Source organism: Zingiber officinale, chromosome 8B (assembly GCF_018446385.1).
Source record: "Zingiber officinale cultivar Zhangliang chromosome 8B, Zo_v1.1, whole genome shotgun sequence".
Taxonomy (NCBI): domain Eukaryota; kingdom Viridiplantae; phylum Streptophyta; class Magnoliopsida; order Zingiberales; family Zingiberaceae; genus Zingiber; species Zingiber officinale.
The window spans coordinates 56,664,607-56,735,333 of NC_056001.1; the positions used below are offsets into that span (position 1 = coordinate 56,664,607).

The following is a 70,727-nucleotide window of genomic DNA, read 5'->3' on the forward strand; positions in this document are numbered from 1 at the left end:
TTGATCCAGCAGATTTGGATTGATCAGCCGATTGATCCAGCAGATCTGGATCGATCAGTGGATTGATCCAGAAGATCTGGATCGATCGGCCGATCGATCCGGTGAGTCCCCGCGAACAGAACCCCTCTGGATCGATCGGTGGATCGATCCAGATGTCCCAATCGATCAGTGGATCGATTGGGAGCTGCTGTTTATGCGCGATAAGCCCTGGATCGATCCACCGATCGATCCAGGCTATTCCAGAGAGCACAGAGGCGCTCTGGATCGATCCGTGGATCGATCCAAAGCCTCCCCGATCGATTGGGAGCAATCCAATCGATCGAGATCCGACCGTTAGCGTCGATTTAAGCCGCAGGCGTTCATTTCCTTCGGCATTGCTTCCACGACAGAGCTCAGATCTTCACCGACGACTCCACAGAGCTCTCCACGCCAGTTCTTGAAGTTCTTGGAGGTTCTTCCAAGTCAAGAGGCAGATCTATTGCAAGAGGAAGAAAGCTAGGGTTAGGGTTTTCTTGTACTCATTGTAAGCTTTGTGCTTGTATTTTGTATCCTTTCCCCTTCCTCTTGTAGTGTGAACTTGTAGGGCTTCTCCGCCTTCGGTAGTTACCGAAAAGGAGGGTTTTATTAGTGGAGGGTGCGTGAGTAGGTGTGGATCCTTGGACTAGTCACCTCTTGTGAGGTGGATACCAAGTAAACCAACTTTGTTAGCGTTGTGTGGTTTGTTTATTGTATTTCCGCTGCACATCTTTGAAGAAACAAGCAACGACGAGCACCTAGCGAGCGACGAGCTATTCACCCCCCTCTAGCTACTTTTCGGTCCCAACAAGTGGTATCAGAGCAAGGTCGCTCTTCACCGGAATCATCGCCGGAAGGGGCAAACAAAGCAAGCAAAGCTAGAGGGTGAAGAAGTTGAAGCAAATTCATCAAAAGTCAAAGATTTCAAGAATCTCAACTTCAAGATGCAATTCCAAGATGGGCTTGGATTTGACACAAGGGTGGCTCCACCGTACACATCCACAAGCTTCGATTCTTGGAAATCAAGAATCGAAAATTTTCTTATGATGGAGATAGAGCAATGGTTTGCTCTAATGGAAGGCTTCAAAGCTCCAACAAACTCCAAGGGCAAGCTTCTCAAGAAAAGCAAATGGAGCTTGGAGCAAATTCAAAGGAGCGAGGCAAATGATAAAGTGACCAAGCTTTTGGTCAACTTATTGCCTAGCCACATTTTGGCTCAAATCGGAGAATTCAACGATGCCAAGGAGCTTTGGAGCAAATTGGCAACAATCCATGAAGAACCCTCCACTGTACCGAATTAAGAGGAATCCAAAGAGGGCGACTCATTGGAGCAAGATCAAGAGGAGGACTCCGAAGTTGAGAGATGCTCAACTTCTGAAGAAGAGGAAGTCCAAGAAGCTTCATCCTGAAAGGAGTGCAATCAAAAGAGCAAGGAAGGAGCATATTCCTTGTTTCATGTACAAGAGGATGAAGAAGAAGGTGAAGCCTCCACCTCTAGGATTGAGGGGAAGCAATCTTCATTGACACCGGAGCAAGAGCAAGAAGAATCCTCCACATCCGGGTCAAGAGAAGATGAGGATGAAGAAGCTTCCACCTCCGCAAGTCAAGCAAAATCGAATGGAGGAATATCTTCGGATCAAGAGGAAGCTTCTACCTCCGGATCAAAAGGAGAAGATGCCACCCCTACAAGCAAAGGTATAAACATTTCAATTAATAATAAAAATCATATCATATGCTTTGAATGTATGGAACATGGGCATTACAAAAGTAAATGCCCTAAATTGGTCAAGAAGAAGGGCCAAGTGGCACAAAAGGGCAAGGTGAAGCCCAAGGAGACCATCCCCAATACAAAGAAGAGCAAGGAGCATATTATATGCTTCTCTTGCAATCAAAAGGGGCATTACCGAAGTCAATGCCCCAATGGGAAGAAGATGGTCAAGGCTCAAGGAGGAAGCTCAATTCAAGGGGGAGTCTCTAAGGTGAAAAGAAAGGTAACTTTCATTGAGCCTATTCCCTTGCATAATGGTAAAAGGCATGCTAATTCAAGTTTATATCATTTTAATGCTATTTACCATGAAAATAGGAGGCATGATAAAATTAAAGAAAATCATGTAGCTTATCATGCTAAGACTACCACACCTAGGATTAGGAAGATAGATAAAAATCTAGGCAATCACACTAAGGACCATAGTTATAAGTCTAGAAACAAAAATGCTCATGGGTGTAATGAAAAATCAAAATCTAAGGATTTAATGATAGAAAATCAAGTCTTGAGGTCAAGGCTTGATAAAATGGAAAAGACCCTAAAAAGGATGGAAAATATCCTAAAAGGGCAAAATGAGCATAGCCTAGGTCTAGGAGCACAAAGGTCATCTAATGGCCATAGAGGTTTGGGATACAAACCCAAGGCTAAGAAGGATGTGCCCTCTTACCATAGGGTTCCATATAGTTATGGAACCAACCCTAGGTCTAGTGGTCAAGTCAAAAATACTAGGAAGGTTATTCCTAAGAGTATTTTTGCAACAAATGTGACTAAGACTTCTAAGAAGTCTAAGAAAGTCACTAACAAGGTCACAAGGGAAGCAATCCCTAGGGTTGATCTAGAAAATGTGACCAAAGCTTCTAAGAAGCCCAACAAGGTCACTAGGAAGGTATCTAGGGAAGTTATCCCTAGTGAGTACCTAAAGCATCCAAGGAGCACCAATAGGTGTTGGGTTCCTAAGAGCATCTTCTCTACCCCATAGATGGGTTAGAGAGTGTCAACTCCGATTAGAAGGGTAGTTAACCCAACTTAGAGGAAATTGACACTCAAGGAGCATTCTCAAGGTTTTTGTTAACCTTTGAAAATGAAATGGAATTATTATTTACTCCTTGAAAGAGTAAAATGTGCATAATGGTGGAAAAATTGTTTTATCTTAAAATGACATAAATTGGGAAAACCTAGAGAAATATCAAGTTGGGATTTTGGTATTCTCTTAGAAATTTAAGGCAATCCGGACCTTGATTTATGTGATTACTCTTGAGGAAAAATGGAATATGCCAACATTTGAGGATATGCTTAATTTTTAAGTGGCATAAACAAATCAAGAGAAATAGAAATGTCAATTTAGGTCTTGGCATTTCTTGGAAGCATTTAGGGCAATCTAGGTTTAACGTTTTAAGTTAAAACAAGTGGTATATTTTGAGTTAGCTAAGTGGTTAAGGATACTTAAAAAGGAAATCTAGGTATATTTTATTTATGCTAAACCTTGCCATGATTGTTTGCCCATCATATGCCATGACATCATGTCTATTTTTGCATTCATGTTTTATTATGAAAAATCCAAAAATATCATGTCATGACATTCATGCATCATGTAGTTATAGGATATTTTCTTTTGAAAATTATTTCCTTTTGATGTATGCCATAACATAATCATGCATTAAGTTTAATTCCTTGTAATTAAGGACAAATGACATTTAACAACACTTATTAACAAGTGACATCCTAGGTGGATGTCTAATATCTCTAAAATGCCTAGATAGATATGCATGATCCCTAGAATAGGGCAAAACCAAAATCTCACATCTCACAAGGACTATAAGGTAACTTGTATGTATTTTAGTGCACATTAGATACAAGTGAGATGTTAGGAAGATGAATAAAACTCAAGATGTTGATTTAGTGCATTCTTTTGAGTTTTAGGTTCATCAAAACACATAGTTATGTGTTTTCTCATCATTGGGAAAGCTAATGTATAAGTCATGTGCATTAAGCCCAAGGAACATGATGGGATATTGGTTTTGAAAAGGTTTTTAAAATGATTTTGGAAAACCTTGGTGAAGGCTATCTTTTGATAGTAATCACCATTGAATAGTTAGACACAAACTTGAAGAAAATGCTAAAGTTTTAGCAAATTTTCAAGCTTGTGTCAATCTTTGAAAATATGATGTATTTTCATAGAAAACTATTTTTCCATGATAAATTATACCCTAAATAATGTCTTCACAAATTTTTACGATTTTTGGAATTTTGTAGAATTTTCTAGGGGTTTCTGAAATTGGCTGAAATTGAATTTCAGCAATTTCAGGCCTCCAATCGATCAGTGGATCGATTGGAGTGCCTCAATCGATCAGCCGATCGATTGAGAAGGCATTTCTCACGAGTAGAAGCTCGCTGGATCGATCAGCCGATCGATCCAAGAAGACTGAATCAATCAGTGGATCGATTCAGCAGGGTTCAATCGATTGGAACCCAACTCCAATCGATTGAAGATGTTGATTTTGGCTGGGAAAGCTTATTTTCAGCATTTTGAACCTATTTTAGTCTAGGTAACCATTCCTAACCCCTCAAAATACATGTGTATACATAAAAAGGGTGTTTTCATATTGAAAACAAGGATGGATTGGTTAAGAAAGACTAAATTGAAGTTTAGGTTGAGGTTGATTTCAATATTGAATTTTTGAACCTCAAAACTTCTAAATTTGGATTTCCTAAAGGTTTAGGGATTCCAAGTCATTATTGGTGCAATGACAGAAGTTACCACCATGTCTTTAGGGGGAGGGACTCTTTAAAGACATGAAAATTATTTTTCATGAACCTTGGAAGGTGGTTAACCTTCCGTTAAGAACATGCTCAAGGTTGAGCGTTTAAACTTTAATGGGGAGTGGATATCCTCATTGTTCAAGTGGTTTCAAGTGGATAATGCTCAAGGATGGGCATTTGCCTACATTTGGGGAGAATGTAGGGTTAAGGATAATGAAGGGTATGAGATCTTCATTATCGTGTTGATCACAACGAGTGAAGTTGTGAACAACGATGAGCAACTCTTCAGGGGGAGAGTTTTCAACAAGTGAATTTGTTGATGTGTGCCCAAAAATGGGGCATGGTTTGATGTGTGCCAATAGGGGAAGAATGAAAGGGATTAAGTTAGGATTTCATTACCTAGAGGGAGTTTGCCCTCTTAGGGGGAGAATGAAGGGCTTAACTTATGGATTCATATATTGGCATGAAGAGAGTTGAGGCTATGGGAGTAGCCTAATTTCCTAACTTAACAAGAGGTATTTTCAAACATCAAAAAGGGGGAGATTGTTGGTGCAATATTCCCTAGGTCAAGGTTGACCTGGTTAACCAAGCCTGAGTCTTGGTTTGGGTTTCGATGTTTGACAATATATTGGGTTTAGATGATATGGGCAATGCAGGTGCAGTTGTTCATTTGGGGAGATTGTTGATACAATTCCCGTTTGGTCAAAGTTGACCAATTAAGATTGTGAAGGAAAGTCAAATAGGTCAAGGTTGACTGGATACTTGACTGAAAGTCCTGGTGAGTGAAGTCAGGCAGAAGGAAGTCCTGGTGAGTGAAGCCAGGCAGAAGAAAGTCCTAGTGAGTGAAGCTAGGCAGAAGGAAAATCCTAGTGAGTGAAGCTAGGTGAAAGTCCTGGTGAGTGAAGCTAGGCAGGAGGAAAATCCTGGTGAGTGAAGCCAGGTGAAAGACCTAGTGAGTGAAGCTAGGCAATTGGGAAAGTCCTGGTGAGTGAAGCCAGGCAGGAGAAATCCAAATGGGTCAAGGTTGACCAGACATCTGGTGAGAGTCCAAGTAGGTCAAAGGGATTGACCGGATACTTGGCAAGAAGAGAAAAGTCGAAGTGGATCAAAGGGATTGACCAGACACTTGGTGAGAGAGTCCTAGCTGGTCAAGGGTGACCGGATGCTAGGTCTTATGTACCAACAAGTCATGGTTGACTAGATGTTGGTTTAGGGGGCTTTGGATTTGGTTTTGGGCAAAAACCAAGATCTGGATTGATCAGCCGATTGATCCAGTAGATTTGGATTGATCAGCCGATTGATCCAGGAGATTTGGATCGATCAGTGGATCGATCAGTGGATCGATCCAGTAGATCTGGATCGATCAGTGGATTGATCCATAAGATCTGGATCGATCGGCCGATCGATCCGGTGAGTCCCCGTGAACAGAACCCCTCTGGATCGATCGGTGGATCGATCCAGAGGTCCCAATCGATCAGTGGATCGATTGGGAGCTGCTGTTTATGCGCGGATCGATCCACCGATCGATCCAGGCTATTCCAGAGAGCACAGAGGCGCTCTGGATCGATCCGTGGATCGATCCAAAGCCTCCCCGATCGATTGGGAGCAATCCAATCGATCGGGATCCGACCGTTAGCGTCGATTTAAGCCGCAGGCGTTCATTTCCTTCGGCATTGCTTCCACGACAGAGCTCAGATCTTCACCGGCGACTCCACAGAGCTCTCCACGCCAGTTCTTGAAGTTCTTGGAGGTTCTTCCAAGTCAAGAGGCAGATCTATTGCAAGAGGAAGAAAGCTAGGGTTAGGGTTTTCTTGTACTCATTGTAAGCTTTGTGCTTGTATTTTGTATCATTTCCCCTTCCTCTTGTAGTGTGAACTTGTAGGGCTTCTCCGCCTTCGGTAGTTACCGAAAAGGAGGGTTTTATTAGTGGAGGGTGCGTGAGTAGGTGTGGATCCTTGGACTAGTCACCTCTTGTGAGGTGGATACCAAGTAAACCAACTTTGTTAGCGTTGTGTGGTTTATTTTTTGTATTTCCGCTGCACATCTTTGAAAAAACAAGCAACGACGAGCACCTAGCGAGCGACGAGCTATTCCCCCCCCCCCCCCCCTCTAGCTACTTTTCGGTCCCAACAAAAATCATTTTCAAAACCAATGTCCAACCATGTTCTTTGGGCTCAATGCAAATGACTTGTACATTAGCTTTCCCAATGATTGGAAAACACATAACTTGTGTTTTGATGAACCTAAAACTCAATAAGAATGCACTAAATCAACATCTTAAGTTTTGTTCATCATCCTAACATCTCACTTGTATCTAATGTGTACTAAAACACATACAAGTCACCTTATAGTTCTTTGTGAGATGTAAAGTTTGATTTTGGCCTAAGTTAGGGATCATGCATATCTATCTTGGCATTTTAGATTATGAACATCCACCTAGGATGTTACTTGTTGATAAATTTCATTTATCCTTAATTGCAAGAATCTAAAAATAATGCATGATGATTTTTATGGCATACATCAAAATGAAAATAATTTTCAAAATAAAATATATTATACCTACATGATGTATATATGACATGCCATGATATTTTTATTGTTTTTCATAATAAGCATGAGTGCAAAATATGATGTCATGGCATGTGATGGATAAACAAAGCATGACAATTAGCATAAATAAAATATATCTAGATTATCTATCTCAGTATCCTTAAATCCTTATCTAAACCTAAAGGTAGTCCTAGATTGCCTATATTTTCTTGAGAAAATGTCAAAACCCAATTTGGCATTTCTTTTGCACTTGATTAATTTGTGCCAATATAAATTACATCAAGTTTCTCAAATAATGGTACATTTTATTCTTACAAAGAGCAAACAAATTAAATTAAGGCTTAAATTTTTCCTTAATTCCTTAAGAAAAATGTCAAAATCCCAACTTGACATTTCTTGTGATTTTCTTATTTGGGCCAATTAAAATTAAATTCAATTCCTCAAGGCTTGACACATTTTACTTTTTCAAAGAGTAAACAAATAATCCATTTTATTTTCAATGGTTAACAATAACCTTGAAAATGCTCTCCGAGTGTCAACTTCATCAAAGTTGGGTTAACTACCCTTCCAATTAGAGTTGACACTCTCTAACTCATCTAAGGGGTAGAGAAAATGCTCCTAGGAATCCAAAATCTATTGGTGCTCCTTGGATGCTCTAGGTAGTCACTAGGGATGACTTCCCTAGACACCTTCCTAATGACCTTGTTAGACTTCTTAGAAGCCTTGGTCACCTTCTCTAGGTCAACTCTAGGGATAACTTCCCTTGTGACCTTCTTAGTGACTTTGTTAGATTTCTTAGAAGTCTTAGTCACTTTTGTCATTGCAAAGATACTCCTAGGGATATCTTCCCTTGTATCCTTGACTTGACCCTAGACCTAGAATTTTTCCCATAGCCATATGGAACCCTATGATAAGAAGTTATTGTAGGACCGTTGTGCCGGCTAGAAGGGGGGGTTGAATAGCCCTGAATAAAACACAACCTTTTCTCGGCAATTAAGCTAACACTTGAAAAATAGATTAAGCAGGAAATAAGGCATAAAAACGAGGCACCGGATTTGACTTGGTTACAACCGGAGAGGTTGTTAATCCAAGGAAGATGGTTGCACTAAGAACTCCTTCAGGCGGAGAAGCCTCGTTTACAGTAGTGTAGGCACAAAAAGAAAGAAGACAATCAAAGCAATGGAAGCACACAAGTGTTGTTACAATTTCTTAATGGATGAAAAGCTTCTGGACCAAGGCTATATTTATAGCCTTGGTCGGGGCGCCTGGAAGGGGTTCCGGGCGCCCTGGGGGGATAAAATTTATCCCCCAACGGTTGGATCGAGTCAAATCTCGATCCTGTGAAAAAGTCACTTCCGGGCGCCCGGAAGGGTTCCGAGCGCCCCGGACAGTTCCGGGCGCCCCGGAGCCAAAAGTCAACCCAGTTGACTTTTGGTCCGTGCTCTCTTCTCCGGTTTAGCTCGCCTCTGGTCCGGGTCTTTCTGCTCCGGCTCCGCTTTGCTTGGGTGATCTCTGACATCCGGAATAGGGCTCACCCGAACCCAACTTCCGGTCTTCTCGAGCGGGCTTCCCTCCGGCTTCTCGTCCCTCGGAATCGCCACGTGTTTCCTTCTCGTCCGCCGGCGTACTCATCCGCAGTCTTCGTCCCTTGGACGCACCGCGTGCCATCCTTCTCGCTAGCTGCGTCTCTTGCTCCCCGAGCAATCTTCCGCTCCGGCTTTCGTCCCTCGGAACCACTGCACGCTTCCTTCTCGTCCACCGATGTACACTTCCGCAGCATCTCATCCCTCGGACTGCCGTCCTTCTCGCTAGCTGCGTCTTCCGCTCGACTACCTGTGTTCCTAAGCTCCTGCTCACTTAGACACAAGGTTAAAACAAACAGGACCTACCTTAACTTGTTGATCACACCAAAACAACCTTGGGGTTCCAACAATCTCCCCCTTTTTGGTGTGATCAACCCAAGTTAAGCTAGGGAAAAATAGACTTTAAATAAAATTAAGTAACTTAACTTAATTTGCAATTTAAGTACAAAAAGATAGAAAAAAAATAACTCTATCTACCTCAGTAAAAAAGATAGACAAAAAATTAAATCTATCTACCTCTCCCTAGACTTATACTTTCCCTTCTCCCCCTTTGATCACAAAAAAAATGGGGTTCCAAGAGAAACAATCTAAGGGTTAAAGTTTTAGTAAATTTGAAAAAATATTTAGAAGAAATTTTTAGAAGAAATTTCTAAGTAATTTGAGCATAAATTTCTAATTTCAGAAAATCTTTTAACTTAAGAAGGAATGATTTTTGAGAATTTTTAAGCACATAAATGATTTAGTCAATTAAAAAAAATCTAAGTAAGTAAATTTCAAAATTGAAATAAAATGTTTTGAATAACCTTTTTAAAGCACTAATTAATGTTTCATTAGTAAGTTAATTAAACATTTATTTCAATATTTTGGCTTCCAGGTCGTGGCGAGGCACTAGGCCTCCTTGGTTATTGGAGCAACAACCACTTCCTTGACAAAGCCTCATAAAGAAATTCTTTGTTTAATTTTCTCACTTAAAGCGCTAATTTTAATTTTAAAATTTAGTTTAAACATGATTTAGGAACCCAATATAGGTTCCAACCTACTGGATTAACCAAAAAATTTTTGTGGACATTTTTTCTTGAAATGTTCCTAATTTGTCCCGGGTGATATTTAAAGTACCAATTTAAATTATTAAATCTTCTAACATTGATTTTAGATGAACATGCATAATTTTTTAAGTTATCTATTTGAATTTTCAAATTTTGATTTTCTAATTCCAATTTTTCATTTTTTAATTTTAATTTATCTAATTCTTCTAAGGGACAAGACTTAGCTAGAATTACTTTTAAATTTTTATTTTCACTTTCTAATTTGCAGCAGTCTTTTGTTAAAAGTTTAACAAACTTAAACATTTTATCGGGAGGAAGAGATCGTACCTGACTTACCTTTTCGATCTCGTTGTCTGTTTCTCCCCCTGAACTGCTGCTTTCTTCCAACGTGTCTCCCCCTTCATCGATGCTCTCGATGCTCATTTCAGAAGAGCTTGAATCGCAGTCGTCGTCTTGATGACTCTCCATCAGTGCGAGTCCGGAGAATGCTTCGACTTCCGATTCGGACGACGTATCGTCCCACTTCGCCTTCAGGGCCTTTCTTTTCTGGATAGGCTTCTTACCCTTCTCCTTGTCTTTGTTCTTCAGCTTGGGGCAGTTGTCCTTGACGTGCCCTTCTTCGTCGCAGTGGTAGCAGCAGATCGTCCTTTTCCTCTTCCCCTGTGGATGGTTAGTAGATCTAGATTTACAAAGTTTCTTGAATCTTCTTACCATCATTACCATTTCCTCGTCGTCGAGAGAGGATTCCGACTCAGGTTCGTCTCTCGAAGCTTTGAGGGCGACGTTGTTCTTGGGCTCCTTCATTCCTGCACATCTTGACTTATGGACTTCAAATGTTGAAAAAAATTCTTCTAATGAAATTTTTTCTAAGTCCTTAGAAATGTAAAAAGCATCTACTAGTGATGCCCATTTTGAATTTTTCGGAAATGAATTTAACGCGTACCTGAGCGAATCTCGGTTACTTACCTTTTCTCCGAGATTTGTGAGTCCGGTGATGATTTCTTTTATTCTTGAGTGCAGATGTGCAACTGTCTCGTCTTCCCCAAGTCGCAGGCTGGTGAGCTGATTGCGAAGCAGATCTCTTCTAGCGAGCTTGGCTTCGGACGTCCCTTCGTGCAGCTCAAGGAACTTCTCCCAAAGTTCCTTTGCGGAGTTGTATTTACCGATCCTGTTGACTTCTTGAGGCGGAAGAACGCTTAGCAGATGGTACTCTGCTTTGCCGTTCGCCACGAAGTCGGCCTGCTCCTTTTTTGTCCATTTATCTATTTCCTTGTCCTCTAGAGCTTCAAAGCCAAATTTCATTGTTAAAAATAATTCAATATCTGATGTAAGAAATACCTGCATCAGTTTTTTCCAGGTAGCGAAGTCCCCTTCATATTTCGGTGGGTGGATGCTTGGTCTGGCCATCGCGTTGCTTCGTTCGGCGGTTATTCCTCCTGAAGCGCCTCGGCTCTGATACCACTTGTAGGACCGTTGGGCCGGCTAGAAGTGGGGGTTGAATAGCCCTGAATAAAACACAACATTTTCTCGGCAATTAAGCTAACACTTGAAAAATAAATTAAGCAGAAAATAAGGCATAAAAACGAGGCACCGGATTTGACTTGGTTACAACCGGGGAGGTTGTTAATCCAAGGAAGATGGTTGCACTAAGAACTCCTTCAGGTGGAGAAGCCTCATTTACAGCAGTGTAGGCACAAAAAGAAAGAAGCTAATCAAAGCAATGGAAGCACACAAGTGTTGTTACAATTTCTTAATGGATGAAAAGCTTCTGGACCAAGACTATATTTATAGCCTTGGTCGGGGCGCCTGGAAGGGGTTCCGGGCGCCCTGGGGGGATAAAATTTATCCCCCAACGGTTGGATCAAGTCAAAGCTCGATCCTGTGAAAAAGTCACTTCCGGGCGCCCGGAAGGGTTCCGGGCGCCCCGGACAGCTCCGGGCGCCCCGGAGCCAAAAGTCAACCCGGTTGACTTTTGGTCCGTGCTCTCTTCTTCGGTTTAGCTCACATCTGGTCCAGGTCTTTCTGCTCCGGCTCCGCTTTTCTTGGGTGATCTCTGACATCAGGAATAGGGCTCACCCGAACCCAACTTCCGGTCTTCTCGAACGGGCTTCCCTCCAGCTTCTCGTCCCTCGAAATCGCCACGTGTTTCCTTCTCGTCCGCCGGCGTACTCATCCGCAGTCTTCGTCCCTTGGACGCACCGCGTGTCGTCCTTCTCGCTAGCTGCGTCTCTTGCTCCCCGAGCAATCTTCCGCTCCGGCTTTCGTTCCTCGGAACCACTGCACGCTTCCTTCTCGTCCACCGATGTACTCTTCCGCAGCATCTCGTCCCTCGGACAGCCGTCCTTCTCGCTAGCTGCGTCTTCCGCTCGACTACCTGTGTAACTAAGCTCCTGCTCACTTAGACACAAGGTTAAAACAAACAGGACCTACCTTAACTTGTTGATCACACCAAAACAACCTTGGGGTTCCAACAGTTACATCCTTCTTAGCCTTAGGTTTGTATCCCAAACCTCTATAGCCATTGGATGACATTTGATGTCCTAGACCTAGGTTATGCTCATTTTTCCCTTTTAGGATATTTTCCATCCTTTTTAGGGTCTTTTTCATGTTATTAAGTCTTGAACTCAAAACTTGATTTTCCATCATTAAATCCTTAGTTTTGAATTTTTCTTTAAATCCTTGAGCATTTCTATTTTTGGGCTTGTGTCTACTATCCTTAATGTTCTTGCCCAAATTTTTATTTACCTTCCTAACCCTAGGTATGGTAGTAGCATGAAGAGCTACAAGATTTTCATTAATTCTATCACGCGTCCTATTTTTATGGTAAATAGCATTAAAATGATATAAGTTAGAACTAACATCCTTTTTACCATTACTCAAAGGGATAGACTCAATAAATGATACCTTAGGTTTTTGCCTTGGAAGCTCCCCCTTGACTTGAGCTTCCTCCCTTGACTTTGACTGCTTTCCTCCCCTTAGGACATTGATTCTGATAATATCCTTTTCGATGACACAAGAAGTACACAATGTGCTCCTTGCTCTTCTTTGTTGTGGGGGCGATCTCCTTGGGCTTCTCCTTACCCTTTGGTGCCACTTGGTCATTCTTCTTGGCCAATTTAGGGCACTTACTCTTGTAATGCCCTTATTTCCTGCACTCAAAGTAAATGATATGATTTTTATTATTAATAATTGAAACCTTTATACCTTCACATGTAGGGGAGCTACTTGATTTTTTTGATCCGGATGTAGAGGCTTCTTCTTGATCTGGCAATGATGGTCCATGCTCTCCCTCAATCCTAGAGGTGGAGGCTTCTTCCTCTTCATCCTCGGATGTTGAGCATCTCTCAACTTCTGAATCCTCATGCACATGAAATAAGGAGTACACTCCTTTGCCTTTATCTTCGTGCCCTCGTGAGGATGGACTTTTCTCTTCTTCTTCCGATGCTGAGCAACTCTCAACCTCGGAGACATCTTCCTCTTGGTCTTGCTCCAATGAGTTGTCCTCTTTGGATTTGTCTTGATTTGGTACAGTGGAGGGTTCTTCATAAAGCTTGGCCAATTTTCTCCAAGTTCTTTGGCATCTTTAAATTCCCCAACTTGAGCCAAAATATTGCTTGACAATAAATTGACTAATAGCTTGGTCACTTTGTCATTTGCCTTGCTCAATTGAATTTGCTCTTGGCTCCACTTGCTCCTCTTGAGAGTTTTACCCTTTGAATTTGTTGAAGCTTCAAAACCTTCCATTAGAGCAAACCATTGCTCTATCTCCATCATAAGAAAATTTTCGATCTTTGTTGTCCAAGAATCGAAGCTTGTGGATACAAATGGTGGAGACACCCTTGTGTCGAATCCAAGTCATCTTGGAATTCCATCTTGAAGTTGAGCTCTTGATGAATTCTTTGGCTTGATGAATTTTGCTCCAAATTCTTCACACTCTAGCCTTTTTGCCCCTTCTGGCGATGATTCTGGTAAAGAATGACCTCACTCTGATATCACTTGTTAGGGTCGAAATATGCTAGAGGTGGGGGGGGGGGGGGGGGGAATAGCTTGTCGCACTTCTCGTAGCTTGCTTCTTTGATGATGATATGCAGTGGAATGAACTTGAAGTAAACTTACAACGCTAACACAAAGGATTTACTTGGTATCCACCTCAAGAAGAGGTGATTAATCTAAGGATCCGACCCTCACTCACTCATCCACTATGAAAACACTCATTTACGGTAACTACCGAAGGTGGAGAAGCCTTACAACACTCTCAATACAAGAAGAAAGAAAGGGAAGTAAATACAAGTAAAATTTTACAAGATTTATACCAAGAAACTCTAACCCTAACTTCTTCTTCTTGTTATAGAAATGCCTCTTGACCTTGGAAGTGCAGCAACACTTTGCTCCAAGAAAGCTTCAAGAGCTGGCGTTGACAACCGAGAGCTCAGTGGAGAAGAATCGCTGAGAGTAGAGAAGAAGCACTCGAAGCCGTATCGAAGAAATCGCTCGCAACAACTTTAAACCTACGCAACGGTCAGATCTCAATCAATTGAATGACTCCAATCGATTGGATAGGCTTTAAATCGATTGGTTGATCGATTCAGAACGTCTCTGTGCTCTCTGGGAATGGCTGAATCGATCAACCAATTGATCCAGCATTTCTCGCGCATGTGTGCAAGAAATCCCGTCCCCAATCGGTCGGGTGATCGATTGGAGGAGCCCAATCGATCGGTTGATCGATTAGGAGCGCTTCTATGTGCGCGATATAAGCTCCTAATCGATCGGCCGATCGATTGGGCCGCTGCTTGTAGCAGCACATCCCCAATCGATCGGCTAATCGATTGAACCCCTGTTCAATCGATTGGTTACCCTTTGACTTGCTTAAACCAAGTCTAGGGTCCCCAATTCCAACATCTAGTGAACTGTGACCTGTTGTAACATTATGCCTAGCATTCGGTCAACCTTGACTTGCTAGGACTTCTTCACCAAGTGTCCAGTCAATCCTTTTGACCCACTTGAACTTTTCTTCTCGTGCCAAATATCCGGTCAACCTTAACCCACTTGGACTTCCTTCCACTAGATGTCCTGTCATCCTTGACCCATCTGGATTTTCTTATGCCAAGTATCCGGTCAATCCTTTGACCTACTTGGACTTCTCAATACCAAGAGAAGTCCAAGTAGGTCAACCTTAACGCACCTGGATTTCCACGTGCCTGACTTCACTCACCAGGACTTCCCATCTGCCTAGCTTTACTCACTAGGACTTCCCATCTGCCTGGCTTCACTCACCAGGACTTTCCATCTGCCTAGCTTCACTCACTAGGACTTCCTATCTGCCTGGCTTCACTCACCAGGACTTTCCACTTCTCGGATTCACTCACCGGGTCTTCCCATCTGCCTGGCTTCATTCACTAGGTCTTTCCATCTGTCCGGCTTCACTCACCGGGACTTTCACCTAGCTTCACCCACTAGGATTTCCCATCTGCCTAACCTCCAGTTAGGACTTTCTCAGTCAAGTATCCAGTCAACCCTTTGACCTACTTGACTCTTCTTCATATCTAACTGGTCAACGTTGACCAGAGGAGAATTGTATCAATAATCTCCCCAATCGGGCGATTACACCTGCAATCTCCATGTATTGTCAAACATCGAAACCCAAACATTAAGACTCAAGCTTAGTCAACCAGGTCAACCTTGACCTAGGAATATTGCACCAACACTAACTTCACTCATTAGGACTTCTATTGTCTGACTTCACTTACCAGGACTTTCACCACATAGCTTCACTCACTAGGGTTTGACTTCACTCACTAGGACTTCCACCACCTAACTTTACTCACTAGGGTCTGACTTCACTCACTAGGACTTTCACCATAAAACTTCACTTACTAGGATTTAACTTCACTCATTAGGACTTCCACTTACCTAACCTCCAGTTAGGACTAGTCATTCAGTAGACTTCTCACCTGTCTAACCTCCAGTTAGGACTTACCTTTCCTAACCTCCGGTTAGGATTAGTCACTTAGTAGACTTTTCACCTACCTAATATTTGGTTAGGATTTATCCTTACTAGTCATCTAGTCCTGACTAAACTTCTTTCTTCTAAACATCAAGTCTTATTTGGATTAACCCTTGGTTTACTTGACCCGACATTGGTATATTATCAAACATTGAAACTCTAGATGTCTATTGCACCAACACAGTTGAGTTCCAAACTCTCTATACTCCCTCAAGTTCGAGGTTAGGGTTTGACAACCGATTGCTACTACCTAGCAATTGATTGTTATATCTGTTTTAGCTTTTCCAAGGCTAAATTCTCATTTTGCTTAGTATCCAATTGACCTCAACCAATCGGGACTTCCTTCATCACTAAGTATATAGTCAACTTTAACTGACTTAGACTTTGCTTCTTATGTCAACTTCATATTGGATTTTCGACCACCAAGTGTTAGGTTAATCGTGACTCATTTGAATTTCTCATCTTTTGCCAACTCCTAGTTGAGCATTCAATTATCACCTGTCCCATCAACTGTGATTCACTTGGACTTTTTTATTTTTAACTTTCAATTGACCTTTCGATCATAGTCAATTGTGATTCACATGAATTTTTCTCTTACCAATTCACAATTAGATTTCTGATAACCAAGTATCCAATCAACCGTAACTCATTTGGACTTTTCTTTTATCAACTACTAGTTGGATTTTTCTGTCGTCAAATATCTAGTTAACCTTGACCTACTTGACGTCTCACTCAACCAACTACTATATCACTCACCAAATTACTCAAACATCAAAATTCAATACGAGTCAATCGAGCTTGGTCAACCGAACTTATAGAAGCCTGCGAAATCAATATCATTATATCAAATTTAAGAACTACCAAAATAATTCTTATAGAGTAACTCCTCAACTGGATTGAAATTTTAATTCAATCATTTGTGAGCCAACATTCGAAAGTTCAATCAACGAGACAAAAAAAAAAAAAAAAAAAAGGCTCAGTCGGCTTATTCAACCCATCAAAGACAATTCTAATTTTAAATTAAATTTTAGTTAACTTAACGTCATTACTGTAAATACATGGGGTAAAATGAAATTTTCTCAGAGAATAATTGGTGGAGCATAAATTCATTCTATGCGGCCGCTTCTACCGCATCGATTTCTCTGCTCCGCCACTTCTTCTTCCTCCTCCGTAGTCTACGCTGCGCCCTCGCTTCTCTCACTCTCTCCCTCTCTCCCTCTATAAATTCCTCTAGCTCGATCCCCAATAGGCATCGCATTGCAGACCTCCTCTCCTAAATCCTTCGCCTGCTTGTGGCTTCTCCCTGCTTTCCCTCTCTGGCCTCTGCTTACGAACGCGGGACTTCCTCTTGCTTCTAACAGGCGTGCCACGCTTGTTGAGGTTACGTGGGAGTGAGCTTCGAGAAGCATCTGGCATCTTCCGGGTGTGCTGCGCTTGTTGAGGCGACGTGGAATTAGGCTTCGAAGAGATTCTTGCGTCTGCCCCGCTTGTTGAGGTTCGTGGGATTGGGCTTCGGATAGTCGCTTTCGTCTTTCAGGTGCATTTGCGCTTGCTGTGGCCGCGCGGGATTGGGCTTCGAATAGCTGCAGAAGCGAAAAAAAAAGGCAGTCTTTTAGGGTTGTGAGGAGGAGATGAGTGCATCGAGGTTCATCAAGTGCGTCACCGTGGGCGACGGCGCCGTCGGCAAGACCTGCATGCTCATATCCTACACCAGCAACACATTTCCCACGGTCAGTCTGCAGCTAATCCTTATTCTTGATGCATTTTTGATGTTTGTATGATTTCCTTCCCTGGTTCATCATGGCTTGTTCTCTGGGAAGACATGGAATGAGGATAGATCAATAATCTCTAGGGTTTCCTCCCGTAGTCCATTGTGGTGCCGTTTGATCTTTGTAAAGGCATAGAATTAGGAAAGACCTTAAACCTTTAAGCTTTCATCACCAGGTTCTTTATGGTTTGATCATGGAATGAGGAAAGATCAATTACCTTTAGGATCTTTGGAAAGATATGGAATTAGGAAAGATCATGAATCTTTAAGCTTTCCTCGCCTGGTTCTTTACTATTTGTATGCTTAATTAGTTTTGCAATAAATTATCTTTTCTTTCTTGCAATTTTCTTCACTTTCTTCTTGTATGCATACACCAATATTTTCTTGGCTTTATAATGTCTTATGAAATTGTTGTTGTTATTATTCTTCTATATTCCTAGCCTTGTCATTAGCTTATTTCGTTTCGATACACAGGATTACGTTCCAACTGTGTTCGACAATTTCAGTGCGAATGTGATTGTTGATGGGAACACAGTTAATTTGGGCCTCTGGGATACTGCAGGTAACCCTTTCTTCCTAGCCGCCACCCCCTTATTGTTTCCAAGCTATCTGTTCTAATGTGATGGGTGTGAGGAACCAGGTCAAGAGGATTACAACAGACTCCGACCATTGAGCTACCGAGGCGCCGATGTCTTTCTACTAGCCTTCTCTTTGATAAGTAAAGCTAGCTACGAGAATGTGGCCAAGAAGGTAAGATTTCATTAAGTTTGTCTTTTTTGATTCACTTGCTGATGCCTCACTTTGTTCTGGATTGCAACATTTTAATGTTTCAGTGGATTCCTGAACTGAAGCACTACGCGCCTGGTGTGCCGGTTATTCTCGTCGGGACAAAACTTGGTACTCATATCTCTTTCCTTGCCTTTTGTTTGAATCATATGGGTGTCCTTTTATAGATTCAAACTCCAACTCATGTTGAGAACTGCAACATTTCTTTGGTGAGTTTGTGCCAAAGAACTGTCTCAGCCAATCATCTATGTCTACTTGAGTGATCCATGTAGATAGACCCTTTTGGTTCCGAATGTCGTGTGTGATTGTGTGTAGCTTTGTTGGCAGATCTTCGTGATGACAAACAGTTTTTCATCGATCACCCTGGTGCTCAACCAATAAGTAATGCTCAGGTACCTAATGGCTACCGAGTTAGAGCATGAACTATTTACTCTATCATTTCATTCAAAAGCACTGTCTAGTTTATTGACAGTAATTCTCATTTGCTTGAAGGGAGAAGAGCTGAAAAGAACTATTGAAGCACCTGCCTATATTGAGTGCAGTTCGAAGAGCCAACAAGTATGTTGTATCCTCAATGCTACAAACTTTTTTCAGATCATAGCATCCTTTCTCATAAATTTTCACTTTATTGAAAATATAATATGCAGAATATTAAGGGGGTTTTCGATATGGCTATCAAGGTGGTTCTTCAACCTCCCAAACAAAAGAAAAATAAGGGGAAGGGTCTGTGCTCTATTCTATGAATATGAACACAGCCACCATTCTCATAGTCGCTAGCTTGATTTAGGGAAATAGGTGTATATTAACTAACAGCTGCAATTCATGGAAGCATTGGGTGTGGTTTTCTTTCGCGATCATGAAGCATATCACTTCTTGAGTTTGAATCTTTCCGTCCTCAGCAGGTTGATAAGCAGTGATCTTCTACAAGCGACATGCCTAATCTTATCACATACTGTTTGTTTAGGTTTACAAATTCAAGCTTGATGTTTGTTTGTTGGCTTCTTGTTTAAAAATCTTTTTTTGTCCAATGCCCTCTGTGTCCACGTGATGTGAGTTTTGTTTTGGTTGACTCTGCTCCTAATAAATTGTATTGATCTTATTCGAAAACTTTTTAGATTACGTCTCGATTTATTAAGCTTAAACATAATCAAACTTTGCTCTTAACTCAGTTTGTGTGTTGGTCTATGGTTACTATACAATAATGAAAGTCATTTTTGATGTTGAATGTCTTGTGGATTGTTTTAGGAGCCTTACCCTTTATCGAGTTAGGCACATCCGATCCAGCAGCCCCCTGATGTTCATGTAATTTGCAGCTCGAAAAACAAATTGAACATGAATCACTAAGTCTCATCCGTGAGCAAATGAGCAGATTGAAGTAACTAATCTCACAATACTCAAAAAGTCTAAAAAATTTGCTAAGTGCATGATGATCCTATCATATAATCATCGACCGGACCGATTCTAAAAACAAACCACTGACCACGATTATATCTCATGTAAAGATGTGGAAACTGAAAACAAACAGGTGGATGGCACAGGCACAAGTCAATCAGAACAGAACAAGAGCTTGAATTGAACTTTCGAGTCCCATCTTTTACAACTTAAAGTCACAAGAAGACAGTTTGTTGCAACCAAAGCTTTCTCATGGGACGACTCCTGTCTTTTACTCAGCTCAGAATAGAGAGAAATGTAACCACACAGAAGCATCCAAGTCGATGACCAAATAAGCCAAACTAGCTTTTGTGTTTCCTTTTTCTGAGTCAAACCACATTGCACCTACTCAGCCAAAACAAAAAACAAAAAGTAGTACATGTTTTGGTTGTTTCGACTTTTCATGGATTTCAGGTTAAAGTCCATTGTCTTTACACTTTCAATCCAACATGGCATATATATAACAACAACACTCACTACTATTTTTTTTTTTTTTTTTTGCTTCTACTGAATCGAAAAGGCCACCGTCAGGCTCGTTTCGAGATTTTTATTTGTCTGAAGAAGTGTTTTAGAAACTGGATCGGACCGGATGGTTGAAACAGGCTAAATCAAGAGAGCTCTGAATTGAAGATAAATGAGTGGCTGAAGAAGTGTTTTCAGAATCAGGTTAGACCGGCTGGGTAAATTGGTTACCCAAGAACAGGAAGTCGATTGAACCAAGATACATCTAATTCAGAAATCCTACAAAATCAACCAGAGAAAAATCAGGAATTGTTGGAACCATCGGTTCACCTGGCCGTCCGGTTCTAAAAACACTGATTTGAAGGATGAAAAAAAAAAGGATATAACAACTTCAGTAATGCTATATTAGATGCTCAGTTACCAAAAGATGATGACAAAGTACAGGAAACCACGACTTCAGTATGGAAGAAAAACTCAAGAACCTTAAACGTACTGCAAAAGACCAAGGACACTACCTTTAACCATGAGATTTGGCATCGTTTATTCATGCGTCAGTGATGCAACATCAAAACAGGACCTTCACGTTACCTCTTATCTTAGAGCTGCAAACAGGGCATGAAGCTAGGATGTCTGTACATTGCTTGCATGTACAAAGATGACGACAAGGGAGGAGGAGTTGGCATGCATTGTGAGCACCACAACACCTGCACTGGATAATGACCTTGTCATCCCCATCCTTTGCTGGCTTCAATTCTTTTCTGATTTCCATTGGTGAGGTGGAATTGATGCCAACTGCTGTGTCTGGGTTCGTAGAGGAGAACTGAGGTTGTTGTATCTGTTCAAGCACCCTTCGAAGAGATGAAACCTGGGCGGCGTTTTGCCTTGCAATACTTTCCCATAACTCTTTTGACTCCTCAGTCTTCTTTAGCCGCTCACATAATTCTTGGTGTCTCATGATCGCAATGGAGAGGTTATCTTCTTTCACCTTAAGTAGCACGGCGGCCTTTGCTTGCAAATTATTCAAAAGAGAATCCACATGCCGCTTTCTCTGCTCAAAAAGTGACTCCACTAGCCTCTCATTCTGATTTACACAACAGATTCAAAAAGTGAGCATCAACCACGATGTGTTTCAACCAAAAGAAGTATATAAATACATTGATGCTATTAGATCATAATTGGATAAAAACTCTTTATGATTGACTAAAGAATAATCTACCTGTAATTGGAGATACCAGTTCATTTCTTCTTGATATGTCTGCATCAATGATGCTACGGAAATTGTCATATCAACCAAGAGAGATTGATCGATAGAATAGGATGAAGTTGGAAGCAAAGCTGATGTAGAAGGGGATGTAAACAAGACTTCTTGTTGTCTTTGTTGTTCAAAAGGTTGACACAAACTTTGGAAGTGGGCATCTGCACCATCAGTTGGAAGGAATGGAAGAGGACCTTGAAACCCCATGAAAAATTCTCATATAGGAAACAAAAACTTGCAACAAGAGGAGAATAAACAAGCAAGGAGATAGCCAAGGCTATAAATAAAGACCATGAAGTAATGGCTAAATATAGCAAGCTCAGATACTTCTAGAGTCTAGACTAAGGAAGCAGGGAAAGATAGGAAGGTGACATGTACTTGAACACGTGTCTACGGAAGCTAGGATGCTGCAACAACTCTTGGGAACCACACGATTAGAACGTTTATGTGAATTTTCAGTACTTCTTTGTCGTAATTAATGTAGAGAACTGGTATTCACTTTCCACGACTTATGAAACTGAAAAAGAAAGAGAAGCAAACTTCTGAAGCATCTCACTAAATCCTACAGTCCAAGCTAGTTTATGATTTCCTATACATTTCACCAGCGATCTTCCCAAAAACTGAGTTCTCTAGATGTGGATATCTCCATATTACATGTATAAAATCCTTATATACAAAGAATTGAAGGATTTATAATATAAAAATTGAAAGTAAAGAAAGATATGCCCATGCATATACATATTTATATAGATATTTCAGAGTCATTTTCATTCCTACATGGGAGATAGGTTATAGAGATAAGGATTACGAAAAACTTAATATGTTTAGTAATATAATTTATATAGGTTTACCGAAAAGAAAAGGCATTTATGTGAAAAGATTGTTAGTAAATATCTTCTCCTTTATGAAAGAAAGTGTGGAAGCATGCACTTGATAGCCATAAAACAATGCAATTATGACTTCCGCTTTTTTGCCACATAAGCATGTTTCCTTCAATGTGAATGGCTAATCAAAACTCGCCAATTGTTCTTTGCTTGCTTCTAGTGGAATGTAAAGTTTTCTCATAAAAGCTACGCATTTATTTTGTTCAATGAAAAAACTATAGGTTGAATGTAAGATATTTCCATTCAAAACAATTCTTTTTAAAACAATTTAGAAAGTTTTTATACAATAACATGAAATTTAGTGTGCATTTGATAGCTTCCATTTGTAATTCTAGATAATATGGAAATTAATCAATTATTGATTATATTTCTATCCTTTTTATACTGTGTAATGATAATATTAACTCTTCATTCTAAATTCTATACAATAGATTGTAATTAATAAATAATATTTAAGTTACATTAAATTTTCCTGTAGCTTTGCTGTTCTCTTTAGTTGTTTCACCTTTTACATTCCTCCATTTGATTTTGTGTTTAATTGGTAACCATGTTGTAGAAGGTGACATTTTGAAATCTCTCATTTCATTTATTAACTAACTATTTATTGCATTTCCTACCAAAGTATATTTTAGGTTTTTATTTATATGTTTATAATTCATTTAAATTGATGAGTTATAATTTCTCCAACTGTTTACTTTATACACTATTTTATTTAGGACAACTATTACTATTATAGTGCTATTTATTTATGGCATTTATTAGTTCTTCAATCAAATCATATCAATTATCCTTACGACTCCATCTTATTTCTTCTCAATCTTCTTTCCCTTTTTTCTCTCCCCATTTTTTATTCTCCGTGTTATAACATTCATGTGATGCAATTGACTAATACCTTCACTATTAGATTTCTCTATCTTCTCAACATTCTCAAAATATATATAAATTAACAACTGAACTAGGGGTGCTCTGATTATGACGTTATTATCCATTGACTAACTGAGGTGCCAGGTTCGAGCCTCCATCTGCGCAGGCTCTTATCAATTAAAAGTCCCCAATTTCGGGCCTGTTGACTAAGGTCGCCGCTTTGGCGGTAGGGCGCTCTTATCAACCAAGTGGTACTGAGGCTCCCCAAAAAATCCCTTCGAGGGTTCTGGGGTATGGGACCACGAAGCGGTGGACCCAGTCACTATAAAAAATTTACCCTATCTTAGTTTTGGTTCGAGCCTTAGCTATGGCGAATTTACAAGAATTTTTCCTTCAAATAGGGTACGCAACTAAAGGATGCTGGACTCCTAAGCTGCCCGCTGCCAGCACTTCCCGATTTATCTTGGTGGCCGATGGGAAACTTCTGTGGGATCGGACCGGTCATCCTAGGCTCGACATTACCCAGCCTGATTAATCATTTTATTTTTTCAAAATATATATAAATTTTATTTGAATTCATTGAATTATGTACCAAGAATTCAATTTTTCTTATTGACTAGGTGATACAGACCTATGGAGGGCCCACCACTTAAAAATTCATAATGGTAGCATCCTCATTTTCCTAAAATTATTTTGTAAATTGATATGTTTTTTTAGTGTTTACTTCAAAGTTGGAAATGATAACAGCAGATATGTAGCAGAATTTCAGAATACATTTTATTTCAATTAGTTGAAGAACTGATTTTTAAATTTATATTTTTTAAAATTAACTATAATTTTTATAAACTTTATATAATTTCTTGTAATAATAAAAAAATTTAATTTAATTTTTTATCTAATACAAAAAAAAGTATTATAAACAAATATTGAGTAGTCCACTAGTTTAACAAATGCAATTAGGTAGATAGTGTAGATTGACACTAGGGAACAAAAGTTTTAAAGCCCTTCTTGTTGTTGCCTAGGGAGATTTTAAGGGGAGCACATAACATCTACATTGTGGTTAAAACAACATTAATTGATTTATTCAAATAATTTAAACTTAAAATTGTAATCTACCATTTAGTAGTTTGTACTTGTCAGTATTAACTTAAACAATTATTTTACAAGCGGAAAATACTTTACATATCAATATAAATATAGTTTTTTGATATATTAATATTGATTATATTGCATTATGCAGTAGGCTGACCATAAAGTACATTGCTTCCATATGCTTCATGAAATCTTGCTTTTGAATAAACACTTTAGTATTTAACAAATGTAGATACATATATGATCTAATTTATAATCTTTAGAATTTTAGGCCTTTACATTTGCAATGTTTACTCAATTAATGCTACTTTACTTTTACATTGCAATCTACACAAGCTTAGGTCCTTACAATAAGTTGGCAAGTTTTTAAGCCTCTTGCAACTTTCCTTACAAGGTTTACATGTCAAAGGTCCTGAGTAAGGGTTTGACCACATTGAGTTTATTGTACACAACTTTACTATGCATTGCAAGAGATTGTTTTCATGACTTGAACTCGTAACCATAAGGTTACTCAGCAGCAACTTTACTGTTGTGCCAATAGCTCCCTTTTCGAAGGAATTTCAACCTAGACAAAAAAAAGGAGCAATTCTTTGATACCAAAGTTTTAATGATATTTAGAAGCCCAATCTTTAGGTTAGGTTTGCTTTATGTTTTGGCCTTTAGAAAAACATCTAGAACAGCGATTATTCAGTTGAGACACTCACTTTTGGACTTACAAACATGGCATATTTTTGGATTTGGCTGTTGAGACTTACCCTAGTCCAGCCATAATGCACAGATTTTTAGTGAATTGGCATCCCAAATCATCATTATACTATCCATATGGGAAGAATATTGGATTGGGATATTGGCCTCATAATTTGCTAACAAAATGGCATGGAAACTAGGTAAATATAAGTAAGAAAAAAAGGGTTACATAAACTAGAGTAACCATAAACACAACAATAAGCAAGAAGGAAGAAAAATAATCTATACATCCATTTTAGCCAAATCAACTGAAACACACAACACTATCCTACCATATCTACATTTAAAAGTTTCTCTTGAAGACCAAACCATAAAGGTTCTAAGTTCCTCTCTAAAGATCATGTTAGAGAAGAAAAAAAGGTCAAAAGATTTTACCATTAAGTAACTGAAAATCAGAATATCTAAAAAAAAATAAATAAATAAATAAATAATGGGAAAACAATGGCTTCTTCTTAGAAAGTAAAGATGGCCCTAACATAGGAGTCAAGACCAATTCATTTGCTCATTCAGCAGAACACTAATTTCTCTTACAAGTTATACCTTATATTTTTTTTCTACACTGAGTTATTCCCTTAATATTCTGTAGCAGAAGAAACCTTATTCGCCTATAAATCAGTAAATCATCACCCTTTGTTTTCATTCTCTATCAAGCAAATTAATCATTAAATTATGTTATTCGATTTGAGGGTGATCCCCTCAAAATGATCATCCTCTTATTTCTTCACTTCCCAACTCCTTAGATATAGCAGGAGTTCATATTAACCTGGAATTAAAGCCACAGAGATCTTATCCATCATTACTACTCTTATAGTAGAGTCTCCTTTCCATGTCATAGCCACCTATTGGACAAAACAATCTGTTGCTAGAGATTTTGAGAATTAGCTAAATTTAAATACACCAAGTTAAATTCAATTTATCTGTCGAGATGACCTGAGCAGATAATCTCCGGTTGCAAGCAGGGTCTGATTTCTGCCAAGTGCTGAATGCAGACGAGTGACCAACCGGGCGAGCGAGCGGCCGGACGGGCGAGTCTCAGACCAAGTGACCCAGCGGCTGAGCAAGCAAGCGAACAAGCGGCCGAACGAACTGCGGTCGGACGGGTGTGCGACCGAACGAACGTAAAGACCGAGCGAGCTGCGGCCGGATGAGCGTGCGACCAAACGAGCGTAGAGGCGGAGCAAGCTGCGGCCAGATGGGTGAGTAGCTGAGTAAAGAAGAGGCTGGGTGAGCAAGCGGTCGAGCGAGCGTGCGGCCGAGCGAATGACCGTACGACCGAGCAGACCGAGAGTATGGTCGAGCGGACCGAGAGTATGGCCGAGCGGACCGAGAGTCCGAGCGGGTTTGCAGCCGGATGAATGTGCAGTCAAACGACAGAGTGAGCAACCGAGCAGACTGAGCGAGCGACCCAACGAACTGAGCGACCGGACAGGCATGCAACCGATCGGACGAAAATGCCGCCCGAGTTAGCGGCCGAGCAAACGCAGAAGTCGACCGAGTTAGCGGTCGAGCGAACGCAGAGGCCGACCGAGTTAGCGTCCGAGCAAACGCAAAGTTCGAGCGGGCAGATGGACCGAGGCCTGCGAGGGTCATAGTTTCCTTGAAACAGATTCACCCTACCTCCGATTGTGCTTCAAGGTTTCCTTGGGTCGTCTGTTTCCCAAGATACAACGGTGAACCGTAATTTCCACTAAGCATTGATGGTCACAACGAACTGAGAGGTACCCGACTGCTATCACAGGCACTCTGCCGAGCAAGAGATGCACGACAGAAGAGAAGGGGAACGTAGGTGGTGAGCTTCAACTTTTTGAGCGTGTAACCTTTTGCTTATGGACGCAACCTTCTTATATAGGAGCTCATACCAATGAGCAGCGTTAATGATCGTTTAATGATAATTATTTGTCGGCTGTGAAGCGCTAACGTTTCACTCGGTTGCATTAATTTTTAATTTAATGCATCCGTTACACCCTTAAATAAGCAGCAAAAAGTTTATGTGACAAAATGTTGGTTGTTCAACTTGGGCAAATTTTGCCCCGACCGGTCGGCATTCGGCGTGCACAAGTCCCGCTTGCACACGAGTCAACATGGTTCAGTATAATCCGTGCCTTGAATTTGCACCCCTGGCACCTACATGTGAGAGAGAGCCTCTTCCCATGCATTTGTTCACATCATCAATATATGTGAATCAATATAAACCAACCAATATGCCTTGAAACTCCCAATGTGGAACTAAAATCCCTCCCATTCACAATGAAACTTCATACCTCTTCCACCTCTTCTCCATTCACATATATCCAACACCACCTCCATATTTTGCTACCTTTGAGGTGTCTCTCTTCAACATCATTTTCAGGTAGGGACATGTTTCTCTTCCATTTTCATTGCTACCAGACTGCCTTTTTCAATAATACAGGAGATCATCAACATGTCACATCATGAACTCTCTATCATGGCTTCCCCTTCCTAAAGCTTAATTTTTAATCCCTATATATATATATAAAGTTGCAGTGTCTCAGTTAAGGTTTTAAAAGAATAATTTCGCCTTCAACATGACAACATGAGGTTTCTAATCAAACGGAGAAGTGTGTAGCAGAGTTTGAAGTCAAGTACGATGCAAATTCAAGCAGTTGCAAGAACCAAGCTTTCAAGAGAAAAAGACGAAGCAAAAGAATCAAAATAAATATCATCTGGGCCATAGAAAAAAAAAATCCTTACAAGCAACCATCAGTTGTAGTCACTAAGACACTCTTGCATGAAGTCAATGCATTGAAGCCTCACTACAAATTTCCATCCTACACTCTGCTCTTGGTGCAATCTATCCAACCCACAACCATCATTCACAACATATAATCCTATGTCAGAGACATATATACCTAGTTATTTGATACATCAACAAAAAAGGTGCCCTCGATGAAGTAATTGTCCAAGGAAGGGAAAAAAAAATCTTGGCATGGAAATCATATACTGATAGAAATCCCTATCTTAATTAACAATACAACAATAAAAAAAAATCCTCTTTCTAGTGAAACAACACAAAGCCGCTAACAAGTTTGCCTATGTAGGAAGAAAGCTAGGACACAAAACTTCTCAAAGTCAGGAAAACAAGCAGCGACCTTTACCTTCTAAGGTGATCAAATCCATGATACCTCGTGGGCGTCGCGCGGCCGGAAACTCCACCAATGTCGGCTAGGTTGGCTCCCGACCCGAAGGTGTTCGGCCAGTGCACGAGGAATCAATCTGAAGCCCCTCGACCGTCTCATGGCAGTGGAGCATTGCTCACTTCGGCGGCGTGCCTAACCGGCGATTGATTCGGGGGTAGAGTCTCTCTTGGTGCGGAAACAGCATCGAGCACGGCGATTTATTCGCTGCAAGGAAACTTTCTACTTGAATCCCTTAAGTTTATCTATTTGAAAAACTTCGTCTCTAAAATTTCAAAATTTATCTTAAAACTCCTAAACGTTTTTTAATTTTTGCAAAGGTGAATGTTGTCTACTGCATTCGGTGAAGGTTTAAGAAATGGACGGTAAAGATGGGAGGAACTGTCAAACGAACGGTGTAGGTGCAAGTTCGCAGGGGTTTACGATTCCCGCGCAAGTGTTGGAGGAGATCCGGTCCCGGCGATAAAAGCAGCGGTGACTCGCTCCGATCGGCCGCTGTAGGCACGGTTTTGGCGGGGAAGAGATGACGGTGACGGAGTCTGATGAGGGCCGCGAGGCGGGTGAGGATTACCGTTCGTGGAAGGTGAACACCCCTATTCTATACGACCTCGTCATCTCCCACCCCCTCAGGTGGCCCTCCCTCACAGTCCGATGGCTCCCGGGCTCGTCGCCGTCTTCCTCCTCCGGAAGCAGCCGCGGCGGCGCCACCCACCGCCTCCTCCTCGGCAGTCACACCTCCGACTACGCTCCTAACTTCTTCATGACGGCCGACGTGCTTTTCCCCCTCCCTCCCGAGGCCCATCCCGGCGCGCCGCTCCCCAAGGTCGAGATCTCGCAGACCATCCCTCATCACGGAAAGGTCAATCGCGCCCGATTCATGCCGCAGAGACCATCGGTTGTAGCCACCATGACCCAAGACGCGGAGGTTCACGTGTTCGACTGCGAGCGGCGGCCACTGAGGCCGGTCGAGGGGGAGGAGAGTGGTCCGGACGTCGTCTTGAGGGGCCTCTCCAAGGAGGGATATGGGATCTCGTGGAGTCCGCACAAGGAGGGCTTTCTTTTGTGCGGATCGTATGATTCCAAGATCTGTCTGTGGGATGTGGGAATGATGCCGGAAGAGAAGATTCTTGATGCAAGATACCTGTTTGAGGTAATGGGTCGTAGATCTTTAGCATCGTCCTTGTACGATACTTCACTCTGTTTAATGTGGAAAACTTATCTAAAGAGCATTTCAGAGTTCATACTTGAAGCAAATCCTTGTTAAATCCATCAGATTTGACCTAGTGATCCTTCCAAGAATCTTGGACTTGTGGTTCCACTGATTGAACTAGGTGTGTGTTCTTTCTAGATTCAAACACCTAATGAGAAAGCTGACGTTGCATCACTGCCAAGTTTTTTTTTTCCCTCTCATTTTGGTTAGCCTTGTAGATTATATTCTAGTTTTCCCCTTGCAAACTGAAAACACATTCCTAATTCATGTGTGGTAGAAGATTTCAAACTATGTACTTTCTTCTAGGCCCATACTGATTCTGTTGAGGATGTTGCTTGGCACTTGAAGAATGAACACATGTTTGGGTCCGTTGGGAATGACCATCTTTTGATGATTTGGGACGTTCGCTCATCGGCATCTGGAAAGCCACAACAGTCATTAAAAGCCCATGAAAATGAGGTAAAGTAGTTTGTTGTCAATATGAATTCTTCCATATGCACCTGCAAGTAGTAATGTTTTACAAAGGTACAGTTGCCTCTTATACGATCTTATGCATAAATAGGAAGACCAATATCTTATGGCACAGCTGATTTCGTATCGTATGACCTCTGTAAAATGCAGATAGCATTGGTCTGGAAATACTCTGTTTCAACAATTAGACTTTGGCACGTATATATAAGGCTTGATAAACCAAGTATATTGTTACATTTTCTCAAGTGCAAACCACACTAGAGTTGTTTCGAGTTGGCGTAAAAACAAGTAACAATTGGTTGTTCTACTCTTTTTGCATTGCATTTATTCAGTATTCTACCTAATTATGTTTTCTCTGGCTTACCTATAAGCATATCAGCACTCATTAACGTTGGGTATGTATTGTCTTGCTCTCCCAGGTCAATTCACTATCATTTAATCCGTTTAATGACTGGATTTTGGCAACAGCGTCTAAAGACAGTACAGTTAACCTATTTGACCTTCGGAAGCTCACTACAAGTTTACATACATGTTTGAGTCATGTGTAAGTACACGGCCTTCTGCATTGCCTTGTTGAATCATTTGGTTAATGATAAATTAATACGATATGCGATCATAGTGTAACTTATCACATGCAATGTTAGTTGTTTTCAGATGTCCAGACTTCTGGTTCCTTCACAAGTGAACTGGTGGAGCCTTAACTGGTTTAATCAGCTATTTTATATTTATTTATTTTCTTACTCGAACTGGATCAGATTGGATACTGATTCTCAGTCTAACCAGTTGAACCTATGTGCCACTATTCAGCTCTAATAACATTAGTTTGACACAGAGAAAACTAAAATGTACTCTATGTCAAGAAAAATAGTTGATTATCAAGATGATTATGTCAGGAAAGTATAGTTCCAGAAGTAATAAACTACTGGTTCTTGTAGTTAGGTTCAAATATGGTAGTAAAGTTTATATTTATTTATTTATATCGTTTCATAAATCCTTTATTATTGTGTAATTTTATTATTGCTTTTGTTGTTTTGATGAGTATTTGTGTTTACAGAGGATCTGTTGTTCAAGTGGAATGGAGCCCGAGTCATGAAACTATTTTTGCTACCTCTGCTACTGACAAAAGGCTGATAATTTGGGACCTTAACCGGTACTTACTTAAGATTTCAATGCAAAAGCATGAATCATTCTTTTGGTTAAGGAATGGAATTGATAAATAATAGTATAGAAATATGCATTTCTTAGTTTGACATAGGAATGTTAAAAGAAAGTCCTGCTCGAACTCCTCAGACTTCTTGGGCACAAACCGCTCTATGCGGCAACCCCTCGGCCTGATCAGACCACCTAGCTCTCCCTGTCAGGCTGTCCTCTTGGCATTAGATGGATGAATCAAGGTTCAATTAAAGAGCTGGTTGACTGGACTATTAGATTGCTTACATTCACTCTTTTTTGTGCATGTATCTCTGATGGTTCTTAATATGCAGGAACTGCAAGAACTTGAGACTGCAGTGAATACAACGCAATTGATAACTTTAGTTTTTTGACATATGTGGATAGGATTGGGGATGAACAGACTGCCGACGAAGCCGTCTTTGGGCCGCCAGAGGCGTTCTTTGTTCACGCCGGTCACACTGCAAAGATCTCAGAATTCTCATGGAACCCCGAGGAGCCTTGGGTCATTGCTAGTGTGGCCGACGACAATATTCTTCAGGTATGGCAGATGGCTGAGAGATACCGAGATGACGGCAGCAATGATCATCGTTGACTGACGAGCATGCTTATTGTATGCCTAATGAGTTTAAATTTGAACATATCAAATCCCCATGGTGAGTCTGAGGCAAATCTTTCTGTTCAAGTTTTTGTGAGCTGGTATTATAGTCCGAGTTAGTCTTATTTGACTAAAACAGACCATGTGGCTTTAATACAGAAGCTAATTGTTCTATGAGAATGAACAATTTGGTTGAGCTAGATAGAATAACAGATCAAAACAGATTTAACAGAATAATGGAGGAAGTCTCATTTGACTAAAACAGACCATGTGGCTTTAATACAGAAGCTAATTGTTCTATGAGAATGAACAATTTGGTTGAGCTAGATAGAATAACAGATCAAAACAGATTTAACAGAATAATGGAGGAAGTCTCATTTGACTAAAACAGGCCATGTGGCTTTAATACAGAAGCTAATTGTTCTATGAGAATGAACAATTTGGTTGAGCTAGATAGAATAACAGATCAAAACAGATTTAACAGAATAATGGAGGAAGTCTCATTTGACTAAAACAGGCCATGTGGCTTTAATACAGAAGATAATTGTTCTATGAGAATGAACAATTTGGTTGAGCTAGATCAAAACAGATTTAACAGAATAATGGAGGAAAAAAATTTGCAACAAAAAGAACTAGTTCAAAACGAACGTGCTAAATCCATCAGTCGAATACAACCATTTCAACATTGAGAATCCAGTTCTCCAATCATGAGTAGTGACCCAATTTCTTCCCAAATAATGTGACAAAATTTATTGGCCACACGACGGTGATCCTACCGAAGAAAGAAAGAACATACACCCCATCAGAAACAAAACCACATAACCAGCCAGTTCCATGCAAATTTATCATCGTTTCGTACTCGTTACTTTTTCCTTTTCCAATTGATGGATATTTGCTGTCGAAGAAAATACCTCATTTATGGCCACGTCACCCTTTTCCTGATCCGGGAAATGGTTTTCCTTCATGTATTTTGACCGCTTGAGATGGCTCCGGTTTATCACTGAGATGAACGATCAGCTTGTTTTCTTCTTCACTAAGGCAACTCCTACATCTGATTGTTCAAAATTCCGAATGATGCTGCGCTACCCAGTGCCATTGTGTCGGGAAGGATCTTCATGCAATCCAAAAGCATGGAAGCGAGATAGGACAGAATCAGGATGTAGTGGTTGAGGCGATCGAGGACTAGAAGCTGAGTCATATTGATTGAAGGAGTGTGGCAGTATCCATCTCATCCAGTCACCGCGCCGCCTCAGCTTTTCACCCTGCCACATATAATTCACAAAGATTGTAAATAGCATATGGCATGTATATGCAAGAATGAACAAGATGGCAGAATGATATAGGAGATTCGATTGGTCAAGACAATCTATGAGATGAAAAAGTGAGATGATGAACCATACATGTACTTCCACGACTGTTGAACCGTGTAATGCATCCAATATATACGGTATGTCACGTGTCGACTGCTTGACCTGCAGTTAAAAAGAGAACTAATTCACATTCTCACTCGAACAACCAATAAATAAACAAACCCAGGCAAATGCTTTGAGCATCTGACCAATCTGATCACCGCAATTCAAATTTAATGAAGTATCAGAACCTTGGATAAAAGTTGATTCAATGGTTATTCAAGTATCCATTATAATCTTGTTTTCTAAATGAAAATTTGGATAATTTCTTATCATCACCACAAAATACATAGTGTTTCAAAAGTTCTTCGCTTGTTGATAATCACAGTATTAGCAGTTCCTCCTATAATCAATCACTAATTTTTAATTCAAAAATCACACTTTTATTGAGCATCTGCATGTAAGCATTAGCCAAAGTATTTGATGAATGCAACAACCATGCCAAACCAACAATGAAAAACACTTGAGACTTCTAAACAAGAAAATTAACAGCTGCGATACATTACTTAATGCCTTGTTATTGTTGTTGTAAACAAGAATGGTAACTTAAGAATTTAATAATCTCTTCACATTTCAAGTAGACACGTGTTGCTCGTACTTTAGTTTATTTTAATCTCTTACAAAAGCTTTGTCAAACTCCTTGGAGTGTAAAATTCATACTTAATCTCACATAATAAAAGGATTTTAAGCAATACCAAACTAATAAACTATTTTATTCCAAAAAATAATACATGCTTCAACATGATGTCACAGCTCACAATGTCAGTACCTAGGCCGTTCAAAACTAAAAGATGATCAAATACAACTCCAAACAGGGCGAAATAAAACTTTTCCAGCTTCCATAAACATTAAAAAAGAACGTAATGGAGACTAATGTTGCTTAGGAACAAAACATTGCCAAAGAAATCTCTTTTTTTTGACAAAATAGAAATCTGTGATTGATCTTTTCAGGGGCAATGTGAGCATACACTATCATATTCAAAATTTTACACACGTTCAAAGACACAAGCACTCATACAGAATTCTTGACCATAGGGATTTTGGATATTGAGATTCCAAGATCATGCAGGCAACATTGAAAAGTCTCTTCTTTGGATTTATAAATATTAGGCTTTGCGGTTCTAGATCTAACAAAGAATATTAAACACAGATTCTGGCACAGCCTTCACCTTTGCAAACTATTCAGCAACAATCATGCCAATGAGAAGCATTAAGAAAATAAGAAAACATTTAGTCAAAATAACTCACCCTGTTGAAGCTAGCAATCAAGGAAACAGCAACCCAACCATGATCATCCATATTTTGTCTGAGAAAATGATCCTTGCAAAGATTCTCAGGACTGCCAATTCAAACCCTTAAACAACAGATATAAAAATGCATAAGAAAAGTTTAATCTACCACAAAGGCTCATAAATTACCTGAAATAGTACTCTATTTGCTTCACCAACATAAAGCGCTGATAATCTGCTGGCGATGGAAACCCTGCAGGGGTGACTACAGAAGGTGCTTGATGTGTGATGATAGGCATGCTCTCAAATGGCGGAGGCAGTGGCGGCGGGAGATAATAAACAGGAGGAATTTCTTGTAAAAAGATGAACACGAGGAAATTCTTGTAAAAAGATGAACACACGCAAAATTTTGCAAACAAACGTCATTAAACGCATCACAACTACAGGGAAGGCATACCATAGCCCATGGGAGGCATAACATGACGGTACTGCGGTGGTATGCCAAAGAACGGCATCATAGTAGGTGAGGATGGAGGCTGCTGTAGCAGTTGTGGCTGAATAAATGACCGGGGGTCTCCTCGCTGCTGAAGGAATGGTGTCGGCGTTTGCGGTTCTCTAGCGTTAAAACCTCTAGAACTCATCCAGCCATAGCCTCCACGGTCATGTTCACGCCGGTTACCATGGCGCAAATGGTGGGGAGGAGTTCCACCGACTCCGCCACCATGGTTTCCCCTTCTACTGCCACTATGACCAGCTCTGTGGTAAGTGCTGCTGCTTTGCGTCTGATGCATGAGGCCAACAGGAGGTACATCCAAAGGACTAGTTGGATGCTGAGCTTCCCTTGGACTATGATTGATCGGCGAACTGCTGCTAGCATCGGTACATCTTTTTGAAAAATTAGGGTTCCGATGAGATTTTTGGCGAACAAAGGGATCGTGATTCCGATTAAAACTAGGGTTAGTGTATAGCTTTGACTGGGAAGCATCGATCGTGGACCTCTAGCAAGACGAGGAAGTTAGAATCAAGATACACATAACAAAAGATCCTATTCCTTTCCGTTCCTTCGCGATCAGGAATGGAGAAAAATTAATATTCAAGAAAAGAATTCAGAAGAAGGAATCGCACCAGGGGAGCGGAGGACGCGCTGACTGCGGATTCCAAAAGCGCAGCATTGGCGCTCGTCCCGCGGTTGATGCCGTCTGTGGACCCGAGCGCGCGATCGGACGCTTCTTCCTGGGGAGGCGCAGGCGGAGAGGAGGAAGCAGCGTCGGAGGCGGACGGAGAATAGCGATCCGGCGAGCGCGACATGGCCGGCGCGTGGTAGCGGTAGGGTTAGGGTTCGCGGCGGTGGCGATGTGAGCGAACAGCGATCGCGGCGGAGAAAGAGAGAAGAAGGGGAAACTTGGAAGGGGGCACAGTGCGAAAGCGGCAGAGGAGGGCGCAGGGAGGCGACAATGCGGAGACTGGAGTCTCCTTTCCCGGCGATTCGTCGTATAGAGGAAAAGGTGCGACGACGAAGAGAAGCAGCAGCAGCATCTTCTTTTTCTCTCTTTTAAAAGAAAAGGAGAAGGGCGAGCAGAAATGCCCTGGACCTTCTAATTAATTACGAATTTGCCTGACTTCATTTTGGTTTTTATGACACTTTTATTTTTTCAGAATGTTTAAATTTTCTATAATATTAATAAATCATCTATTTTATTAAATTTAAATAATTATTTTTATTATATACCTGAGCTATTTTAAAATTTTTCATTATCTTTATTCTTTATTATTTTTTCTAGTATCTTTCAATCAATTTTTTTATTTTTTCCTTAAAAATTAAATAATATGTTAATATTTAGGGAATATATTTCATTCACTAAATTAAAAAAAAATATTATTTATGAAATTTAAATTGAAAGAAGGGATAAAATAGATGTAAATTTTTTTTTACAGAAAATATAAAATATAAAGTAAATTTTGTATTTACAAAAGTTGATATGGAATTTATGGATATTCTCCCTAAAGAGTTTAAATTATTTGTGACATTGGGTGTTTGTCAAGATTTATCTATGTTTCTATGATTTACTCATATGATCGATAATGAACTTTTGTGATAACTAGGGCACCTGTTAGTGAAAACCATGGCTTGTTTGGGAAATTTTAAAAGTTAGGTGCCTTCTCCTTAATTTATTTTTGGATAGAATTGGCAAAAATATATATATATATATATATATATATATATATATATAAATTTGAATATTTTATTTTGGATAAAAATATAAAAATAGAAATATTTAATTAATTTAGACTAAAATTAATAAATGAGGTCTAAAAACGCTGAAACAACAGCGTTGACAAAACCCAGCTGTCTCCAGCTACCTCTTAATCCCTATCCCCCTCCCTCCCCTGTTCCTTTATATCTCATCTCATCGATCCTCCTCTGCTTCTGATTCATTATCAAAATCTCCTTTTGACCACATATTTCTCTTCGATTTCAACTTTATTCTTGGAATCGAGCTTCAAATTTTGATTTTTAATCGACGGGAGCTCGCGAATTGATCTCGATCGGCGATCTGTGCGTGATTAAGCAGTCATGGAGAAGCCAATGAGGTCGGCGGCGTCCATCATCAGCTTCCTCCCCAAACGGACAGGCTTCTCTGGCGATGGAAACGCGCACGCGCAAGGCCTCCAGCAGCGGCGAAGCTTCATCGCTTCGATCGTGCCGGTAGAGGTGCGGCGCAAGGGGAAGGGCGGAGCCGGAGGGGAGTTCGAGGAGCCAACTTCGCCGAAGGTCACTTGCATGGGACAGGTGAAGCTACGTAAGATGAGGTGCAATAGTAATGAGGAAACTAAGTCGCTGCCTCCGCCAGCGAAGCCCGACGCAGATAAGAGGCTGAAGAGTAAGAGGACGGGCGACGCCTCCCTGTTTCTCAGCAGGATGTTTCGCCGGCGCAGGAGGAAATTTCCCACAGAGTCGGAGGAGGAGAAGGAAATCGGAAGAGGAGATATAAATCCGGCGTCGGCGTCGGCGCCGGCGCTGGGGACGATGAGGTGGTACTCGAGCGGGCGGGAGACGCTGCAGGATTTTGACTGGAGGAAGGTGGCAGAGCAGAGCGGCCGAGAGGAGGAGGACGACGGGGCGATGGTGGCCCACTCGGGGCCGATCAAAGTGGGGAGCGACGGAGCGGTGGCAATGAACCCGAAGAAGAGGCCGCCACCACCGCCGCCGCCGATTCCTCTCCAACTCTAGTAATCAATTAATTAATATATTGATGTATTAAGATTAATTTCCATTTTTCTATTTTAATTTTTGCAATTTTTTTTGTTCTCTCTTGTAATTTTCCAAAAACTCTCCTTTTTTCTTTTAAATATTTTGTAAATTTCTGGGGGAACATGTATTTAGATGAAATGGGCATTCTCATTGGTAAGTCAATTTGGGCCCAGCCATTCCAGCCAATAGCAGTGGACTACAATGCCTCACTTGGCTAATAAAGTAGCCTGCACTGCTGCTCTGGCTCTGCCCTCCGATGAGATCCAACGGCGGATACATCACGAGTCGCACGTTATTTTCTACTCGGGGGCCCGTTCGTCACATAATGGACCCACGGCCTGGACGAGGACCTATAAAAGCGCGGCAATCCCTTCCGCCGCTTGGTTTTCTTCACTTCTCACTGGTCGTATCCGAGAAAAAAGGGCGAAGCCTAAGGTGAAACCCTAATGCTATCCTTAGATCTACTCTTACCTTCTTCGCTAATCTGTGCCTGTAGATCGGTTTGGTACCTGCCTTTTAGCGGCTGTCTTCGAGACGATAGAGCGCCTTCGAACTCCATTATCCCTTGGATTCTTCTCCTTTCAAGCTGATCTAAGCGTTTATGTTCACCACTAATAGTTTATGGGAGTGTTTTTATTTTCTACTTTTTGAGATTTTTTGGGGAACCTGTAGAAATCTATTCTGAAAATTCTCTTTACGGCTTGATTTGAGATTTTTCTTGCGTCATCTATTTTTTATTGGGTCATACGCTGCGTTCTTATTTAACAAATTGCAAGAAGCAGGAAAAAACGAGTACATTTCAATCGTGATCTTCTTAGTTTGATGTTCAGTAAGGTTACCTTAAACACCGTGTTGAGACTTTTCCCTTTGGATTGTATTCTATGGTGCTTGCATTATGTCTTCTCTTTGGTTTACATGATTTTATTGTCAAAATCAAGGGGGCATTGGCAGTTGAACAACCTTTTGATCCCAAACTCAACTGCTTGACTAAATGATGGATCGTGGTGTTTGGTTGTATTTGCTTGTGCACATTTGCTTGTCTGTCTGGTGATCTCTGCTCAGGTTGTAATGTCAAAACAAAACAACATATTATGTGAAAAATACTTTATCTTGGCTTCTGTATGCACACTATGCTTCCTGACCAAATCTAAGTTTATTATTTTGTTTTTATGTTGTCACAGTATCTAGCCACCTTCCTGTTGGAGATCCTATTGTATAATCATGTTCGTAATATCTGTTAAACATATAAATTTAGTCTTCTCTATTTGTTTTTAGTCACCTTAATTTAATAATTGGTATCTAGAAAATCTGTTTGTTATGAAACACTCAACCTTTAAATTTTTACATTTATAATTTCCAACAGCTTTTTAAATTTCTATGCATGATTGTGCAGAGTATGGATACATCTAGTCCTGCCGTTTTTGTCAACTCAGAGATTCTGAAAATGTACCTTGGTCGAAGAGTCCGGGCTGTGATTCAAGTCTTGCGAAATGATGCTGGAGCTATTGTTGGTAAATCAACTGATGGGCAACAGCTAACTATTAAGGGCTCTCAGGCCCTTCCCCTGTCCCATTATGTTGAGGTCATTGGCATTGCTGACAGCAACCAATCAATTCGAGCTGAAATATGCACTGATTTTGGTGAAAATTTTGGTAAATTTCGAACAACTCCTCTTTTTTTTTGTTTATTCTTAAAAGGTGTTTGATTAGGTGTAACCTTAATTAATTTTGATATAGAATGCCACCTATAATATTTTCATCTATCATAATTGGTCCTATGCATTACTCTTTCTTCTTATAAATGTACATACCTGAAAGGATCTTGGCCTACACAGTAAAAAAACTATCGATTAAAAATGCAGTTTTTCCTAAACCTGCATTAGTTTACAGAACATTCATAATTAGACAACTTTATCTCATATGTAAGATGCCGTGACAGCTAAAAAAATCCTGTCTGAATTAGCAAGTTACTCAAGGGTCTACAAGTCTGCTACATGTTGTTTGAGGCAAAGTATTGAGCGTATTTGAGACATTCTAATTTTAATATATTTGAGGATTTAAGTTCTTCAAATAAAAGGATGTTGGATATGCAAACTAAGAAGTAAGAACAATTTGGTTCTTATAATTATGCAATGAATCTTTTTGACCATGTCTGTTGAAAGATTGATAATAAAATATATGTTGAAGCACTCTTTCTGATCACTGGGACATATAACACATGCGTCTTAGGCACTGACTAAACACTTTCTGCTAATCAATACCTGTTTAAAATGGTTCCCATTACAAGATGTAGGGCATTCTAGCAATGCCTTTCCTTGAGAACTTAGATTCTTGCTCGAGTACTGTTTGATGAACATATACAAATTCCGAATCCTCGGAACATAATTTTCTTCTTGTAGTTAAGAAATGCAGAATCATCCTCTGTATTTATTTAATGAGAGCATGTTTTTACCCTTCGTATTTGCAACATAATCTAATCTCAAAGCAAATCCACCCATGCTTTATCTTGATAATATCTCCTGCTACTTTACCATTACTGAACAAGTTCATGTTCTTCTCAGATGTGTCAGCTTACAATGGGTTATGCCAGCTCGCGAATGGCAAATTCAAGAATTTATTTCACTAGAAAACTGGTAGCTGCTGCTGGATGTGATCTTACTAGGGTATAAATCAGACCAACTAGCCACTGAGATAAGAAAAACTTGTTTTCCTGTCGATATTCTTACTCTGTCGTGATAAATGAACTGTCTGTGTGTGTTTCCTTGACATATTATGGTCTGGGGTTGTTATGGGCCAGTTCATGGGCTGGCATGGCATGCGCCTGTTGGGCCTAAACTTCTTTTTGTGCTGTTCTTGGCCCAAATCCAATTACACCACTTGGATCAGATTTCTTTATCTTGTACTTATGATCCCACTAATTTTGAGACATGCACATCTTAATATTATTGATAATGAAAGGGTTAGTGTAGTATGAGCTAAGTAAAATATTTAGTTTGTTTTATTTGAGTATAAAAGTTTCAAATGAAAAATACTTTAATTGAAACTTTTATATTATATAAATTGAATGGTATACGTTAATAATTTAGTTCTCATCATTTCAATCTCAAAGTGAAATTTTTGGTATTATATAGAACTCATTTCAGCAACTGCAGTACCACAACCATGTTTATTCTTTGTAAGAACAAAAAAAGAAGAAAATATAGCATTGGTGATACACAAACTATGATCTTTCTCACATTTGAATGGAGAATACAAGGAACAATTCATGTTGCTGCATGATCATAATATGTTAAATACACTTCTAATTGGAACTTAGCATTTTACCAATGTCAGCTTTTGATACTGCAATTAGAGAGCATTAGGGCTGCATCTTCCTCTGGTTCACAAAGTCTCCAAATGGTCCCTTTCGATTCATCCTTTAGAGTAAAGCCCTTGACGGAAAGGTCTCTTCTGATGTTGTCTGAGAGCTCGTACTCCTTGGTTTTCCTCGCTAGGTTTCTTTGCTCGATCAGCTGCTGTATTTGTTCCTCGGTTCCCCGGCTCTAAAGTGAATTGCTGAAGGATCTGTTGAATCAAGAGAAGTCTCATAGCTGTTGAAATTGCGAGCAATTGAACTCGCAGTTAAAAATAAAATAAAATTGCAGTTACCTCAGAGCAAGAAGTGGCCAAGAGTCCTAGAACGCTGAGAACATCTCTGACTTCCTTCTCCAGTGCAAGAAGAGACAGAATAGTAAGCTTTGGCGGTTTATTTCCCTTCAAAATAACACAATGCATCATCCAACTGATTTGTGATCTTGAACCACATAGGGGAGGGAGATGCCTTCAACTTGTTCAAGGTGCTATTTATCGCCTTAAGTGGCTTCATAACATCATCTAATACAGCATTCATGTGGAGATCATCTGACATGGATTCTACGAAACTTGAATGGAATTTGTCGATTAATTCCTTGACCCTAACTGGAATTCAGCCCTTAAGTTCCTCATGGCGGAATCGATAAAGACCCTGTTCACAGTCATCAAGAACCTGATATAATATAGAACACTCAATCGGATCCATTTTCAAGTACTCTATCAGAGTAGTTTACATCCCTGCAGTAATGTGTGCGCATCAAGAAGAATCTTAGTGTGTGCACACCAATACACTTGCATGCCGAATAGTGAAGAAATCGTCGTCAGAACTGACTGCTCAAACTTATTGGATCCTCCCCTGATTCATTCGCTTTTTAAGTATCTGCAAAATAGTTGGCACATATCTGATACACCACCAATTTTAAGGACAAAATAGACTTGGAGAAATCCGCTAATGGAATACAGTTCGTTCTAAAGCTAAATAACAGAAGAAGATGATGAATACTATTGAAATCAATAGAACTGGGAAAAAATTTATAATTTCTTTCTTATTTAACCATTTTGATTTTAAAAAAAGTTGAGTGGATGTCTAGCAATTAATAAATTTACTATGTTTAAATAGTAGTTGGGAATTCAGATTATGCCAGTTAACTTTATTTAGTAATAACATGCCTTAGTACAATAAAATAGAGCAGAATGCAACAAGCCTAGGAGAGCATACTGCAGCTGCCACGAACATGTGTACATAGGAGTCATGGCGACTCCACGTCATCGGCGGCGCCTGAGAATTAAGTTGCGTAAAGGGGGAAAAAAAATCGCAATCGCGCACCCTCAAACCTCTCCTCTTCCTCTCCGCAAATCCTAGCAGAAGCGCCATCGCGAGCTCTTCCTTTTCTGTTGCCGCGAGCTCTCCCTCCCACAATCGCGAGCTCTCTTCTGCCACTGCGAGCTATCCCTCCTTGCTGCAAGCCCTCTCCTGCCGCCGCGAGCTCTCCCTCCCAGTTGCAAGCCCTCTCCTGTTGCCACGAGCTCTCCTTCCCAGTCGCGAGCTCTCCCTCTTAGTACTTTGTTTGCTATGATTTTGTGTTCATCAATGAAAATTAAACCATACATTATAATTCATGATTTCTCTTACTAAATTGTTGAACTTTATGGCTAGCTTTTTTCCCCTGAACACTGCTATATTTTTCTTCTCTAATGTTGATATATCCTTGTTTATATGAGAATGTACTCTAGAAATTGAAATAATAAGAAAATTCTAAGGTGACGTTTAGTTTAGAGGTTTGGGAATGAGGAATTGAATTCATTCCCAAACTTTGTGTTTGGTTGATGAGAATGAAATCAAGATTTTGGAATGAAACCTAAAAATTTGGGTATGGATGAAACTCACCCTCTTACTTGGGTTTTGATGGAATGGAAATAAAAATTAAGTTTTGGACGAAAATACCCTTAGTATATTTGTTTAATTTTTTTTTTCATTTCACTCTCTCTCCTTGTTCTCTCTCATCATACTTTCTCCTCATTCTGTGATTTACCCCGGTCCCTGTGCAACTCACCCCACCTGCCACATGCTCACTCAGGATGCTGTGATTTACCTCCCTCGTGATGGCCTTGGGTCGGGTGCGGCGGGGGCGCTGGGGGCGAGCGATTTCGCCTTTTGCCACATACTTTCTCCTCATTCTATCATCACATTTTCTCTCTCAACATACTTTCTCTCTTTTTATTCTCTCTCATCACACATTCTCTACCATTTTCTCTATGTATTCTCTCTCATCACACACACTCTCTCATATTTTCTCGCTCTTCATTCTCTCCTCATTTTTTCATCATACTTTCTCTCTCATCATTCTTTCTCTCTCTTCAATCTCTCTTACCATACTCTCTCTCTCCATATTTTATCCCATCACACTTTCTCTCTCTTTATTCTCTTCCATTACACACTCTCTCCTCATTCTCTCTCATCACACATTCTCTACCATTTTCTCTCTGTATTCTCTCTTATCACACACACTTTCTCTTCATTCTCTCCTCATTTTTTCATCATACTTTCTCTCTCCTCAATATCTCTTACCATACTCTCTCTCTCTCCATATTTTCTCTCATCACACTTTCTCTCTCTTCATTCTCTTCCATCACACTCCCTCTCCTCATTTTCTCTCATCACACTTTCCATCTCTTCATTTTTTTCCATCACACTTTCTCTCTCATCACATTTTCTCATTATACTTTTTCTTCTCAATCTCTCATTTTCTCTCATCACACTGTCTCTCTCTTCTTTTTTCCCATCACTCTTTCTCTCTCAACACACTTTCTCTCTCATCATACTTTTTCTCTTCTCAATCTCTCCTATCACGCTCTCTCTCCTCATTTTCTCTCACCACACTTTCCCGCTCTTCATTTTTCCCATCACACTTTCTCTCTCATCATTCTCTCTCATCATATGTTTCTCTCACATTCAACTTTATCTTCCATCTATTTTTTTTTTCTTATTTTCCTCGAAGGGTAAAAAAGAAAATTTAAGTTCATTCCGATTGAAAATATTCAACTAACCAAATATTATTTTTAGGAATGATACCCAAACTCATACTCATTCCCATTCCACAATACTATGATACTCATTCCCATTCCGATTCCTAGGAGAGAACCAAACGCCGCCTAAGTTGGAAGTCCTATAGAAACAATGCAAGGTGTATAACTTAAGATTCAAGTAATAGAAACTTGAACAGTGCTATATTTAACTTATAGTTGTATTTTGACATTCAAGTCCATGTTTAACTTAGCTGATGTTATGTAAGAACAAGATATATGTGTGTCCAACATCCAAAAGTAGCAATTGTATCTACTAATGTATCTATATCATATCTATGACTTGATGTTGTATCTATATCAGAATCACTTCTATTTTATTATGTTAATTGAAGCAATTTTTATTTATTTATCTATTGTCAAATATAATGTGAGGGCGCCTAGAAATGGAAGAAAATAGAGTTGATGATCAGGAATTCATTCCCCAAGTTGCAGATGATCAGCCAAAAATTGAAATGGAATTCTCATCTCTAGAGGATGCATATTCGTTTTATAACCAATATGCACGAGAAGTCGGATTTAGTTCGAGGAATAGCACGAGCAAGAAAAACAAAATGACAAAAGAAGTGACGTGGAAACAAATTGTATGTGATCTTGTCCGGAAGCTAAGTAAGACGGACCGCTGGGTGAGGTGGCGAGAATGTTGACTGAATCGCGACGTCCGGGAGGGGGGGTGTGCTGAGATGGCTTCTGTGTTGACCAAGTCTTCAAAAGTCCTCTGGTCAACGCTACCTGTAGCCAGCGACCGGGTCCCCCAGTCCTTGGTACCCCGAGGCTCGAGGCGGATCCAACGAACATATGAATAACAGAATAATAATATAATAATGAAATAAATGAGGAATGAGTACGGAAAACGTACCCTGGCCTAGGGGGCGCCCTCGGATGGGACGCGGCTCGAGTTGTCGGGGACCCGGAAGAGTAGACGAACGGGAGTCGAATGTGGAGCTGGGTCTAGAGGTACAGAGTCGAACGCGGTCTGGATCCGGAAGACTAACTGCAGGTCGAGAAACGAGATCAGCACGCAGGCCGGGAAGCGAGATCGACACACAGGCTGGGACATGAGATCGACACGCATGCCGGGAAGTGAGATCGGTACAGAGGTCAGGACACGAGATCGACACGCAGGTCGACTCACAAGCCGAGACACGACACACAAATCATATCAATGCAAAGGTCAGGACACAACACACACACCCATTGACGCGAAGGACAGAGCACAAGGAACAGGGAACGACACCAGATCAGCCACCATAGGGTCGTCCATGGTAGCTGAACCTGTGCTTGGAAACAACTGCAGGAGAGGAGGTTCCGGCGAAGCCGGTAGCGCGGGTGTGGGTTCCGGCTGTCCATGTAAGGGGAGGCGGTGCCTCCTTGGCTGGTTCTGGCGAGAGGAGGAGAGGGGGACGACTCTGAGGCGGCTCCGACGAGAAGTACTCGAAGGCAGCGAAGCGGCTGTGTTGGCGGCAACATCGCGAGGAGGAAGAGAGGCGGAGTCCGTGGGGGAGAGGAGAAGAGGTGGCAGTCGGTGTCGGCGCCAACGAGGAGAAGAAGGGCAGTAGCGGGTCTCTTCAGCGGCGGCGTCACGCGGGGAGGAGAAGGAGTCCAGCGGCGGTGTCGCGAGGAGGACGAGGGGAGTCCGACAATGGCATAGTGAGGAGGAGTGGGAGAGGAGGAGAGATGAAGGTCGGCGGCCGGTGCCGACGCCGGCGAAGAGTGCGAGAAGAAGAAAAATGGCCTAGTTCTTTGGCGGCGGTGGAGCAAAAACGCAGAGGCCGATAAAAGCCCCCTTCTGCTTGTGCTCTACAGTACCCTAAAACGGTGCTACAGTGATTTGACTAAATTGCTCTCCCCTTTCCTCCTAATTCCTCCCATGTCCTTAACACATATCCACATCACAAGCCTCCCCTTCAAGTATAGTTGAAAGAGGTGCAAGTCCGACTGATTAGACCAAGCCCAAAATAGAATTGCTACCGAATGCGGAATCAGACCACTGGTGCTCGCCTTATCACTTCGAACTAGTAGCTGTGGTAATGTTGGGCAGGAAATCGAGCGATATCGAGCAGGCGGTCGAGCGATGCTAAGCAGAGCGATCGAGCGATTGCTGAGCGAGAAGTAAAAAACAAGTGTCGACCGAGCGAAGAATGCGGGGCAAAGCGAAGAGTGAGCGATATCGAGTGGGCAATCGGGCGATGCTGAGCAAAGCGATCGAGCGATTGCTGAGCGAGAAGTAAAAAACAAGTGTCGACCAAGCAACGAATGCGGGGCAAAGAAAAAAGTGAAATATGAGCAACGAGTGTATGACAGAACGATGAACGAGACGCAAACGATGAGGGTAGGACAGAACGACGAGTGAGTCACAAACTATAAACGTCGACCAGGCTATAAGTGTCGGATATAACTGCAACCAACCCAGAATTTGATCGAACATCTAAATGGTACCCAGGCAGTAAAACGACTGTTGAGCGGGGACGACTGCCGAGCGGGTCGGAAGATGATGGGTAGGCGATGTCAATCATTCGACCGAGAAATGTCATCCGAGCAGCAGTAAATCGCGACCGGGCAATAGAGAGACTAATCAACGAGCGAAGTCGTGAGCGCGATCGGGAAAGTGTCGACCGAGCTATAGTAAATCACGACCGGGCAATCAAAAAATAGGTGACCAAGATAATGCCAAGCGAGTAGACGGACGGATAAGTAGAACCGAATGTGCTTAAGAAAGTGCCACCAAGCGACAGTGAATCGCGACCTGGCAATAAAGAGCGTGACCGCGCTAGTGCCGATTGAGCGACAATAAATCACGACCTGTCAACAAAGAGAATGATGGACGAGCAAAGATCGTAACCGAACGAGGGTCGACCGAGCCACAGTAAATCACAACTTGACTATAAAGAGAATGATGGACGAGCAAAGCCATGATCGTGACCGAGCGAGGGCTGATCGAGCGACAGTAAATCGCGACCTGGCAATAAAGAGCGTGACCGAGCTAGTGTCGAACAAGCGACAACGGTGAGCGAAACGCGAACTGAGAATGTCGGGTCGGGCGGCAAGTGAATCAAGCGTAATGAGTGCCGGGCAGAACGGTGAGTGAGGAGTGAGTGCCCACCGAGCAATAGCAGTGAACGAAAACGTGAGCTGAGAGTGTCGGGCAGAGCGGCAAGTGAATCAAGTGTGATGTGTGTCGGGCAGAGTGGCGAGTGAGGAGTGAGTGTCGACCGAGCAACAATAGTGAACGAAAATGTGAGCTGAGAGTGTCGGGCAGAGCAGCAAGTGAATCAAGTGTGATGCGTGTCGGGCAGAGCGGCGAGTGAGTCAAGTGGGTTGAGTGCAGGTAGAGCTGCAGGTGAGCGATGAGCACCGACCTGGAAGGTCGTTGGGCGTGAGAGCATGCTCATTTATAATTCGCACTAGGGCAAGAGTCTGGGACCCGACCTATAGGTCGTTGGGCGTGAGAGCATGCTCACTTATAACTCGCACTGAGGCGAGAGTCTGGAGGCGTGAGAGCATGCTCACTTATAACTCGCACTGGGGCGAGAGTCTGGGACCCGACCTGCCGGTCGTTGAGTGTGAGAGCATGCTCACTTATAACTCGCACTGAGACAAGAGTCCGGAGGTGTGAGAGCATGTTCACTTATAACTCGCACTAGGGCGAGAGTCTGGGACCCGATCTGCTGGTCGTTGGGCGTGAGAGCATGCTCACTTATAACTCGCACTTGGGTGAGAGTCTGGGACACCGACCTAACTGTCGTTGGGCGTGAGAGCATGCTTACTTATAACTCACACTGAGGCGAGAGTCCGGAGGCATGAGAGCATGCTCACTTATAACTCGCATTGGGGCGAGAGTCTAGGACCCGACTTGCCGGTCGTTGAGTGTGAGAGCATGCTCACTTATAACTCGCATTGAGACGAGAGTCTGGAGGCGTGAGAGCATGCTCACTTATAACTCGCACTGGGGCGAGAGTCTGGGATCCCGACCGGGAGGTGTTCTGGAGGCCTGCCCAAGAAATGCTTTGGAGGCCTGACCAGGAAATGCTCTGGAGGCCTGACCAGGAAATGTTCTGGAGATCTGACCAGGAGTTGATCTAAAGGTCTGACCAAGGCGCAATCTGGAGGCCTAACCAGGAAACAATCTGGAGGGCTGACCAGAAAACAATCTGAAGGTCGGACCAAGAATTGATCTGGAGACTTAACTAGGAATTAGTCTGGAAGCTCGACCGAGAGTTGGTCTGGAAGCTCGACCGAGAGATCGTTAGCGATACTCCGATCCGAGATCAGTGGTGATACTCTGGTCCGAGACCAGTGGCGATAACTCGACCTCGACCGAGGGAGGATAAGCCTTGAAGCCCATAGCAATATGAGAGAATAGAGCCTTTATCATACCTGATGGCGAAGTGATGTCAATTGGCTGGCTCGAATCCCCAATGCCTATACAGTTAGTAAGAGAAATAGTGTCGATCCCTTGACTCCCAAATGTCCGCGGAGTCAGGGAGAAGAATAATCTGAGCTCCGACCGTCAAAGGGAGTGAAACCCATAACCATATAAGGGAGCAGAGTCCATAGCAATATAAGCAGAGCACCACGGGTGAAGGGAGCAAAGCCTGTAGACGTAAAAAGCACGCAAAACAGGTGGAGAACACATGGCATATAGTAATAATAGAGTGAAGTGCCTATAGCAGTAAAAGAATGCAGAACCCCATGGTGAAGGGTGCAGAGTCTGTAGTAGTAAGAGGATGCAGACCGTCATGGTGAAAGGTGCAGAGCCTGTAGTAGTAAGAAGATGCAGCCCCTCATGGTAAAGGGTGCAGAGCCTGTAGTACACCTGATTGGGGAGTTGGGCCCCTGGTCCCTGATTGGAGAGTAAGGCCACTAGTCTGTAATCAAAGAGCGAGGCCCCTAGATCCTAATCGGGAAGTCGTACTGCAAGTCAATGATCGGGGAGTTGTGTACCTAGTGTAAGAGCGGGGAACTGTGTCCCTAGTGTATGAGTGGGGTGCTGGGCCCCTAGTGTCCAATCAAAAATCGAAGGCTCTAGTCTTTGATCAAGTACTAGGATCTTACTCTCTTATCAGGGAGTTATAGCAGCTCTTATAATCGTAAAAAGGGAGCAGAGCTGGTAACATACCTGATCGGGGAGTCGTGCCAACCGTCTAAGGGTTTGTCTCGGTCCCTTGACTCCCAAATACCCGTGGAGTCAGGGAAAAAACATAATGGAAAAACTAACCTGTCGGCCAACTGAAGCTCCACTCGATTCCTCGACTCCCGAATACTCGTGGAGTGAGGGTAGAAGATAATACGTTCGTCAGAATCCTCCAAGACTTTGATAATGGCAGAGAACCTCCCAACGTCATCCATCTTCACGTTCCAGAACAGGTGAAGGAGATTCCCACAGACGGCGCCAAATTTGATCCTGTCTGGAAGCTGAGTCAGACGGACCGCCGGGTGAGGTGGCGAGAATGTTGACTGAATCGCAACGTCCCGAAGGAGAGGGGGTGTGCTGAGATGGCTTCTGTGTTGACCAAGTCTTCAGAAGTACTTTGGTCAACACTACCTGTAGCCAGCGATCAGGTCCCCCGGTCCTTGGTACCCCAAGGCTCGAGGCGGATCCAATGAACATATGAATAACATACTAATAATATAATAATGAAATAAATGAGGGATGAGTACGAAAAATGTACCCTGACCCAGGGGGCGCCCTCGGATGGGGCGCAGCTCGAGTTGTTGGGGACCCGGAAGAGTAGACGAACGGGAGTCGGATGTGGAGCTAGGTTTGGAGGTACAGAGCCGAACGCGGTATGGATCCAGAAGACTAGCTGCAGGTTGGGAAACAAGATCAGCACGCAGGCCGGGAAGCGAGATCAGCACGCAGGCCGAGACATGAGATCGACACGCAGGCCAAGAAACGAGATCGGCACGTAGGCCGGGACACGAGATCGACACGCAGGTCGACTCACAAGCCGAGGCACGACACACAAATCAGATCAATGCAAAGGTCGGGACACAACACACACACCCATTAACGCGAAGGCCAGGGCACAACAAACAGGGAACGAGGAACGACACCAGATCAGCCCCCATAGGGCCGTCCATGGTAGCTAAACCTGTGCTTGGAAACAGCGGCAGGAGAGGAGGTTCCGGCGAAGCCGGTAGCATGGGTGTGGGTTCCGGTTGTCCATGTAAGGGGAGGCGGTGCCTCCTTGGCTGGTTCTGGCTAGAGGAGGAGAGGGAGACGGCTCTGAGGCGGCTCCAGTGAGGGGAAGGGGAGAGAGAGAGGGGCGGCTCTGGCGAGAAGTGCTCGGAGGCAGCGAAGCGGCTGTGTTGGCGGCGGCATCGCGAGGAGGAAGAGAGGCGGAGTCTGCGGGGAAGAGGAGAAGAGGTGGCAGTCGGCGTCGACGCCAACGAGGAGAAGAGGTGGCAGTTGGCGTCGACGCCAACGAGGAGAAGAAGGGCAGTAGCGGGTCTCTTCGGCGGCGGCGTCACACGGGGAGGAGAAGGAGTCCAACGGCGGTGTCGCGAGGAGGACGAGGGGAGTCCGACGATGGCGTAGCGAGGAGGAGTGGAGAGGAGGAGAGGTGAAGGCCGGCGGCGCCCGGCGTCGACGCCGGCGAAGAGTGCGAGAAGAAGAAAAATGGCCTAGTTCTTTGGCGGCGGCGGAGCAAAAACGCAGAGGCCGAAAAAAGCCCCCTTCTGCTCGTGGTCTACAGTACCTAAAAGGGTGCTACATTGATTTGACCAAATTGCCCTCCCCTTTCTTCCTAATTCCTCCCATGTCCTTAACACATATCCACATCAGTATGCTTTAAAGAAGGGCATACAGATCTAATGTGACATAATAAACATTTAAACCCTGATCAATTAACAAGGGAAAGAACACATGGCATAGTTAAAATAGGTTATAAGTCAAATTTTGCATTTGTCAAGAAACAGATGGGACCAGATTGGGTTGTCTATAACTTTATAGAAGCCCATAATCATCCGCTCTTTTTTTTTTTGATGAATAGGTAAATAGATCATCGAAAAAAAGCGCGTACACGCCGAAGGTACAAACGATCCCAAGACGTCACTTCCAGGCAAATGCTGGATCAGTTACGGGAACTCGAGTACCGTATAAGGTTGGTGTACGCGCAAATACACCAACCTACATCACTGTCAACACTATCACAATCCCAACACTAGCACACAAACAATCACAGTCGTACATTTCTCACACCGATCTCACACATCTACGTACTCTATCACTGTCCGTGCTAACATGTCAGTCAAGGCGTCTCATCTTCCTCGGTCCATCCTGTCCATGCGTCCTCCCATGTCTCCGACCATCTATGCCAAATCCGATAGTGATCTCCAGAAACTAACTTGTGGTGAGCGACCCATGTGCACACCAAGGCTCCTCAATCAAGTCACAGTCATAATCCGGGCAGCCACTGTCCACTTGAAACTGATCCTTCCCGCCACTCGATGATTCTTCGGAACTCCGGTAGCCCATCCACGCTCCGGCCCTTCATGCAACTCTACTTTGACACGTAGCGTATCTCCGATAGTCGTCCACTAAGGCCCCTTATGATGTGGCGATCAGAAAGTTGCAGTGTAGCCTCATGACCCTCCCTTCTCTTGCTGCCATTCATCCTCCAAGGGCCCTGCTGCCGGCTGGACCTATTGCTGGCCAGCCACCCAGCTGCTGTGCTGCCACAAAGCTGAGCAAAGTCTCCCCAATAGCTCACTGCCAGCGCCAGTGCAGATTGTCCCTACCAGCATGGGATGTTATTGTGCTGGTCCGCCATGTGATGAAGTCTGCCATCAGTAGAAGCTTCACTGCCAGTGCTGGTGTGCAGAATTTGGTGATCACCGGAGTTGAGAAGGTGCTTGGCTTAATGGGTACGGAGTGTGGTTTGCATGGAGCTCCAATACCACATCCTTACCCGGTAACTTTTGATGTCCTCCTCAAGTCAACGGATCAAATGGAGGGGGTTCAAATTTGAAGTTCAAATTTGAAACCAATTGGGGACCCACTGATGCCACCTCATTCAGCCCCATCTCTTCTTTAATTTGAAATTCGAAATGCTCTAGGAATTTGAAAAATCCTCATAATCATCCGCTCTTGACTCCATCAAAGGTGCATTTGCTACGCTCACATCGTAGTATTTTGGCAGCGAAAAAAACATTGACAAAATAATTTTCAGAGGTCAATGTACAAACTTGTCAACAAATGCGTTTATTAGAGATAGAGTATGGAGACCTTAAACAGGTAGGTTGCACAGAAATTGATATTAGAAACTTTGAGAGAAATCTAATAGATGAACAAAAGGGTATTGATGCTGAAACACTAATCGAGTTTTTTATATCTAAGCAAGAGAATAATTCATCTTTTTTCTTTGATTACGAGACTAATTTAGATAACAGATTTAGTAGGTGCTTTTGGGTTGATCATATATCAAGACGGGCATACAGTGTATTTGGTGATGTAATTGTATTTGATATAACTTATAACACCAACAAATATGATTTGATTTTGGCACCATTTGTAGAAGTTAATCATCATCATCAGACAATTCTTTTTGGTTACGAGTTTTTTAGTGATGAGAAACTGAGTCTTTTATTTTGTTGCTTACAAAGTTCTTAGAAATCATTCCTAAAGGTGCTCTAAACATTATCATCACTTATCAGGATCCTGCTATGACAAAAGCTATTGCACAAGTTTTGCCTCAAATTGTAAAATACGGTACCCAAATAGTATTTAAATAATAAGATTATTGGACAAATAATCTTATTGGATTTTTCAGGAATTTTTAGAAATTTTCTGGGATTTAATCGGAGCTCGTATGACGTATTTTAAGGGGATCAATTATTGGGTTTAGAGAAAGCCTGTTTAGAATACCTAATAAGTGGGAATTGATTGAGGAATGCACTTAGTATTTGATTAAGCAAACCTAAGTATATTAAATCCATTATTACCCGTGCCCTAAACCTCTCCACGCCGAAGCCTGCTTCGTCCCGATCTCCCCTCACCTCGCGACAGCGCCGATTCTTCCTCCTTCCCTTTTCCCTTCGTGATGTTGCCGACCACCCCCAGCCCCGATTCACTCCACCGCCGCACACCTCCTCCTATCCCCTATCTTGTGCCCTCTCCGCCGAATGTCGCCGGCGCAAAGCAACCACCGAAGCTTTAGGAGGGAGTGAGTTGCTGATCCTCCGTCCTCTCCCTCTCGATTTCTCTCTCGGGCAATCCGACGCACCCGACGTGGACTGTGCACATCCTCCACTGCGATCGCGGCGTCGCTGAGTTGCATGAAGAAGGGCCGTTGGAGCTCGAAGGGTACCAATTATTTCCGACCGAGCAGGCGTCTCGGTGGTTGTTCTTGCTCGCGATCGGAGGTTGTTCGGCTTCTAGGGCACGACGGAGCTAGGGCATGGCAAGGGAAGGGGGATTTGATTCGTATCTCTCTCGGTAGACCAAGCTCTCTTAGTTCTCCTCCTTTATCTGTTCGTTGGAGTTTGACCGGCAACTCCACACCTGCTGGATCGGATCAGACGACACCATCTTGAGGCATTCGATCGAGGTAGGCAAGCTTCAAAGATTTTGCCTAATTGGTTTCCTTTGTGATGATCTTCCTGTTCTAGATCAGAGGGAGGAGCGAATCAGTGTGTTCCGAATGTTTCCTGTTGCCGGTCACTGCCAATTCCATTTCTTGGCGTTGTGGAGGTCTCGGCTGAAGAGTTAGGGATCTGTTGAGGTAAGTTGTTAGTTAAATGTTATGAATTAAGAATTAGAGTTAAATTCTTGGTTGTGGTTATATTGGTAGTGAATTGGGCATTGGGTCTATGATAGGTGATGATTTTAGGGCATTTGATTTGTTGGAAAACGACTCCACCTTGTTTCAATCACCATTTCCAGCTTCAACCTCCTCAACAGCGGTCAAGTGGTGGTGCTACTGATTAAGGTGAGTTTTGGAAGTTGTTTTCCATTGTTAAGTTGTGTTTGGAGATTGGTTTGTAGTCTTGTGATGGATTGGTTGATTTTGGTTGATGGTGTGGGGTGGATGTAGTTATGTATCCATTTCTGATTTAGATTTTAATTTGTGGTATCTTAATTAACGAATAATTAGTTGTGTTGGTTGGATTGTCAGCTGTGGTAGTTAGAAATGGATTGTGTGGAAGAATTATGCATGATGTTTAGTTGTTGATGGAATTGAATTTGACTAGATAAGTGGATGGGTAGATTATGCTTTCTTGGATTAAATGGAAGTATGTGAATAAAGAGGTTGAATCGGTTTAGGTTTGTTGATAGTTGATACATTGATTATAGATCCTTAGTTTTGTCTCGTATCCTGTATTTGTAGGATCCGAGTTGGATGTGATCTTCTGGAGTTGTTGAAGACGGTTGACACGCACTACGTATAAAGGCGGGTATTTCTTGCTCTATCTCTTTAGCACCTTGATCTTAGTGCATGAGCTATATGTTTAGTTGGCTACTATGTTTATCTTGACTCCACTCTTATTTGTCCTGCGTTTGATACTTCCACTCAAGCTTTGAGCTACTCGTTTCTGTATCTATACAGTCTCTCGTTGCTATTCATGATATTTAGCAGATACTAGAGTACTAGGTATTGGGTACCAGATACCAGACATTAGATAGTAGGTATTGGATATATGGACACCTGATACCATGTTTACCTGCTTTGATTGCTGTTTATTTACACACCTTACTGAGCATGCTGGATTCATGTAGCATACCTGATTTCCTGTTATATATATATGATGACTGTTGCATTGTTCGCATCATGTCATTGCATGCATGCCGGCGACCATGTCTCCCTTGTGGTTGAGAGGGTCATTGGCCAGGGCCGCACGCTCGACCACTCATGGGTAGTGGCGGCTGGAGCGTGCCGCTTGTCCTGTCGTGCCGCACTCGGCCACTCATGGGTAGTGGCGGCTGGAGTTGCGAGCAGCAGGGACCCCGTCGCAGACGTAGCTATTCAGCTACTATGCAACTGTCCACTCGGTCACTCGAGAGTAGTGGCGGCTGGAGTGTCGTACAGTTGTCATCGATCCGGCCTCTCGACCATACAAGGGTCATGGTGCAGAGAGGTGGGCGGGGTGACCATCCGTACATACGCTGTTATTATTATATCTGTTGGTTGCTTACTTATGCTGTTGTTGCTTATCTATACTGTTGTTACTAGCTTATGCTATTGTTTATTTATGCTGTTATGCTTACTTAGGTTGAGATTTATACCTGTGTTATGTGTTTATACACTGACTTACTTACTATTGACCTGTATATACCTCACATGATACCATGTAGTTATGAGCAGTACTGTAGCAGGACTTTGCTACATCTACCTTCCCTTACTAGCCTAGGATATGGTTTCAGGTATGGACACTTATTATGATATCACTGTAGTATCTGCTATTTCCATACGAGACTGTATACCTTTGCATCTCTAGTTTAATTTCTGTCTATTACCCGCTGAGTCTTTATACTCACCACTCTGTATATTGGTAATTTCACCAGGTAGCAGGTAAAGGATTTATGGAGTCGCCTGGAGATCCTGTCCGCCAGTTCCACGTCACATTCGAGGACGACCTTACGATTTTGGTATTTCTTACGTTATTTGTATTTTGGATTTTGTACTTGTTTATGTATTTGTATTGTTTTGTATTGGGTTTGATATTATTGTGTCAAGCCGAGCCGACTCGCAGTTAGTTGTTTTATGTTTTGTGATCATTATTTGTGATTTCCGCTGTGTTGATTTTTAGTACAGTCGTGTGGGCTGATTTATATATCTATATAACTGCGTGGTTGTGTTTATTTCTGTTCCAGCCGAGTGGGCTGCTTATATAACTGCGTGGTTGTGTTGATATATTCCAGCCGTATGTGGCTGATGTATATTGTATGTATGTATGCCTCAGATTATCACCCGTACAGGAGAGATGCTGCCGAAATTTTTCGGTACGGTCTCCTCTGGGGGCGTGACACAAATAGTACATCGATATTGTTTGTGACACATATTGAACAAATTCCTAGATAAATTAGACCCTTTGACTTTTCGAAACTACTATCACAACATAAAGAACGTCATTGCAAATTTTACAACACCTAATGATTTTGAGAAGTCATGGGAAGAGACTATCAAGAATGCTAATTAGAGAGAAATGATTGATTGTCCTTGATGTATAAATTGCGAGATAGATGGGTGTCAACATATTTTAGTCATCTTTTTCTTCAAAATTATCTAGTAGCCAAAGATTTGAAGGCTCAGATGTATTTTTCAAGAAATATGTCTTAAATAATAACTCATTAATGGATTTTATCACATATTTTAATAGAGCACTGAGACACCAAAGAAACAATGAGTTAGTTGCGAACCATATTGATATGAATGAGTATCCCAAAGTTAATACAACTTGGGTTAATGGAAACTCAAATGGTTAAGCTCTACACAAAAAATAAATGGTCGGAGTTTCAAAGTGAAATAACCGAGAGTCATAGTTATTATGTGCAACAAACATTTACAGGAGTTGCCTCAACGGTTTACCACGTGATGAAATTTCAAAATTCTTCTTCCTCAAAATCAAGACTGCTCATGCATGACAAACAAAGGGATTATATATCGTGTAGTTGCACAAAATTTGAGTTTGAGGGTATTCCATGTAGACATATGTTAGCTTTTTTTCGTATCAACCAAGTGTTTCATTTTCCTGATACGTATATACTCGAACGATGGACACAAGATGCAAAAGTTAGAGCAATATATGCTTTAGGGGAGCAAAATGTCATTGATGATCCAGATTCATAAAGATATTTGATGTCAATACACTCGAGGTTATCCTATAAAGCTTCAGTATTAGTTGATGATACATCTTTGAGTAATGAGAGGATAACCTTCTTGGATGAACAATTTGATTGTATCTACAACAAAATTCAAGAGATGTCCATTAGTACAACATGTCGTGATAGAAGTCAAAGAAAAAATCCATTGATGAGACCCTTGGCATTATTGATCATTCTGTAGTAAGAACTAAGGGATATGAGAAGAGATTAAAATCATCAAAGGAGAAATTAACATCAAATTCCAGGCTTTGTCGTGGATGCGGACATCAAGGAGTCTCACATGACAAGCATAACTGTCCCAATTTACAATAAGGGTATGTGTCGATTCAATTTATCATTTTTATTATATTTTTCCTTGAAAACAAATTTATTTTATTATCTTTTGTATATGACAATGTGTCAATTATCAGATCAAGTAAAGATAATAATCATATCAGTCCTAATATAACTAGAATTTGGATTTATAGCTGGTACTATCAAAGCTTTAATTTGTTAAATTATAGTAGTTTATTGTTTATTGAGAAAATAAAATTAATAAATTATCTTTATTGTTACAAGTTCTAATAACATGCGCTAGGATGTTGTAATTATCTATGGTTGGTATATTTATTTTCTTTGTTTGTATGTTTGATTGGTTTAGTTCATTTCTTGTATTGAGGTGTTTGTTATTTGGTTTAGTGCATTTCCTATGTGTATCAACAGTGATTAGAGAAACACAAGCTTTTGTTTATGGAAATGGAAAGGACCTCCCTTCTTCTAAGGTATGTTTTTACTGTAGTTTAAGGATAAACATTTCTATCTTTGTTGTTTGTATTTAACTTGATGTGTGTTTTCTTTCAATGAATCTAGTGTTAGAGAAGATTTGCCTTGACTTTGGTTTCGATTTGGTGTATTCCCCTTGCTCCAGTGTTAGAGAAGCTTTCACTCAACGAGAATTAGCCATTCAATTTTTTTTGTTTGATTATATTGTAATCGAAGAATTATGTTTTGATGTTGAATTTTATATGTGTCTGGACCCAATTGACCTATTATAGATGGATGATTGGAATTTGTATCTATTGTGGTGTATGTCAGCAAACAATGCAAATATGAAGTTCATGATTTCTGTCTAATTTAGTTTCTGGCAATGTGTTTGTTAGCTTTTGCTTCTCTGTTATATGCATCTTCCTTTCTGGAAATTGCTTGTTAGCATCAACACTTATGGTGACTAGATTGTGCCTAATGCGTGTTAGTGAGAGCCCTAGAGCCAATCATGTGATGGTTACTTTTTTGGACTCTTTGTATCATATTCTTGTACATATATTTCTGATATATAAATAAAGGCATTGTGATTATTATACTTGTGTGTATTTGTGCTATATAAATAAGTATAATAATGTCCTAGGGTAGTAGGTTCATATCTATATCAATCGATTAGTTGAATCGATAGTGAGATGATATAGAGAACACTACACTTAATTATTCCTAGTCAAGTATTAACATAGAAGGACAATGTTAATGCATTGAGACTAGCATGTAGGTCAACATGATGACTTGATCTCACAAGTCATGGATATGAGATATCAAGTTGACACATGGGTATACATTGGAGAATGTATACTGAATGACCCGCCATGAGAAAGTATCATGGATCGTTATATGAGTGTCATATACTTTCTCAAGTGACTATTAGTATGACTTTAGTCCTTAGACCTGAAGTCATCATGGTTCCCTACATAAGGAGTTATGTACTTTGGTTTCGTCAAACGTCACCGTAACTGGGTGGACTATAAAGCGATTCTTGGGTATGTAACAAATTATGCGGAGGGATGTGAGTGATGTAGATGGGATCTATCCCTCCTATATTACAGGAGTGATATCATAGTCTTGATAGAGTGAGATCACTAAGTGCATGGCCATGCCCAAATAAGGCAATATGTGATATTGTGCTTATTTGATTATAGTGAGTCTACTTGAGTTCAAGACACTTAGATTGATTGGAGGATGACACGGTCTATGCCTCATATAAGATCAATCTAGATATCAAGGATAGAAGGACAATGTCACATATTGTGAGAGTCACAATTATTAGTCATATTGGTGATGTTGGATCTCAACATTCTTGTAACTTGGGTAGCAATGATGTGTTGCTAGATACCTCTCATTGCTTATGTCCCTAATTGGATTTAGGGACATTGCCAACGTTGACAAGAACCTATAGGGTCACACACATAGAGCAATAGATGGAGACTAGTTCATATGATGAACCAAGAGGAAAGATGAAGTCAAGTTTGACTTGGCTAAATATGGAAAGTCTATAAAAGGCAAGTTTGACTTGACCTAAATCCATAAGTTTGACTTGACTATGAGTTAGACTCAAGTATGATCCAAATGTTGGATAAATCAATTAAGGGAGTTAATTTGGTCATGTTTGACTTTGGCCAAATTAGGAAGGTTGAAAGTCAATATTGACTTGACTTGGATGCCACCACATTTGATGAGGTGGCATGGGAGAACCAATGGGGATGCTACACATCACCATGCCACCTCATGCTTGCCACCTCATGGGAGGTTACCCATGAGTGGCCGGCCACATTAAGGGGGCAATTAAGAGCATTAATTGCCCACTTAATGACATTTATGTGGCCGGCCACATGATATGGTGGATTGATTGAATTTTTGAATTAAATTTTTTTGATTCTTCTTCTTCTTTGGTGCTCTCGGCAACCTCTCCCTCTCTTCCTCCTCTTCTTGGCCGAAAACCACATAGGTGCTAGCACACCTTGTTTCGGTCATCTTCTCCACCTAATTGCTTGTGTGGACACATATAGAGGGGCTCTACTTTGTGCCCTCTAGATCCAACTTCAACCTTAGTCGAGCGGGATAAGCGAAGGGCACGCATCAAAGGTAGTTTTTCTTTAAACTATAGATCTAGGAGTAGATCTAACATATTCGGGTATTAAGCATGATATAAATACGTGGAATTTTTCGAATCGGATTTTTCTTTGCACGAGATCCTTGGCTAGGGTGTTTCGGGGTTTCCGCGACGCGAAAAGCGGCCCGAAAAATCTAACATGGTATCAGAGCCATCGTGCGAAGCACGTATTTATTTTTCTGTATTAGATACAAAATTTAGATGCTTTTAAGTTTCTGTGATTTTTCTAAATTTTAGGAATTTTTGGGTATTTTTCTCGTAGAGGCGAAAGAACGAGTGCGAAGCACTTGTACACTTTTGTCACCGAGAAAAATTTCTCCGAAACGGCAAGTTTCACCCAAATAGATTTTGGGACAGCGGGTAAGGGCGCTGTATAATCACAAGAGGACACTCGCGAAGGTTATTTCGCGAATAGGGGCGCTGCCCCTAACCCCGCAAGGGGCCTTGTCCCGCGATTACGCCCGAAACCCGCTTAGCGGGACCGCCGTGGAGAAGGGACTCAAAAATTCAGAAAAATCAGTAGAAAAATTTTAAATAAAAAAAAATACACAATTCTGAATTATGTACAGTATGTGTTGGTCATGGCCCAAGTCCCAGAATTTTTATGAAAAATTATGCGTGTAATTCATAATACGGCCTGCGTGCCGTCATGTGTTGTGTGTGCTGTATTGTGGATGCGACCTGCGTGTTGCCTTTTTCCATTATTTTATTTCTGTAAAAATTAGTTTTAAGACTCGAATGTAACTCGAGTATAAATTTTGTAATGTACAAAATTTGAAGATGACGAAATTCCGGAGAAGACGGACTCGCGGGAGCATGCCGGCAACACATGGGGATCGGAAGGAGGAGCTTGGAGAAGCTGCCACCTAGACCCTAGGATGACCATTGGATCTTCTCTTTGGCTAGAGAGGATCCTAGTAGGGCCATGACCAATCACATAATTTAAATGTATATATTTTATTTTTTGCTTATGTGTATGTGATGCATGTTTGTGTAGAATAGAATATGCATGAGTGTATGTGATGCACATGTGATGTGGGAACCACATCTTGATGTGCACAATACACATTTAGGATTTAAATTAGATTTAATTTACGCCTAAATATGATGCACATCGTCGATTAGATTAGATCTAAATCGAAATCAACTCGTAAACGCCTACCGGGCCATGATACCCATCACTACCTCGATCATATGCGATTGTCGTATCTGCCAAAGCAGAGCAACGCATTTAATCTTGGTAGGATGCGGAGGGACAACCTTGGTCCCGCCTATCACGCTCGGGTTAGATTGAGCTCAATTAGATTGAGTAGCTAGCAAAGCTCAATTGGATCGAGTGAAGCTATAGGCGTATTCCAATAGTTGGAAAGGTAGGACAAGATCACGTTTATAAATAATCTTGGGCGATTTAGCCAAAGCTAACTCAAGATTATTTGTAAAAGTTAAATCTTGATCCTATAAACAAGAGTTGCATGGAGATGTAATTGGTAATTAGCTACCTACCGATCATACTAGGTCTTGGGCGATTCAGCCAAAGCTGACTCAAGATGTAGTATGATGTGGATCTTGTCCCACAAAATTCAGTGGGAGCATCATTTAATTAAAGGCCTAATTAGATGATAGAATATGATATTGATTTTCTGCATGTTTAATATGTTGTAGATTGCCATGTCACCAAACGCGAACACTCTCTCCCTACGATCTGTCCTTGAGAAGGACAAGCTCACAGGAGCTAACTTCCTGGACTGGTACAGGAACCTGAGGATAGTCCTCATGCAGGAACGTAAGCTGTACGTTCTGGAGCAAGCAGTTCCTGAAGCACCACCAGCCTCTGCCGCTCGTAGCATTAAGGATGCTCATCAGAAGCATCAAGACGATGCGTTAGACGTGTCGTGCCTAATGCTATGCTGCATGTCCTCTGAGCTTCAGAAGCAACACGAGAACATGAATGCCTTTGATATGATTGGCCATCTTAAGCAATTATATCAAGGGCAAGCCAGGCATGAGAGGTTTGAAGTGACTCAGGCCCTCTTTTCATGTAAGATGAAAGAGGGAACCCCTGTAGGAACTCACGTACTCAAGATGATTGGGTACGTCGAGAACCTAGAGAGGTTGGGGTTCCCATTGGGCCAAGAGCTGGCCACTGACTTGATCCTGCAATCGTTGCCGGCAAGTTACCGTCAATTCGTCATGAACTATAACATGAACGAATTAGACAAACCACTGCCCGAGATGCTCAACATGTTGAGAACTGCTGAGCCCAATCTCACCACTACCAAGACCAGTACCGTCCTGATGGTACAAAAGGGCAAGGGTAAGGGCAAGTGGAAGCCCAAGGGTAAGGGTAAGACCCAGACCAAGGGCAAAGCCAGCTCTTCAGCACTTAAACCCAAGGGCGGGGTGCAAAAGGATGCTACCTGCTTCCACTGTGGTCAGACAGGGCACTGGAAGAGGAACTGCAAGATCTACCTGGAGGATCTTAAGAAGAAAAGAAGCGAGGCTTCTACTTCAGGTATAAATGTTATAGAAGTCAACCTTTCTATTTCTACATCATGGGTATTAGATACTGGATGTGCATCTCACATTTGTACTAATGTGCAGGCGCTGAGAAGTAGCAGGGCATTGGCAAAGGGCGAGGTGGACCTACGAGTAGGCAATGGAGCAAGGGTTGCTGCTGTTGCTGTAGGAACATATTTTCTATCTCTGCCCGCTGGGCTTGTATTGGAACTAGATAATTATTGTTATGTCCCTGCACTAACAAAGAATATTATTTCAGTTTCCTGTTTAGATAATAAAGGTTTTTCATTCATAATAAAGGACAAATGTTGTTCTGTTTATTTGAAAGATATGTTCTATTGTAGTGCACATCTGATGAATGGCCTCTATATTCTAGATTTAGAGAGCCCTATCTATAACGTAAGTACCAAGAGGTTGAGATCAAATGAGTTGAACCCAACCTATCTCTGGCATTGCCGCCTAGGCCACATAAACGAGAGTCGCTTGTCCCAGCTCCATAAGGATGGTTTGCTGGACTCATTTGATTTTGAATCATATGAGACATGTGAGTCATGCCTTCTAGGCAAGATGACTAAGACTCCCTTTAGTGGACATAGCGAGAGAGCGACAGACTTGCTAGGACTCATACATAGTGATGTATGTGGCCCTTTCAATATCATTGCTCGGGGTGGTTATAGGTACTTTATCACATTTATTGACTTCAGGAGATATGGTTATGTGTACTTGATGACACATAAGTCCGAATCCTTTGAAAAGTTCAAGGAATTCAGAAATGAAGTACAAAACCATGGCAAAAGTATTAAGATACTTCGGCAGATCGAGGTGGAGAATACTTAAGCCATGAGTTTAGTGACTATCTAGCAGTGTGGATTCTATCCCAACTCACTCCTCCTAGAACACCACGGTGGAATGGTGTATCTGAAAGGAGGAATCGTACCTTATTAGATATGGTACGATCTATGATGAGTCACGCAGATCTTCCTATATCTTGGGGATATGCTCTGGACACGGCAGCGTTCACACTTAACCGTGTTCCATCAAAGGCGGTCATGAAGACACCATATACGATATGGACTGGGAGGAGTCCCAAGATGTCTTTCATGAGGGTTTGGGGTTGTGAGGCTTACGTTAGACGTCAAGTCTCAGACAAACTGGGACCCAAATCTGATAAGTGTTTATAGGATATCCCAAGGAAACTAAGGGATATTACTTCTACATTCCTAGTCAGCACAAAGTGTTTGTTGCTAAGACTGGGGTCTTTCTAGAAAGGGACTTTGTTTCTAGAAAGGCTAGTGGAAGTTCGTTTGATCTTGAAGAAGTTCAAGACAACGACCAAAACACTGAGCCATTGATGGATACTGAACAGGAACCACAAAGAGTTGTGGATGATGAGATTGTTGCACAAGAAGTTGTGGAACAACAACCTGTTCATGTAGACCTACCTCTTCGCAGGTCTGATAGGGTACGTCGTCAGCCTGAGAGATACTCATTTCTCTTGCCTGACCAGGATGACGTTATGCTCATTGAGAATGAGCCTACCACCTATCAGGAAGCTGTGATGAGCCCAGATTCTGAGTCATGGCTAGAAGCCATGAGATCCGAAATGGATTCCATGTACACCAACCAAGTTTGGACCTTGGTTGATCCACCTGAAGGGGTCAAACCCATTGGGTGTAAGTGGGTCTTTAAGAGAAAGACTAACATGGACGGACTTACTCATACCTATAAAGGTAGACTGGTAGCTAAAGGTTTCAAGCAATTCATGGTATTGACTATGATGAAACCTTCTCTCCGATAGCGATGTTTAAGTCCATTCGGATTATGCTTGCTATTGCACCTACCATGATTATGAGATCTGGCAGATGGATGTCAAGACCGTTCGAATGGAAACCTCCTCGAGGATGTGTACATGACACGACTGAGGGTTTTAGATCCACATACTAGCGAGTATGCAAGTCGCATAGGGCCATTTATGGTGCAAGCAAGCCTCTCGAGCTGGAATCTTCGATTCGATGATGCAATCAAACAGTTTGGTTTCATCAAGAACGAAGATGAACCCTGTGTCTACAAGAGGGTTAGTGGGAGCACAGTTGTCTTCCTCGTATTGTATGTGGATGACATACTTCTCATTGGGAACGACATTTCCTCGCTACAGTCTGTGAAGACTTGGCTAGGGAATTATTTTTCAATGAAGGACTTAGGTGAAGCAGCCTGCATTCTAGGCATTAAGATCTATAGAGATAGATCTAAGAGATTGCTTGGCCTAAGTCAGAATACATACATTGACACGGTATTACTTCGGTTTGCCATGCAGAATTCCAAGAAGGGAAATCTGCCGATGTCACATGGTGTGAGTCTTTCGAAGACTCAAAGTCCCTCTTCTAGAGAGGAGAGGACCGCATGGATAAGATCCCTATGCCTCGGCCATAGGATCTATCATGTACGCCATGTTATGTACTGTCCCGATGTCTCGTATGCTTTGAGCATGACGAGCGGATACCAGTCAGATCCGTGAGCATCATCGATTGCGGTCAAGAATATCCTTAAGTACTTGAGAAGGACTAAGGATTATTTCTTGATATTTGGAGGTGATGAGCATCTAGTTGTATACTATTCATGGTTATTAGGATGATATCGGTACAGATCTATTTTGTATCGTGCCTTCAATGATTAAGCAGAGGTGGTGCAGAGTTGAGGACGCCTGCGATATTCTACAACGGAGGTGAGTATATATGCTGGCATCGTGAGAGTTTGGATCGCAAGTTCATTTCTGAGCTTGGGGTGGTTCCTAGCATATCTGATCCCGTAGAGCTCTACTGCGACAACAATGGAGCTATTGCGCAGGCTAAGGAACCTCGCTCACACCAGCGGACAAAGCATATACTACGGCGCTTCCATCTCATTCGAGAGATCATCGATCGAGGAGATGTGAAGATTTGCAGAGTACCCACAGAGGCTAACGTCGCAGATCCCTTGACCAAGGCTTTGGCACAGACTAAGCATGATGGTCACACTAGGTCATTGGGTATTAGATACTACAGCGATTGGCACTAGTGCTAGTGGGAGATTGTTAGTGAGAGCCCTAGAGCCAATCATGTGATGGTTACTTTTTGGACTCTTTGTATCATATTCTTGTACATATATTTCTGATATATAAATAAAGGCATTGTGATTATTATACTTGTGTGTATTTGTGCTATATAAATAAGTATAATAATGTCCTAGGGTAGTAGGTTCATATCTATATCAATCGATTAGTTGAATCGATAGTGAGATGATATAGAGAACACTACACTTAATTATTCCTAGTCAAGTATTAACATAGAAGGACAATGTTAATGCATTGAGACTAGCATGTAGGTCAACATGATGACTTGATCTCACAAGTCATGGATATGAGATATCAAGTTGACACATGGGTATACATTGGAGAATGTATACTGAATGACCCGCCATGAGAAAGTATCATGGATCGTTATATGAGTGTCATATACTTTCTCAAGTGACTATTAGTATGACTTTAGTCCTTAGACCTGAAGTCACCATGGTTCCCTACATAAGGAGTTATGTACTTTGGAAACGTCACCGTAACGGGTGGACTATAAAGGCGATTCTCGGGTATGTAACAAATTATGCGGAGGGATGTGAGTGATGTAGATGGGATCTATCCCTCCTATATTACAGGAGTGATATCATAGTCTTGATAGAGTGAGATCACTAAGTGCATGGCCATGCCCAAATAAGGCAATATGTGATATTGTGCTTATTTGATTATAGTGAGTCTACTTGGAGTTCAAGACACTTAGATTGATTGGAGGATGACACGGTCTATGCCTCATATAAGATCAATCTAGATATCAAGGATAGAAGGACAATGTCACATATTGTGAGAGTCACAATTATTAGTCATATTGGTGATGTTGGATCTCAACATTCTTGTAACTTGGGTAGCAATGATGTGTTGCTAGATACCTCTCATTGCTTATGTCCCTAATTGGATTTAGGGACATTGCCAACGTTGACAAGAACCTATAGGGTCACACACATAGAGCAATAGATGGAGACTAGTTCATATGATGAACCAAGAGGAAAGATGAAGTCAAGTTTGACTTGGCTAAATATGGAAAGTCTATAAAAGGCAAGTTTGACTTGACCTAAATCCATAAGTTTGACTTGACTATGAGTTAGACTCAAGTATGATCCAAATGTTGGATAAATCAATTAAGGGAGTTAATTTGGTCATGTTTGACTTTGGCCAAATTAGGAAGGTTGAAAGTCAATATTGACTTGACTTGGATGCCACCACATTTGATGAGGTGGCATGGGAGAACCAATGGGGATGCTACACATCACCATGCCACCTCATGCTTGCCACCTCATGGGAGGTTACCCATGAGTGGCCGGCCACATTAAGGGGGCAATTAAGAGCATTAATTGCCCACTTAATGACATTTATGTGGCCGGCCACATGATATGGTGGATTGATTGAATTTTTTGAATTAAATTTTTTTGATTCTTCTTCTTCCTTGGTGCTCTCGGCAACCTCTCCCTCTCTTCCTCCTCTTCTTGGCCGAAAACCACATAGGTGCTAGCACACCTTGTTTCGGTCATCTTCTCCACCTAATTGCTTGTGTGGACACATATAGAGGGGCTCTACTTTGTGCCCTCTAGATCCAACTTCAACCTTAGTCGAGCGGGATAAGCGAAGGGCACGCATCAAAGGTAGTTTTTCTTTAAACTATAGATCTAGGAGTAGATCTAACATATTCGGGTATTAAGCATGATATAAATACGTGGAATTTTTCGAATCGGATTTTTCTTTGCACGAGATCCTTGGCTAGGGTGTTTCGGGGTTTCCGCGACGCGAAAAGCGGTTTTCGTGGCCCGAAAAATTCTAACAATGCGCACATTATAATAGACTTGAACTAACTAAAGGCAAACATGACTGACAGGTTGTTGAACGAATTTTATATTTCTGGAATAATGATCATATCGTGACCTTGATTGCCTAAAACCTGTACAATTCAATCAAAAACAGTTAATCCATGCAAATTCGATCAAACAATCCATTTAAAATGCTCATAATATCTAAAAACAGTTAATCCATGCAAATTTGATCAAACAATCCATTTAAAATGCTCATAATATCTACATAGTCTCAGATTAGATATGCCTCTAAATAAGGTACATAATGCACATCAGCACTTAATAGTGCCATGCTCCTTTCTTAATTACTCAAGTAATTATTAATTAATGCATATTTTAATCATCTTGATGATCAACTAGTTTCAATATTTTCTTTGTTTTATTGAATTGTACAGGTTTTGAGTGCCGATCACGAGCATAAAATTGAAACAAGGTTTTGAGTGTCGATCACGAGCACAAAATTGAAACAACTTAATTAGTGAGACAACAATATAATTGTTGGATTTCCATACTAGTATCGACAATATGGAATTTAAACTGATGGTTTGCATCCAAAATTACAAACATTTAACCAGTTATATTACTGTTGTTCCCCGGGTAGCTTCTGGAGTATGCAAACTGATCGTCGAGGCTAGTGTTCGACACTATCTCCGTAAACGATATTGCTCCGCTACGGTGCTTAACGGATTGTTGCAATTCGTTCCCAAGATACAACGATGAACGTCTCGGAATCGTAGCACTCCGACTTCCGAGACCAGCGAACCTTTTAGTAGACTTCTTGGACTCTTGTATGCACAAGATTGTTAGGATGTATACTAAAAGCCTAGCTTTTGGTATAAATATTTATCTAGAAATAAGAATCACATTGGTCAAATGACTACATTTATGATAAATGTAGTTGTTCAATTAATTTATATTGTAGATAATATGGTGTGTGGTGTCACACACAGATGATCATGTTATCAGGACCTTATAAATTATAAACAGTAGCTCACGACCATGATGGAAAGGAACAAACCATTGGAAGGTCGTAGTGTAATTAGGTGTTAGTTTATCTTAACTATATAATTACACTGGTACACTAAGAGTGTATTGAGTAGGACCATTAGAGGTCGTTTCTTTTATACTGACTTTATAAAGGAACAAAGACCTCAGTTATTATGGAAGTGTGTGCTCTTAATCCTAATATAATAACAAGCACATATATTTGATATTTATATCTTTAATTTATCAATGGGTGAGATTTAGTTCGATGAATCAATAAGCCCGATAAGTTGGGAAATGATATCACTTATAGTGTGTGTTGTTGATTATAGAAGGAAACTGTGTCCTAGTAATCTAGGTTGAGAATGTCCCCAAGAGGAGCTCATAAGGATTGTCATGTTAAACCCTGCAGGTGGACTTAGTCCGACATGACGATGAAGTTGAGTGGTACTACTCTTGGAGCTAGATATTAATTAAGTGAGTTGTCAGTAACTTACTAAATTAGTGGACATTTGTTATCTTAAACACAGGGAGACTAACACACTCATAATAAGAAGGAGCCCAAAATGTAATTTGGGATTGGTGCGGTAGTTTAATAATAGTTCTTTAGTGGAATGAATTATTATTGATAAAATTAAGTTGTGTGTTCGGGGCGAACACGGGATGCTTAATTTTATCGGGAGACTAAAACCAATTCCTCCTCTCGGTCCCTATCGTAGCCTCTTAATTATAGAGTACTATACCCACCTTCTTACCCATCCCATAAGGGGCCGGCCAAGCTAGATTGGAGACCAAGCTAGGGTCAGCCAAAGTTTGGTTCATGGGTGCTTCAAGGTGGCCGACCCTAGCTTGGGTTCAAGCTTGGTGTGGCCGGCCCAAATTAAAATAAAAAGGATTTTTATTTTTTAAAATTTTTCTTATGTGGATAACATGTTTTAAAAGAGAGTTTAAAAATTTAAATCTTTCCTTTTATAAGATTCTACAAAAGATTAAGAGAAGAGCTAAATCTCTTTCCTTATTTGTAGATTAAAAGATTGATTTTAATTTTGGTAAAAACTTTCCTTTTTAACCATGTTCATGATTTAAAAGAAAGTTTAAAAAATTAATAATTCTCTTTTATTAGTTTCTACAAAAGATTAAGAAAAGATTTGATATCTTTCCTTATTTGTAGATTAAAAGAGATTTTAATTTTTAGAGATAATTTTCTTTTTATCCACATGTTTAAAAGAAAGATTTTAATTTATTAAATTTCTTTTTTATAAACCAATCATTAAGGGATTAAATTATTGGAGAAATTTTTATAAATTTCCAGAAACAAATTAGGAAGGTTTTAATTCTTGATTGAATTAAATTCCCTTTGATTGAAGGTTTGTTGTGTGGCCGGCCATGTTGATTAAGAAGAGGAATTTGATTTTAATTAATTAAAATTTTCTTTTTCATGGCAAAGGAATTAAGGAAGTTTTTATTAAAGTTTCCTTATTTGCCAAAACCAAGGATTATAAAAGAGGAGGTAGAGGAGTCTTCAAGAGATGAACTTCTATTCTTTTTCTTTCCTCTCCTCTTTGGTTTTGGTGGCCGGCCCTATTTCTCTCCTCTCCTCTTGTTGGCCGAAACTTATCTCTTGGTGGAGCTTTTGTTTGTGGCCGGATCAAGGAAGGAGAAGAAGGAGAGAAAGCAAGCCTCGTCTCTAGCATCCCTTGGAGCATTGGTGGTGGCCGAAATTCTTCATCCTTGGAGGAGTTTATTGTGGCCGAAATCTAGAATAAAGAAGGAAGGTGGAAAGGTGGTTCTCATCTCGGAAGATCGTTGCCCACACAACGTTCGAGGTTAGAAGAGGAATACGGTAGAAGATCAAGAGGTCTTTCTAAAAGGTATAACTGGTATTTTTCCTTTCCGCATCATACTAGTTATTTTTGGAAATAATACCAAATACAAGAGGCATATGATTTTAGTGTTTCGAATATGTTTTTCGATGTTGTGTTCTTTTGTTTTATTTTTCCTTGTGATTTGATTGTTCTTTTCGGTTAACCTAAAGTTATTTTAGGAAATTAAATATTAGCTTTCCATAAAAGGTTTTGTCTAGTCGGTGGTGGTTGCTCCCATATCCAAGAAGGTCGTGTGCCTCGCCACGTCAGTACTGGGAACCAATTATGGAAAATAATATTTAATGGAATTAATAACTTAAGGTGATTTGGGTCGAACGTGTTAAGTTCCGCAGGAGACCCAAGTCAAAACCTAAAAGAACGAATAGATTAAGTTTTGGATCAAACGTGTTAAGTTCCGCAGGCGATCCAAAATTTAATTTAAAAGAACACATGGTAGCTAGGAAAAGGTTCAGACCTTTGTACAAAATTTTTGTACAGTGGACTTCCGAGACCAGCGAACCTTTTAGTAGACTTCTTGGACTCTTGTATGCACAAGATGAGATGAATGCTTGAGGAAGAGAAGAGAGGATTGAGTGAGTATTCCATCATCTGGAGGGTTCTATTTATACTGAAAGAAGAGGTTGAGTGTCCTTTGGATGAGTGGATGTGTTCCTTGGGCTGGATCGATCTAGATCATCTATTTTGAAGGGTTGTAACCCTTCACCAAGCCCACTTCAATCTCATCCATCAGATC

The 70,727-nt window shown here is 41.3% G+C and overlaps 5 protein-coding genes across 13 annotated transcripts; 3 read left to right on the plus strand and 2 right to left on the minus strand.

The window, feature by feature from the left end:
- Window positions 1-16,859: 16,859 nt before the first annotated feature.
- LOC122017388 (rac-like GTP-binding protein RHO1) lies at window positions 16,860-19,389 on the plus strand. Its single transcript, XM_042574988.1, has 7 exons — window positions 16,860-17,453; window positions 17,966-18,053; window positions 18,132-18,241; window positions 18,325-18,388; window positions 18,605-18,669; window positions 18,770-18,835; window positions 18,925-19,389. The coding sequence occupies exons 1-7, from the start codon at window positions 17,355-17,357 to the stop codon at window positions 19,018-19,020; spliced, it is 588 nt and encodes a 195-aa protein (XP_042430922.1). The 5' UTR covers window positions 16,860-17,354; the 3' UTR covers window positions 19,021-19,389.
- Window positions 19,390-20,551: 1,162 nt separating this feature from the next.
- On the minus strand, window positions 20,552-28,363 carry LOC122017940 (probable BOI-related E3 ubiquitin-protein ligase 2). 4 transcript variants are annotated; one of them, XM_042575663.1, is made up of 3 exons: window positions 28,129-28,363; window positions 21,387-21,586; window positions 20,552-21,251 (listed from the first exon to the last, which is right to left on the minus strand). In XM_042575663.1, exons 1-3 carry the CDS (start codon window positions 28,148-28,150, stop codon window positions 20,736-20,738), a joined length of 738 nt encoding a protein of 245 aa, XP_042431597.1. In that variant the 5' UTR covers window positions 28,151-28,363; the 3' UTR covers window positions 20,552-20,735. The 4 variants fall into 4 exon arrangements, 3 of the variants coding, with proteins under 3 accessions (XP_042431597.1, XP_042431596.1, XP_042431598.1); XM_042575662.1 differs by having other exon boundaries at window positions 21,387-21,619; XR_006121500.1 differs by lacking the exon at window positions 21,387-21,586.
- Window positions 28,364-28,624: 261 nt separating this feature from the next.
- LOC122016361 (histone-binding protein MSI1-like) lies at window positions 28,625-31,816 on the plus strand. 4 transcript variants are annotated; one of them, XM_042573632.1, is made up of 6 exons: window positions 28,625-29,317; window positions 29,684-29,836; window positions 30,268-30,392; window positions 30,903-30,998; window positions 31,139-31,242; window positions 31,333-31,513. In XM_042573632.1, exons 1-5 carry the CDS (start codon window positions 28,691-28,693, stop codon window positions 31,194-31,196), a joined length of 1,059 nt encoding a protein of 352 aa, XP_042429566.1. In that variant the 5' UTR covers window positions 28,625-28,690; the 3' UTR covers window positions 31,197-31,242; window positions 31,333-31,513. The 4 variants fall into 4 exon arrangements, 3 of the variants coding, with proteins under 3 accessions (XP_042429566.1, XP_042429564.1, XP_042429565.1); XR_006121109.1 differs by having other exon boundaries at window positions 30,903-31,242; XM_042573630.1 differs by lacking the exon at window positions 31,139-31,242 and having other exon boundaries at window positions 31,406-31,816.
- Window positions 31,817-32,232: 416 nt separating this feature from the next.
- On the minus strand, window positions 32,233-35,806 carry LOC122016587 (la-related protein 1B-like). The gene is made up of 6 exons (XM_042573942.1): window positions 35,380-35,806; window positions 34,712-35,252; window positions 34,444-34,606; window positions 34,274-34,364; window positions 33,017-33,088; window positions 32,233-32,878 (listed from the first exon to the last, which is right to left on the minus strand). The coding sequence occupies exons 1-6, from the start codon at window positions 35,560-35,562 to the stop codon at window positions 32,699-32,701; spliced, it is 1,230 nt and encodes a 409-aa protein (XP_042429876.1). The 5' UTR covers window positions 35,563-35,806; the 3' UTR covers window positions 32,233-32,698.
- An 810-nt stretch (window positions 35,807-36,616) lies between these two features.
- On the plus strand, window positions 36,617-40,446 carry LOC122015969 (replication protein A 14 kDa subunit-like). Of its 3 annotated transcripts, none has more exons than XM_042573082.1 (3): window positions 37,357-37,485; window positions 38,901-39,159; window positions 40,068-40,446. In XM_042573082.1, the coding sequence occupies exons 2-3, from the start codon at window positions 38,904-38,906 to the stop codon at window positions 40,130-40,132; spliced, it is 321 nt and encodes a 106-aa protein (XP_042429016.1). In that variant the 5' UTR covers window positions 37,357-37,485; window positions 38,901-38,903; the 3' UTR covers window positions 40,133-40,446. The 3 variants fall into 3 exon arrangements, with proteins under 3 accessions (XP_042429014.1, XP_042429016.1, XP_042429015.1); XM_042573081.1 differs by lacking the exon at window positions 37,357-37,485 and adding an exon at window positions 37,540-37,942; XM_042573080.1 differs by lacking the exon at window positions 40,068-40,446 and having other exon boundaries at window positions 36,617-37,485; window positions 38,901-39,035.
- The last annotated feature ends 30,281 nt before the right edge of the window (window positions 40,447-70,727 follow it).

Coding starts and splice junctions, on each gene's coding strand:
- LOC122017388 (XM_042574988.1), top strand. CDS start 17,355: ATGAGTGCATCGAGGTTCATCAAGTGCGTCACCGTGGGCGACGGCGCC. Junction 18,242..18,324: donor ACGAGAATGTGGCCAAGAAG/GTAAGATTTCAT, acceptor TTAATGTTTCAG/TGGATTCCTGAACTGAAGCA. Junction 18,670..18,769: donor AACCAATAAGTAATGCTCAG/GTACCTAATGGC, acceptor ATTTGCTTGAAG/GGAGAAGAGCTGAAAAGAAC.
- LOC122017940 (XM_042575662.1), bottom strand. CDS start 28,150: ATGGATTTGATCACCTTAGAAG. Junction 21,620..28,128: donor GGATTTGATCACCTTAGAAG/GTAAAGGTCGCT, acceptor TGGGGTTTCAAG/GTCCTCTTCCATTCCTTCCA. Junction 21,252..21,386: donor ACTGGTATCTCCAATTACAG/GTAGATTATTCT, acceptor TGTGTAAATCAG/AATGAGAGGCTAGTGGAGTC.
- LOC122016361 (XM_042573630.1), top strand. CDS start 28,691: ATGACGGTGACGGAGTCTGATGAGGGCCGCGAGGCGGGTGAGGATTAC. Junction 29,318..29,683: donor ATGCAAGATACCTGTTTGAG/GTAATGGGTCGT, acceptor ACTTTCTTCTAG/GCCCATACTGATTCTGTTGA. Junction 29,837..30,267: donor TAAAAGCCCATGAAAATGAG/GTAAAGTAGTTT, acceptor TTGCTCTCCCAG/GTCAATTCACTATCATTTAA.
- LOC122016587 (XM_042573942.1), bottom strand. CDS start 35,562: ATGTCGCGCTCGCCGGATCGCTATTCTCCGTCCGCCTCCGACGCTGCT. Junction 35,253..35,379: donor GCGCGTCCTCCGCTCCCCTG/GTGCGATTCCTT, acceptor TCGTCTTGCTAG/AGGTCCACGATCGATGCTTC. Junction 34,607..34,711: donor TATGCCTCCCATGGGCTATG/GTATGCCTTCCC, acceptor TCTTTTTACAAG/AAATTCCTCCTGTTTATTAT.
- LOC122015969 (XM_042573080.1), top strand. CDS start 36,830: ATGGAGAAGCCAATGAGGTCGGCGGCGTCCATCATCAGCTTCCTCCCC.